Source organism: Andrographis paniculata, unplaced genomic scaffold (assembly GCF_009805555.1).
Source record: "Andrographis paniculata isolate CXL003 unplaced genomic scaffold, ASM980555v1 Contig32END, whole genome shotgun sequence".
Taxonomy (NCBI): Eukaryota; Viridiplantae; Streptophyta; class Magnoliopsida; order Lamiales; family Acanthaceae; genus Andrographis; species Andrographis paniculata.
In genome coordinates this window covers 5,798,908-5,868,525 of record NW_026137565.1, presented here as the reverse complement: position 1 = coordinate 5,868,525, position 69,618 = coordinate 5,798,908, and the positions used below count along the sequence as shown (strand labels likewise).

At 32.8% G+C, this 69,618-nt stretch overlaps 11 protein-coding genes across 16 annotated transcripts; 5 read left to right on the top strand and 6 right to left on the bottom strand.

The window, feature by feature from the left end:
* Window positions 1–4,750: 4,750 nt before the first annotated feature.
* LOC127247396 (alkane hydroxylase MAH1-like) lies at window positions 4,751–6,440 on the bottom strand. Its single transcript, XM_051269224.1, has 2 exons — window positions 6,396–6,440; window positions 4,751–6,124 (listed from the first exon to the last, which is right to left on the bottom strand). Exons 1-2 carry the CDS (start codon window positions 6,438–6,440, stop codon window positions 4,751–4,753), a joined length of 1,419 nt encoding a protein of 472 aa, XP_051125181.1.
* Window positions 6,441–9,862: 3,422 nt separating this feature from the next.
* On the bottom strand, window positions 9,863–11,583 carry LOC127247206 (alkane hydroxylase MAH1-like). The gene has a single exon (XM_051268952.1). It carries the CDS (start codon window positions 11,557–11,559, stop codon window positions 10,060–10,062), a length of 1,500 nt encoding a protein of 499 aa, XP_051124909.1. The 5' UTR covers window positions 11,560–11,583; the 3' UTR covers window positions 9,863–10,059.
* Window positions 11,584–14,890: 3,307 nt separating this feature from the next.
* On the bottom strand, window positions 14,891–16,787 carry LOC127247205 (alkane hydroxylase MAH1-like). Its single transcript, XM_051268951.1, has 2 exons — window positions 15,614–16,787; window positions 14,891–15,544 (listed from the first exon to the last, which is right to left on the bottom strand). The coding sequence occupies exons 1-2, from the start codon at window positions 16,624–16,626 to the stop codon at window positions 15,058–15,060; spliced, it is 1,500 nt and encodes a 499-aa protein (XP_051124908.1). The 5' UTR covers window positions 16,627–16,787; the 3' UTR covers window positions 14,891–15,057.
* Window positions 16,788–23,892: 7,105 nt separating this feature from the next.
* Window positions 23,893–24,943, top strand: LOC127247204 (uncharacterized). The gene is made up of 3 exons (XM_051268950.1): window positions 23,893–24,298; window positions 24,394–24,516; window positions 24,592–24,943. The coding sequence occupies exons 1-3, from the start codon at window positions 23,936–23,938 to the stop codon at window positions 24,826–24,828; spliced, it is 723 nt and encodes a 240-aa protein (XP_051124907.1). The 5' UTR covers window positions 23,893–23,935; the 3' UTR covers window positions 24,829–24,943.
* Window positions 24,944–26,505: 1,562 nt separating this feature from the next.
* Window positions 26,506–34,357, top strand: LOC127247203 (molybdenum cofactor sulfurase). Of its 3 annotated transcripts, XM_051268948.1 has the most exons (23): window positions 26,513–26,855; window positions 27,131–27,229; window positions 27,335–27,393; window positions 27,557–27,717; window positions 27,854–28,008; window positions 28,124–28,250; window positions 28,411–28,513; window positions 28,586–28,631; window positions 28,781–28,819; window positions 28,901–29,057; window positions 29,281–29,383; window positions 29,636–29,752; window positions 29,967–30,044; window positions 30,133–30,234; window positions 30,594–30,693; window positions 30,791–30,895; window positions 31,215–31,279; window positions 31,387–31,538; window positions 31,822–32,054; window positions 32,252–32,388; window positions 32,529–32,639; window positions 32,708–32,832; window positions 34,051–34,357. In XM_051268948.1, exons 1-22 carry the CDS (start codon window positions 26,738–26,740, stop codon window positions 32,804–32,806), a joined length of 2,466 nt encoding a protein of 821 aa, XP_051124905.1. In that variant the 5' UTR covers window positions 26,513–26,737; the 3' UTR covers window positions 32,807–32,832; window positions 34,051–34,357. The 3 variants fall into 3 exon arrangements, with proteins under 3 accessions (XP_051124906.1, XP_051124905.1, XP_051124904.1); XM_051268947.1 differs by lacking the exon at window positions 34,051–34,357 and having other exon boundaries at window positions 26,514–26,855; window positions 32,708–32,977; XM_051268949.1 differs by lacking the exons at window positions 32,529–32,639; window positions 32,708–32,832; window positions 34,051–34,357 and having other exon boundaries at window positions 26,506–26,855; window positions 32,254–32,388.
* A 7,696-nt stretch (window positions 34,358–42,053) lies between these two features.
* LOC127247162 (protein FEZ-like) lies at window positions 42,054–43,854 on the top strand. Of its 2 annotated transcripts, none has more exons than XM_051268898.1 (3): window positions 42,054–42,377; window positions 42,606–42,925; window positions 43,021–43,854. In XM_051268898.1, exons 1-3 carry the CDS (start codon window positions 42,161–42,163, stop codon window positions 43,498–43,500), a joined length of 1,017 nt encoding a protein of 338 aa, XP_051124855.1. In that variant the 5' UTR covers window positions 42,054–42,160; the 3' UTR covers window positions 43,501–43,854. The 2 variants fall into 2 exon arrangements, with proteins under 2 accessions (XP_051124855.1, XP_051124854.1); XM_051268897.1 differs by having other exon boundaries at window positions 42,054–42,389.
* Window positions 43,855–49,524: 5,670 nt separating this feature from the next.
* LOC127248111 (probable BOI-related E3 ubiquitin-protein ligase 3) lies at window positions 49,525–51,335 on the top strand. The gene is made up of 3 exons (XM_051270295.1): window positions 49,525–49,964; window positions 50,065–50,427; window positions 50,518–51,335. The coding sequence occupies exons 2-3, from the start codon at window positions 50,068–50,070 to the stop codon at window positions 51,118–51,120; spliced, it is 963 nt and encodes a 320-aa protein (XP_051126252.1). The 5' UTR covers window positions 49,525–49,964; window positions 50,065–50,067; the 3' UTR covers window positions 51,121–51,335.
* A 6,151-nt stretch (window positions 51,336–57,486) lies between these two features.
* On the bottom strand, window positions 57,487–58,130 carry LOC127247077 (60S ribosomal protein L27-3-like). Its single transcript, XM_051268781.1, has one exon. It carries the CDS (start codon window positions 58,034–58,036, stop codon window positions 57,629–57,631), a length of 408 nt encoding a protein of 135 aa, XP_051124738.1. The 5' UTR covers window positions 58,037–58,130; the 3' UTR covers window positions 57,487–57,628.
* Window positions 58,131–58,272: 142 nt separating this feature from the next.
* LOC127247075 (protein Iojap, chloroplastic) lies at window positions 58,273–60,002 on the top strand. The gene is made up of 5 exons (XM_051268780.1): window positions 58,273–58,601; window positions 58,853–58,982; window positions 59,183–59,321; window positions 59,403–59,491; window positions 59,620–60,002. Exons 1-5 carry the CDS (start codon window positions 58,446–58,448, stop codon window positions 59,739–59,741), a joined length of 636 nt encoding a protein of 211 aa, XP_051124737.1. The 5' UTR covers window positions 58,273–58,445; the 3' UTR covers window positions 59,742–60,002.
* LOC127247074 (serine/arginine-rich splicing factor SR45) lies at window positions 59,963–64,462 on the bottom strand. 2 transcript variants are annotated; one of them, XM_051268779.1, is made up of 12 exons: window positions 64,233–64,462; window positions 63,768–63,836; window positions 63,430–63,518; window positions 63,237–63,283; window positions 63,064–63,144; window positions 62,819–62,984; window positions 62,464–62,707; window positions 62,313–62,378; window positions 60,949–61,062; window positions 60,658–60,728; window positions 60,523–60,560; window positions 59,963–60,336 (listed from the first exon to the last, which is right to left on the bottom strand). In XM_051268779.1, exons 1-11 carry the CDS (start codon window positions 64,460–64,462, stop codon window positions 60,532–60,534), a joined length of 1,206 nt encoding a protein of 401 aa, XP_051124736.1. In that variant the 3' UTR covers window positions 59,963–60,336; window positions 60,523–60,531. The 2 variants fall into 2 exon arrangements, with proteins under 2 accessions (XP_051124736.1, XP_051124735.1); XM_051268778.1 differs by having other exon boundaries at window positions 60,662–60,728.
* On the bottom strand, window positions 64,373–68,960 carry LOC127247073 (protein NARROW LEAF 1-like). Of its 2 annotated transcripts, none has more exons than XM_051268776.1 (7): window positions 68,718–68,959; window positions 67,444–67,958; window positions 67,013–67,156; window positions 66,145–66,385; window positions 65,437–65,937; window positions 64,926–65,351; window positions 64,373–64,510 (listed from the first exon to the last, which is right to left on the bottom strand). In XM_051268776.1, exons 2-6 carry the CDS (start codon window positions 67,918–67,920, stop codon window positions 64,930–64,932), a joined length of 1,785 nt encoding a protein of 594 aa, XP_051124733.1. In that variant the 5' UTR covers window positions 67,921–67,958; window positions 68,718–68,959; the 3' UTR covers window positions 64,373–64,510; window positions 64,926–64,929. The 2 variants fall into 2 exon arrangements, with proteins under 2 accessions (XP_051124733.1, XP_051124734.1); XM_051268777.1 differs by lacking the exon at window positions 64,373–64,510 and adding an exon at window positions 64,564–64,735 and having other exon boundaries at window positions 68,718–68,960.
* Window positions 68,961–69,618: the final 658 nt, after the last annotated feature.

Genomic DNA, 69,618 nt, shown 5'->3' with positions numbered 1-69,618 from the left:
TATATATATTTTATACTCTAAAATAATATTCATCATAAATCTGTAGCTAAAACAATATGGGATGAAAACATCTTTTATTTATTTTTTTATATAATTACTAATTTTCATATAACTATTTCTTTTTTAAAATGGAATTTCTTTACTTTTTTTTTAAAAAAAATTATTTTATTTGATTTTGTTAGATGATATAAATAACCGTTTTTAAGAATACTATGCAAACTAAGTCCAACGGTAGAGATTTAAACCTATAATTTTATGGTCACACACCTCAATCCTCACAATAAAAAATATATATATATATTTATTTATTTCTATGTTTAGTATAGTAATAATAATTCAAAATCAATCTAACACACCAAATTGAATTTGTATGGATTGAGACATACACAGCGTACGCTTTACTTTCATTGGGCTCTAAGGGTCTGTTTGATTTGTTGAATTTGGAGGAGCAGAGAGGGAAGAAAATAAAAAAATTTATAATTACTCATTTGGTTCAATTTTATTTTTTAAAAAAAGAGGAGAAAGGAAGGGATGAAATATAAAATGAACTTATTTTGTTTTTCCTCCCCAATAATTTGGAGGGCAGAGAAGATGTTTATGTTTTTATTTTATAAAATTATTATTATATCTTTAATATTATATATTTTTGTATTTAGTTATACATAAATTATATTATACGTATTTTAATTAATAATTAGTTATAATATTTTTAAATTTTATAATATAATTAAATTATAAAATAAAATTTTATATGAATAAAATTAAGTTAAATTAATTTTAATTTAATTGTTTAATTAAACCATAAGAGTAGGTTTTAATTAGTAAAATAAATTTATATCTATTATATTTATTTAACAATAAAATTTATATTAAAATGATTATTTTGTTATTATATGATCAATTTTTTTACATATAATTTTATTTTATTTATGTTTTATTTATATGATATAAATATATATATACTTATTTTAAAACAAACTACGTTATTCTTATATCAAAATTGATGTTTTATTAATAAATTAATAAAATTTTATTATATACTTTTATTTTTATTTATTTATACAATATAAATATAAAACAGTAAAATTATTATATTTTTCATTCTCTTCATTCTATTTTGCCTCATCTCCCTTCCCTTTCATTCCATATGAACCAAAACACTTTATTACAATTTAATATTTTCTTCCCTCCACTCGCCTTCATTCCCTTCCCTCCCTTCCCCTCTCCTATATTCATTTGAACCAAACAGAACCTAAGGAGACCCTAAGGGCGTTTGGTACATAGAATGGAATTGTAGAGAAATGATGATAGGGAATGGAATGAGAGAGAAAAAGAATTGAGGAGAGAATGAGAATTAATTCTCTTGTTTGGGAGAATAGAGAATTCAGTTGAGAAATTAAAAAAAAAAAATTGAATGGATCAAACAAGAATAAATGATTAATCTAACAAAAGAGAGTCTTAGCGAGTGAGAATCATGAAAAAATATTTATGGTGACTTTTTTTAAAATAAAAAATTATAAATTATATACAAAGTTTTGTAAGATCCTATTTTAATATAAATTTTTGTAAAAAATTAAATACTTGAATGATAAATTAAAAATAATTTTGTAAAAATGAAATAATATAATATAAATAATTATAAAAATTAAATAGTAAAAAAAAATAAAAAAATAAAAAAATATATACGGAAACATCATTTCTCTCTATTTCTCTGAATATAGGTCTGTTTCCATTTATCCGATGCCAATTCCCTGTCCCAAACACACCCAAGGGTTCATAAAAGTTAAGAACGGCCTTTATGGACAGACATGAAATTCAGTAACATGCATACAAATTGGGTACACTTAACTTGGACTTAATCGTGTCCCCCCGCGGCAATAAATAAATTATTGTGTACACGTTTGATGAATGTATTTAAACTTTATTTTTTATGACTAATTATTAATATTGTTCAAATACTCCTAATATAAAGAGGACTGATATCTATAATTTTGGTGGATTTTCTTAGTTACCGAGACAATTTATCAAGAAAATTACGATAATCGTATTTTTGGATGAAGATAAACAAAAAATACTTAATATTTATAAATTACAAAAATACTGATTTAAAATAATTCAAATTTCAGATTGCAGAGTTATAATATAGGGGAGATGACAACAATAATAAGATAATTTTTATTTTTATTTTTATTTTTTGTGGATTACTTGTAGAAAAGAATGCTTTCTAGTTATTTATTTTTAGAAGATGGATATTAGATATGGTACTATTTTAGAAGAAAAATTAAGAGATTATATAATAATACTTCAATCTGTTTGAAATATATATATATTATTTTCTTAAGTGAAGTCTAATCAATATTGTATTTTAATAATAGTTGGTTGTATGATTTTCTATGTAAAGACTATTTTGCCATTGATATATAAATTAATGTAATTATGTTGATGTAACAAGTATAAATTTGAGACTGGCTTGTATGTGTAGTCCGATTATACTAACTGAAAAAATAGATAAATACTTTATAGACGACTTTAAATGAAAAAAGAAAAAATATTATTATGTTGAAGGTGTAAGTGGATAAATTGAGAAAATGTTTCTAGTAAAAGAAATTATTATGTGTTCTTTTAAATGAATCTTTCATTTCTTCGTATGCTTAACATATCCTCGAGCTTTGTTTACAAGTTGACCTGAATCGGTGAAAATAGAAATTCAACCGGATATGAAAACCATCCGGAAAGCTCACTTATTTTCAACTATTATTAATAGATGGTTTCTTATGTGTTGGAAAATGAGGCTCGATTAAATCTCCTTTGGACATAAAAAAAATGAGTCAACAATGTGGTTAACTTATAGTATTAATAATATACTTTCAACGAAATAAATACAAAACTTTAAATAAATAAATGAAACAAGTGTTTGTTCATTAGTTCAGTTATAAATCAATCTATATGGATCTTAATCCAAGAGTAATTCAACTATAATCAATTTTGATTGCAGAATAAGAACAACACCAAACTCTTTCAACATATTTCTTCTACAATGGCTAACTTTGGAATACTTTCACATGTTCTGATTGTTACAAGCGCATACTGACAATAGACACAAAGTGTCATATTCTCTTGTTAGACCTCTGATAACTACATCCGCAAACGAGATTAAATGTTATACACAAATTCAAAATATGAAGATGGAAAGAGAGCAGAGTCTATAATTTCTCTCTCTTAATTTTGTCTCTCAAATTTGATCACAAGGTTGCCAAGACTGATTTTGCAGCTATCTAGTTGACTCAAAAAATCAAACCAAGTAAATTTTTTTGTACTGATATGGAATAGGTTGCTTGTCTACATGTTTGACACTACTTTGACTTTTCCGTCCAACTTTTTTGTCTATATTTCATATATGAACAGATGAGAAAAAGTAGTTCATGTCTGTGTGTTATCTATCTGTTTGCAACCTAGGTTGGACAATTGCTATAATTGAAATTTGATCACAACGGCTGCAGGTGAATGAGTTATGTCCGTATGCCAAAACAAATAATAGAGGTATGTTTTATTTAACATTTTGCAATGTGTTGTAAAAAAATTTGTAAGAGATAATAATCGTAATTTGGTATTTGTTGGTGTATTTGTTCATATTTAACTCGGTAATAGGTTTATGGTGATTTGGCTTGGAGTTCTCATATGTAAAAGGTTTGATATAGATCAACAACCTTTGTGTATTTTTCGTTTATTTTCACGCTTCAACGGCAATAAGAACTCTCGGGCTTAGCTTAGAACAATCTCTACAATGATAATAGGTGATCAAATCATTTCAATTTCCCCTTGAAAGTTGGTTTGATGTTGTGTGCCTTGAGCTCCTCTTCTTTTCCAAGAAATGTAAAAAGGAAAAAACCAAACCTTTGAGTGCATATGCTAATCTACTCTCACTCTACAATAATTTATCATTGACCATTTGAGCTTTGAAAAGTGATAGACAAGAGATATAACTAAAGCCTAAGGGTGGATTTGATTGTTGAGAGGTGTTGTTAGAACTATAATTTTACTATTGAGTAATAAAATATTGTTTAATTGTAATCGAGTTATGCAATATACATTTATTACAATAATATAAAACAAAATTTGAATATCTAAAAAGATTATATACTTTAATAAAATATAAATTTCACTATTTTAGCCCGTGTGTAATATTAAATTTAGTACATTATCAATTTTGATAAAATCATAATTTTAACATTTATTTATTACATTATATTTAATACTTCTTTACTATAATTTTTACTACTTTTATTACATTATCTTTTTATTATGCTCTAAATTTTATGTGAATATTTTATCTTGCACCTTTGCGTCCTTCAACCTCTTACCATTTCTATCCCAACACTCTAAAAACAGATAGAGACGATTTTGACAAGGTGGTCTGTTTGTTTCTTGTTTAAATTTGGGAATTTCTTACCAAGAATGTAAGACTAATATCCCTCATTTGGAGTGGACATGCTTTTTCATGTTTTTCTTCCCTATGACCTTCTTGTCGTTTTATATTGAAAACATATATAAAATTTGGATCAATAAAATAAACTAGAAACCTGCATGTAACTCCAGCTATCTCTTTAGACAACAACATACTAATTTGTGGTTATATAAAGTTCAATTTATTTGATCGACAAATTATATATATGTCGAACATGAACACTGGTAACGGATTGAAGTAGCGGTTGCCATTCCAACGGTAACTTACTTTTACGATGATTATGAATTAGGCATACTTCGAAACCTTAACATTGAGGCCACGTCGCATGTGGAGAATGATCGACTCACTCGGCTGCACCGGATGCCCTTCCGCCACCTCAATCTTGAACCGGCTGATCATGGCCGCAGCCACAGTTTTCATTTGTAAGAAACTGACATCCTTCCCCAAACACGTCCTTGGCCCGGCATTAAAGGCCGTGAACTTGTACGCCGGCTCCACCTTAATCCGTCCTTCCTCGGAAATCCATCGCCCTGGCTTGAACTCCAGGCAATCCTCACCCCAAATCGATTCCATTCTCCCCATCGAGTAAAAGATTAGGAATGTCCTAGTGTTCGCCTTGATGGGATGCCCGCTCGGAAGTACATCGTGCTTCAATGGAGACTTGTGCTGAACTGCCACCGCCGGAAACAGGCGCAGCGCTTCGCACACTGCGCCGTGCAGATAAATCAATTTGTTCAGACCATCCATGGTGTTAAATGTCCACTTTCCAGGCTCCCCTGAATTTGCTACAACCTCGTTTCGAATCTTTTCTTCCTCGGCTGGATTGGTCGCGAGCAGCCAGAAGAGCCAGCTAAGCGTGGCGCTGATCGTGTCCTTTCCTGCAAAGATCAAATTCAGCATCAAATCCTTCAACACTTTCTTGGAAATTACATTAGCTTCCTTCTCGGCTAGCGCTTTCAAGCAACTTGTTAGTAAGTCAGGATCGTTTGAATTCATGTGTCCGTCGTGCTTGAGTGATATGCAGAAAGATAAGTATTCATCAATGGCTTCCATAGCCTGGCTCAGCTTCCCCTCTCTGCCAATTTGAAGCCATTTTTGAGTCTTCAAAACAACTCCCGGCAGCAAATGCCTGTACAACCCGGCTTCCTCTGCAATCGAAAAGGCTTTTTCATAGAGTAAATGAGGCAAATCTTTCGACATCGAAGCAGGATCGTGTCCTAAAAGTGTAATGCAGAAACAATCAAAGGTAAATCGCTTGAACAGGTCCTGTAAATCCACTGCCATTCTATTATCCGAAAAATGCTCCAGAATCCGAATTAGTCCTGTCTCGAGCTTCTTCCACGTAGCCGCGGCGACAAACTCTTGGAAACCGGCGTGGTTTATGGCAGACTTGGAGAGTCGCCTCTGGTTTTCCCATAACTCCGATTCTGCAATGAATATTCCATCTCCCAGGGGAGCAAATATGTCCTTGAAACCGGGGCCTTTTCCGAAATTGGGAAAGGTCTTGCACAATATGTAGTTGATATTTGCAGGATCACAGGTGATCATCATATCCATGTTTCCAAAGACAGGCCCTTTGATGAAGAATGTGCCGCGATGCTGCTTCAAGATCTCAGTTGCGAAGTCGAAGACTCGGGCATGGTTCTTCAGTAGCCCCGGCTGTTAGTTTAATTAATTAATTAATCATATTTGAATTTTGATTATTTTTGAATTTCTTCCATTAAGTGTATCACATTCAAAATATACGTGAGAAGTGGCAGAAAAATCGTGATGGACGGTTTCTCTTTTTTTATTATAAATACTCTCGTATAGAATCTATTGTTTGCTTGAAGAAAAAATATCGAAAATAACTTTAATTTTTAGCAATGGCTGAAGATTTGTTTAAATTCCGCTTCCGCTAACATATTTGATTATACGTTTATTTTCTAACACCGGCAGCATGCCGAAAACCGGCCAGTCGGTAAGTATGGATCATCTTCGCTTTCTGGTGTAGCATAGAGTTAGAAACAGTAATGAGAGGAAGACGAAGACAGACAGAGCCACAGTTGCAATTGCAGACATAACTAATTGAGGGTATGAAGTGATCGATGCTGATGAGCTGCACAAAAGCTTAATGCCAAGGGCTGAGATCAACTGTCTGTGGAATCTGCTAATGAGTTTAATTAGTTTACGTGCATTGTGGTGTATATATAAGGGTGGGCATTAGGGTTTGTTCTTTATACTCTTTCAAATTCAAATAAACACAAATTATCATAATTATTTTTAATAAAAATATACTATTTTTTCACAAAAAATATCACATCAATATATAATAAAAAATATATATATATTTTTTTACGACTAGGAAATTCGGCTACCAGAAAGTGGCGCACTGGGTAAACCTCAACCGAACCTAATACTCTGAAAACTAGGTCTGACAGACAAGTGATCTGAAGCGTCTGGGGTTTGAACCCATGCACTTACTGTAAAAAAATCCAACCTCCACACCACCTGACCGTAAATAATAAAAAAAAAAAAAACAAATATTTAATTTAATTTTTTTATGAAATAAATTTATGAATTGTAAAATTGGATCATAACCATCAAACAATCTTTATTTTCTTGAGAAATTCAATATATATGTATCTTAGTAAATATTAAGCATGCATTATATGACATGCTATTACATAAATTTAACATGTGTGTATATATTCGACATATAGAAGTGGATATTTGTTCGGATTGAACAAGGACTTGCAACTAAATTAACTCATGCTGCTATATGAAACAGTAAAATAGTGGTCAAACTAGGATATTTACTTGGAATAAATATTCATTTATTACTCTGAATTATTAAGATTTTACTTGTATTGTATTTTGTGATTTATTGTAGGTATTAGACTGGCTTAGTTTGCAGACTATCAGGTATGGCCGAGATTTAACGCATCTGATGAATAACTGTTGAGGATTCCACGTTATTAAAACATAAAAAATAAAATAAATCTTGTCTGTTATAAATGTTCGTCTAGTGTAACTTATCATGTCAAATCTAGTTTACATGCTATTAGATCCGATCGGAGATTTACCCAAATCACACCCAATAGCTGCTGCGAATTCCCACGTTATAAAAAAAAATAAAATAAATATTTATAGTTTAGGTGCATAACATCCATACCTAAACACCAAAGTGTAGGAATTGTGTAGTGTTTGTTAGGAAAGTAATCAAATATGGAATAGTAATCCCATAACATAAACATGGTTCATTGTTTCTCTAACACATAGATTTATTATTATCATCATTATTTTGGTTAATTTTCTTTTTATTAGTATAAATTAAAGTAAGCTCTTCATCACACATTGATATTTCTCTGAACCTATCCCATCTCACCTGAGAGAAATGTGGGATTTTCTTAGCTAGTTTATATCCAACATATTACTTCGTAAATGCAGTCGATTATAAAATAATTTTAATTCAACTATAAACTTCAATTTTTGCATATTATATTCAAGTTATGTTTTATATAACTTCTCGTATTTATAAATATTTTTTACATTCCACAAAGTGTTTGCTACTATAGGCACAAGAAGTTAAGATATGTATAATTAATAAATAATTACGAAAATATATTAATAAAAATAATTATTATATAATATAAATTAAAATTAAGATAATGAAATAATTTAATTATGATTAAAAACAATATATAAATTATAAAATTTAAAATATGATTAAAATATAATTATTTTTTTAAAAAAATAAATATTATGTGAGACAAACCGAAATAGAAAAAATTGATACTTATGTGTGGGAGAAAGAGAGTAACATCCAAGTTATTTAATATTATTTCATATTCTTTCTTTTGCAAAGTTTCTTCAAATTTTACTATTTTTACTCTGTGTTTAAAAAAAAGATATATATATTTTTTTCTTACAAAATATTCCATCAAATATTATTTTTATATCAAATTCAAACCAAGTTTTTTCCAAATTTGTCAAAAAAAAAAAAAAAAAACAAAAAAAAAAAAACAAAAACAAAAAAAACACACCCCATCACACATTAATTAAAAAAAAAAAAAAACACACTCCATCACACATTAATATTTCTAAGAGTACATATAAATATGACTTTAGTTATTTAAAACAGTCGCAGGTGGCTTAGATCTTTCAATTGGTTTGGATTAAATCAGACAGCTCAAACCCACCAAATGTGGAGTACTAGCAGATTTATTCATTCAATCTATTTGTTACGATTATTTATAAATATTATCAAAAAAAAATACAATATATAATATATATATACTTTAACAATTTAATATAAAATATTATTATTATTTTTTTTAATTATATTACTAACACCTTTCTTCATACTTAATATAAAAAATATATTTTATCCAAAAATACAAGATGAACACACCTCTAGAAAAATTTGGGTATTTCTAACTATATGGTTGATTAAGTTTCATGAGTAGCTAGGGTGTATTTACTTTGTATGTTTTGGATGTATGTAATTTTTTTTTTTTTTTTTTTAAGTAGATTATATATATATGTATATATTATTATGATCTTTATTAGAAATTATATCGCTAGAAAAATGTTGAGTGGAAACACCCAATATTTATATATATATAATATATGTCAAATACTTAATAACTAAAAAAAAAAAACTTATTTTATATATTTAATTTTTGCAGGTAAATTTAAATTTATTTAAAAATTGACAACAATATATATATGTTAAAAATGATAAATTTAATATATGAATTGAAAATTTTTATATAATCTTTTTCTTGATAGTATTTATTTATTTATTTAAATTTATTTTATTTTTAATATTTATTAATTAATATAAAATGTAATATTTATATATGTCATTCTAAAATAAAATATGAATATATTTTTGGATTATAATATAAAAAAAATAAATAAGTAAAGTTAAATATTTGCATTCAAAATTTTTTCAAAATAATCCTTTTCAGAAAGTAATTTTTTTTTTATGACGTGGAAACCATGTGTGGTAAATGACTGAGAATTTAAACCCATAACTTCACGGTCACACGTCCAACCTCAACACCTTGATCGTACTTTACAGGACTCTCATCATTATTATTATTATTATTATTATAAGAATTAGTTGGACAGCCCTTGTGCCCAACCCTAGTACCTAAATAGGGCAGGTTTTTAAGGCACCAATAAAAGAGTAGCTAGCAGGATGGGATAATCTCGGCTCCCACCAAAAGAAAAATGTGAAGCTATAATGCATGCAAAAAAATAATTCCATCCTAATCCATGATTCCTTTCCTCTGATTTGTCTTGTCTAGTCTAATTTACTAACGGTTAGGTTCGATCGAAATTTACTTATAGCGCCAAATAGCAATTGTAAATTCCTATGTTATAAAAAAAAATAAAAATTAGTGAAACCTTATTTATTTAATCATAACCTTACTATTACAAGTTGATCCCATACCACCGAATCATCCCTTGCTGAACAACATAATTTCTTTGTTTTCTAATTCTGCAATATGTTCATACGAAAAAGACATCAATAGATAGCTCAGCTTATTCCTTGCAACTACAAATTAAAAATATTGGCGCCAAAGTTAGTTGTATAAGATCAATTACACGTACTTCAAAACCTTAACCTTGAGTCCATGTTTCATGTGGAGTATGACAGACTCACTCGCCTGTATCGGATGACCTTCCGCTACCTCAAACTTGAACCGGCTGATCGCCGCCGCCGCCGCGATTTTCACTTGTAAGAAACTGACGTCCTTCCCCAGACAGGTCCGTGGCCCGGCATTAAACGCCGTGAACTTGTAAGAAGGTTCAATTTTGATTCGCCCGTCCTCAGAAATCCATCGCTCCGGCTTGAACTCGAGGCAATCTTCTCCCCAAATCGATTCCATTCTCCCCATCGAGTAGAAGAACATCAGTGTCCTAGTGCTCGCCTTGATCGGATGCCCGCTCGGAAGAACATCGTCCTTTAATGGAACTTTGTGCTGAATTGGTACCGGTGGGAATAGGCGCAATGTTTCGCACACTGCGCCGTGCAGGTAAATCAATTTGTTCATTGCATCAGCTCCGGCGAATGTCCAATTTCCAGGCTCCCCTGAATTTGCTGCGATTTCGTTTCGGATCTTGTCTTCGACGGCAGGATTGGTCGCGAGTAGCCAGAAGAGCCAAGTGAGCGTGACGCTGATTGTGTCCTTTCCTGCGAAGATCAAATTCAGCATCAAATCCTTCAAAACTTTTTCGGAAATGATATTCTCTGGATCGACAACAGCCTTGTCGTTCTCCAGCACTTTGATGCAGCGTGTGAGCACGTCCATAGATGTGTTGTGTGCCTTAATTTGTCGTCGTCTATCTGATATCCAATACGATAAAAATTGGTGAAGAGCATCCATGGCTTGTGTAAGCTTCTTCTCTCTCCCAAATTGCAGCCACTTTTGCATCTTCCACACAGCTGCTGGGAGCAGATGTCTGTACAAGACAGTTTCCTCGACAATTTCAAAGGCTTTTTCGTAAGGCAAATGAGGCATCTCATCGCACAATGAGACTGGATCGTGGCCTATAACTGTAGTGCAAGAACAATCGAACGTGAAGCGCTGGAACAGCTCTTGTAGATCGACCTCAATTCCATTTTCCGAAACCTTCTCCAGAATCGGCATTAGCCCTGTCTCTAGCTTCCTCCAAATAGTTGCAGCGACAAACGGTTGGTACCCGGCGTGGTTCATCAGAGCCTTAGCAATTTTCTTCTGAACTTCCCATAACTCTGAATCCGCAGCGAATATCCCATCTCCGAGGGGCTCGAATATCTGGTTGAACTCGGAACCTTTGCCAAAGTTTGGGAAGTTCTTGCACAATATATAGTTGACATTAGCAGGATCAGAGGTGAGCATCATGTCCATGTTGCCGTAGACAGGCCCTTTAAAATAAAATGTGCCGCCGTGCTTCTTTATGATCTCCGTCAAGAAGTCGTGGATTACAGCACCATTCCACAGTAGCCCCGGCAGCATCCTGGCAACCGGAAAATCGGAAAGTATGCAGCCCAGTCGCTTTCTGGTGTTATATAGAAACAATAATGGGAGAATTACTAATAGAGCCACAGCCATAGCCATAGCCACAGGTTGAGCTGAAAGGGAAATTAGTTGATTATGTTTTGTGCATGTCTGCTCACTATATCTATATATACATACTGCAACTCATATTCTAATGTATCCTATTAATAAATTTATTGTGCTAATTATGAATCTGCTGCAAGACAAGTCCTTGGCCCTGTGTTGAATAATTCAGGAACTAGGATACAATCTAAGTAAAGTTTTATGCATCAATAAAATTCTGAAAATAGAATTGGGACAAAGAATGCCATGTGTCCATTATTACTAGTATTTATTTGTCCTGATGCCCAACCCTAGATGGAAATTGAAATTACCTAAATAAGGCAGGTTTTTAAGGCGCCAATAAAAGAGTAGGTAGCAGGAGGGAGGAGGGAGGAGGGGATAGTCTCAACTTCGCATTTGTCGACCAGCGGTTGCGGGTTCGTTATCAAAATATATGTATGTGTATATATATATATATATATATTTGTATCTCTTATTTATTTATTTTTTCAAATGAAATATATACTTCAATCGAAATTATATTATGGATAAATTAAATAATAATAATAATAATTCATACTACCAGACTATTTCTTATGTGACACAATAATAATAATATAATAATAATTCATATTATTAGGCCCGACGGATAAGTCGCGCTAACAATGTAGATTGAGTATCCAAGTCTTTGTAGCAAGTGAGTAATGGTAGCAATGAAAATCTCATCAAACTCATCATCATAATTCAAAACTAAACATATGTATAATAAGTATAAGCAACGAGTGAAGCCGCTAAGTAATAATTCATTGGATGTAGCCGTTGTCGATTACAAATATCATATATCTACCACAATCAATACCCAACGATTGTTGTACTTGCATGATCAATTACACATTCTTTGAAACCTTAACCTTGAGGCCATGTTTCATGTGGAGGAGGACAGACTCACTCGGCTGTGCTGGATTGTCTTCTGCTACCTCAAACTTGAACCGGCTGATCATCGCCACTGCCACGATTTTCACTTGTAAGAAAGTGGCATCCTTCCCCAGACATGTCCGCGGCCCGGCATTAAACGCCGTGAACTTGTAAGGAGGTTCAATCTTGATACGTCCGTCCTCAGAAATCCATCGCTCCGGCTTGAACTCGAGGCAATCTTCGCCTCAAATCGATTCCATTCTCCCCATCGAGTAGAAGAACATCAGTGTTCTAGTGTTCGCCTTGATCGGATGCCGGCTCAGAAGAATATCATCCTTCAATGGAGCTTTGTGCTGAATTGGTATCGATGGAAATAGGCGCAATGTTTCGCACACTGCGTCGTGCAGGTAAATCAATTTGTTCAATGCTCCCCTGAATTTGCTTTGATCTCGTTTCGGATATTTTCTTCCACGTCAGGATTGGTCGCGAGCAGCCAGAAGAACCAAGTGAGCGTGACACTGATTGTGTCCTTTCTAGCAAAGACAAAATTCAGCATTGAATCCTCCAAAACTTTTTCAGACACAATATTCGCTGGATCAACAACAGCCTTATCGTTCTCCAGCACTTTGATGAAACGTGCGAGCATGTCCATCGATGTATCCTCTACCTTAATTTGTCGATGTCTCTCTGATATCCAATACTATAAAAATTGAAGAAAAGCATCCATGGCTTGGATCAGATTCTTCTCTCTGCCAATTCGTAGCCACTTCTGTGTCTTCCACAGAGCTGCCGGGAGCATATGTCTGTACAAGATGCTTTCCTCGGCAATTTCGAAGGCTTTCTCGTAAGGCAAATGAGGCATCTCTTTGCACAATGAGACTGGATCATGGCCTATAACTGTAACACAAGAACAATCGAAAGTGAAGCGCCGGAACAGCTCTTGTAAATCGACCACAATTCCATTTTCCGAAACATTCTCCAGAATTGGCATTAGCCCTGTCTCAAGCTTTTTCCAAATAGTTGCAGCGACAAACGGTTGGTACCCGCGTTGTTCATCAGAGCCTTAGCAATTTTCTTCTGCACTTCCCATGACTCTGAATCCGCAGCGAATATCCCATCTCCGAGGGCCTCGAATATCTGGTTGAAGTCGGGGCCTTTTCCGAAGTTGGGAAAGTTCTTGCACAATATATAGTTGATATTAGCAGGATCCGAGGTGATCATCATATCCATGTTTCCAAAAACAGGCCCTTTAAAATAAAACGTGCCGCCTTGCTGCTTAATGACCTTGGTCACAAAGTCGAAGACTACGGCACGGTTCTTCAGTAGCCCCCCGGCAGCATCCCGACGACCGGCCAATCGGTAAGTATCGATCCAGTTCGCATTTTGTAATAATAATATAGAAACAGTATAGGGAGAAGGACTAATACAACCACAGCCATAACCATAGCCATAAGGTTGAGCTGAATGGGGAATTGGTTAATTTAAATTGTTGTGTTATGTTTTGTTGAGCATTCCCACGCCACTGTACTTATACCCTAAACAAATCTTGAAAGATATGGGATTTAATTGTTCGATTTATGCGTAGAAAATTTTGATGTAAAAGTGGATCTGCGTTCGGATTCTCACAAAAATCTGGCAACTCTACATGCTACATGTAATGATTATTAGATTAGGATGTTTAATCAAAATAAATATTCGATTACTATAGTGATTTTTTTTGGGGTTTGTTTGTTTGTAGGATTTTGTTAAAATTCTACTATTTATCTAAATTTTTTTCTCAGAAACATTAAATTAAACACCTATTTTTTTTTTTTATATTATACTAAAAATCAATTTTACATTCAAAACTTCGTATCAACACCTGTTTATATCACATCATACAACTATTCAAATTCAAAATTTTTATTATTCAAATCTCAATCCAAAATCCAAACCCCCAAACAAACACACTCGGTGTACTTTGGATTTTGTGTGTAGGCTACCGCCGACCGGATTGTCCTTTTCTACGTGTTTTCCCTTCTCAAAAAATAAAAATAAATAAATAAAAAAAAAAGAAATTTCAGGCGCTCGATTTTGTTATATTGAAATTTTAAAGGTATATTTTTTTTATAAATATATTAAAATAATATACGATATGATATTTTATAAAATTATATATATATTTTCCAACGATAACACAGTTAAAAAATAATAAAAATATACTTTGTAATAATAAAATTTCATTCAAAAGGGGTTAGTAATTTCAACTTTTATCATGATTATTGTAATAAAAATAATTGTATGGAATAACCAGCCTAAGGAAACATCATTAAATTAGATAATTTTTCACTCATCATCCAAATCATAAATTACTCAGATTCAATGATATAAAATCCAAGATAACAAAAAGAAACAGTATAGAGACAGAAATTTGTCAGTTCCAATTATACATATATCCATCTGCAGATTTCTCCACACTTTTATTAAATAGGTGTTTGGATGTATCACAGAAAAGTATATAGTAAAAAAGTTTAAAATTAGATTTCAAAAGAAGGTAACATTCTATTTGCAAATATTTTATTGAACTGTTTAAAGACTGTACGGTAAAAATGGCGTCATGATTCAGTCATCATCTCCCCTTCTGAACAATCTGACCCTCAATCCATTCACAGCCTGCAAAATTATGGAGTCCCGCGGAAACACCCGATGCCCACCCACCAATTCAATCCTGTAACGATAGACCAGCCAGGCAGCCACCATTTTCATCTGTATGAACGCCATCTCCTTCCCCAGGCACGTCCTCGCCCCGGCGTTAAACGCCGGAAACTTATACGACGGCGCGTGCTTGATCCCCCCGCCGCCGGCGGTCGATATCCACCGCTCCGGCTTGAATTCCAGGCAGTCTTCTCCCCACACACTCGCCATTCTCCCCACCGAATAAAACGAAACTATAATCTTCGCGTCCCGGCTCACCCGGTGGCCGCTCGGCAGCACGTCCGGTCGGACCGGCGCTTTGTGCTCCAGCGCCACCGGCGGGAACAGCCGCAGTGACTCGCATAATGCCCCGTGTAGATACAACAGCTTCCCTGACTCCTCCGCGCCGAAGAACCTTCAAATAAAATAAAATAAAATAAAAATAATTGATTATAAGTTATAGCATAGTCCAGATCAATTAAACCTAAATTGTTCGCCGCCGTGGATTTGCAATTGGGATTTGATTTCTTCTAGAATCTTCGTCTGCGAATTGGGATTCTGGGCAATGAGATAGAACAGCCACGTGAGGCACGTGCTCGTCGTGTCCCTCCCGGCGAACATTAGATTCAGCGAAGTGTCCTTCAGGAAGTCTCTCAGGCACCGGGAAGACCCCACGCTTTCGTAGGTTTTTTCGAATGCTGTCAGGAACTTGGAATCCTTTTTTTTGTCTATTTGGGAATAGATGAATTGATCGAAATTGTAAGAAGATTCCATTAGCTTCTTCTCCCTGCCGATCTTCAGCCATTTCTGCAACTTCCAGACAGGTTCAGGAATTATATGTCTGTAAAACAGCGGCTCCAGGGCGACGCTGAACGCCTTCTCGCAGGGAATAAAAGGCCATTGAACACACAAACTGCGAGGATCGTAATCCAACACGATCTTGCAAACGTTGTCAAAAGCGAACCTCTGGAAGATTTCTTGCAAATCCACGTCAGCGCCATTGTTGTAGAAATTGTCAAGAACTGGAAGCAGGCCTGTCTCCACTTTCCCCCAGACAGTCTTTTCCAGGGCCCTGTGGAATCCGGCGCCGGTCAGAAGGAACTGCGTCGTTCTCCGGTGAACTTCCCACAGCTCAAAATCGGCGTTGAAGATTCCGTCGCCGAGGATGTCGAAAATCTTCCTGAATTCGGGGCCTTTAGGGTAGTTAGAGAAGTTCTTGCTGAAGATATGGTGGATGTTGGCCGGATCGCAGGTGAAGACCATGTCGACGTTGCAAAACGGGGGGCCTTTGAATTCGAATGTCCCCCCGGAATCGGTAAGAACCTCAGTGATGTAATCGTGTTGCCGGCGGAAGTTCTGGATGGCCGCCGGCAGCATCCCGATCGCAGGCCATGTCGTCGGCTCCGACCTCTTCTTCCCCCTCCGGTCCGCCCACCGGAAAAGGAAAACTATCGCCGGAATCATCACGAAAACCTCAATCCAGTCGAGAATCGCCATTTTTTATGTGTTCGATTTCGATTTCTCTGTCGGTTTTTATAACTAAAATCACTGTCGGAAGTAACTGCTGTTTAAATGCAAATTAATCACTGAAGAGATGATTCGAACAGAAAATTGACGTCTGCTAATTACGTCTCGCACCCACTTTAGTACGAACTCACAAAATCTGATGGATGATTTCGTCGACCTATAGCTTTCAGGAAAGCTTTCTTAATGAGCCAAAACTTATCCTTTGTCCCTACAATTTCGATTTTGACATATGAGGATTTAATGATGCTTTTCTAATTAAACGTCCCCCACATGGTAATAATTGATTAGTAACAATGGTAGCTCCTGGCAATTATTTTGGCATTTTCTCGATTTAAATTTGTGACTACACATAAAAATATATCTATGCAATACAATTTTTGTTTGGAGATTTAAATTTTGAGCTAAAATTGATTACTAAAAATATTGAATTAAAATAGTCATATAATGTCATGTGAATAAGTATTGATGTAATTTTTTTTAATGTAAAATTAATTTTTATTTTAATAAAAAAATAAGTTATAAATATTTAATTTGAAAATTTTAAGGAAAAATCTAATATATATATATATATATATTTAGGCTTGAAAGTGTATTGGCAAGTGTTTGGGCTATTGATTTTTTATTTTTTTAAAAAATTTTATAACTGTGGGTCTTACACATTAAAAATTAAAAATTAAAAATCAAATGACATTCATCCTTCTAATCCACGAGAGAGAGAGGCTGTATTTTTTTTTTTTTTTTTTTTATGAGTGTGGGTCTCATAAATTAAAAATTAAAAATCAAATGACTTTAATCTTTATTTATGTGTTATTTTTGTTATTTTTTTAAATATATGTAATATTAGAAAGATAAATATATTGAGAAGATGATTAAACAAATTTTTTATAATAACATTTAAATTAGCCGATATAAATATATTATTCAATATAAGATATGCAAGTAGATTATACATTATTTTTTACTTCTTTCGTCTGAATTTTTATGTTATATTACCCGGAAATTGAAAATTAAAAAATAAGGATAATAAAATTGCGGGTGGATAGTTTTTTTATTATAAATGAATTATGCATAACTTAACCGATAAAAAATACGGCATAATTATCCCGAATAAAAAAATTATTTTATAATTTAATTATATTAAAATGACAGTAACAAGTTAATAAAAATTGACTTTGTTCAGACATCTTAAACTTCTTATCGACATAATTTTCAATTAAATTATAATGTTAAAAATTGCTTATAAAAATATGAATAGAGACTAATATTATATATAGATAACATTTTTTGAAATATTTACATTTAATAGATAAAATCTATTCATTTTCAATATTAGAATCCTAAAAATTGATTGTCTAAAATAATTTAATTTATTCAAATGATGTTTACATTAAAAATAATTTAATTGTTATATAATAATAATTAATTTTAACAATTCAATAAAGTTTATAATTATCTCTTGTGCATATCACGGACTCCCCTCTAGTTTTTATATAAATAATAAATATTCTTCAAAATATTGAAACGAATACATCTAAATAGAAACGGTCAAACATACTATTTAACTAACACGATGTATTAAATACTCCCTCCGTCAGAACTATAGTTTGGGTTGTGTTTGACACGAGGTAAAGACTTTTTTGCCCTTATGAGTGTATTAATATAAAAAACAGTGACAATTGTGTAACAATAATAAAAAAATAAGGGTAATGTTATAATTATATAGTTATTTATGAAAATGAAAATTGTTTTGGGACGAACAGGTAAACATAACTATTATATTAAAACGGATGAAGTAATATAATAAATTCACCTATTTATTGTACATATAAATGGGTGGACAATACTTTTTCAGTAAGTGCCAATTAATTTATAAGATGATGAATAATAGATTGGTCCAATGAAATATTGTTCTCCTCTAAATTGCAATGTACCAATTATATGATGATGATGATTTCTTGGAGATTCCAAAATACAACTTATTAGTTTCAAAATAATACCAAGTTTTTTATGTACTATAATTTAATAATTTTTTATTATTTTATTTTTGTTTCTATATAAAAAGACAAAATTAAAAAGAAATATAAGTTATGGTATAAGATAAGATTGAAAGGATTGCTCCTTCCCATAGCCAGCCCCGTGGCAAGGATGCCTATCCGGAGTTTATTAATTTTTAAAAAGAAATCAAAAAATAAAAAAATAAAAAAAATGATGGGCTACGGCATAAAAGTATTTGGAGTAAAAATTTTAAAAATAAAATAAGATAAAATGTTAAAATATGTACATATTTTATAAAAATAAATAATTATTTGATTTTATATATTTTTAAAAACATATACATCTTATCTTATATATATTGTGGTCTGTTTGGCAGCTCTTCAGATGCTAATAGACATAATAGAACACGATATTATTATATACAATATATTAATATATTAATATAGTACAAATATAACATACGATATAAAATCATACAAATATATACAATAGTTATGTTAACACATGATATATTTCTATTTATCACATAATAAGTATAAGCAATAGCACGTATCTTTATTTTATACAACATATCGCATGTGTTAGTCTGTATATTGGACACATTATATAATTCTATATAGTATAATATATTGTGATTTCAACGTAATAAACAAATTATATATTCCTTCCGTTCCAAAAGTATAGTCTTATTGTGTTAGACACGAAATTTAAAAAATATGGATATTATATTGATAGTTGATAAAAAGTAAAGATAAATGACTTGTCTGTCCCCGTGAGTATATTAGTGTGAAAAGTAGTGACAATTGTGTAATAATAATGAAAAAGTATGGATTGTTTTACAGTGATATGGTTATTTATAGAAATGAAACTATTGTTTTGGAATGGACAAAAATGGTAAACAAGATTATTGTATTGGGACGAACAGAGTAACATAGTACAATATATAACACATATTTTGAAAACACATTACGGGTGTGTTTGTTTGGGGTTTTGGATTTTGAGTTGGGATTTGAATAGTAAAAATTTTGAATTTGAATAGTTGTATGATGTGATATAAATAGGTGTTAATGTGATGTTTTGAATGTAAAATTGATTTTTAGTATAATATAAAAAATAAAAAATAGGTGTTTGATTTAATATTTTTGGGGAAAAAATTTTAGATGAATAGTAGGATAAAATCCTACAAATGAACACACCCTATATAATTTTATATACCACAATATATTGATTTCAATACAATAAATATATTATACAATATAACACAATATATAATTCATACAATGCATACTTTTATATAACACAATATATATTATATATTTTGTGATAAAATACTAATTATTTTAAATTAGTGTGTTAAGTTGGTCAGATTAGTGTTGTGCTTACTTAATCCAACCGCCACCTATATATATTTAAATGGTGTAGGTCCAACCATTATCTACTCTCACCACCACAATTTTGTAGATTTTTTATAATTACAAAAAAAATAAAAATAAAAATAAAAATGTTCTTGGTAAATTATACAAGGGCTTATGGAAATTCATGGAATAGTCGTTTTGTATTTTTAGATAAAATAGTTTTCTACAAATATTACCATATCTTTTTTATTTATATTTTTATAAAAAATACTTCTACTTTATATTATAATTAATGAATATAATATTATATATTTATTAAAATTTGTATTCAGCTCAAATGAGCTTAAATTTTATGGACGGAATGAATATATTTTTGTCAAATTTATAAAAACTATTTTAGTAAAGAAATTTTGCAAAATTCAAAAGAGCAAAAGTTCATCTAACTCTTTTTTTTTTTATGATAAATATCACAAAAATATAATATATATACTTTATTTGATTAAGAAAATTTTATTATTTAATATAATATATTATTATTTTTTTTATATTATCGATATAATTTCATGTCTAACTTAAAAACACATAAGTCAAAAAATACAAAAAATAAACATACTCTAATATAATTTTGCATTGTTTATTTATTTATTTTACAAATTATCCAATTTAATATATGTTTTTATTAATAATATTATATCAAAATTATTAACATATCAAACCTTCCTATTTCAACTTGAATCCTTTGTATTTTCTAAACTACATTCCAAATCCAAATACCCAACCACACAAACCCTTTAAATACACATGTAGTTTTGAAATAGGCCCACATTAATAAAAATAGATGGAATAAGACCACGATACATTAGACAGTGCCATTATTTTATGGTAATTGGACTTGAATGATAAAAGTAAACTTTTTTTTTTTTTTTTTTTTTTTACCTTGCAAGAGTGAGTTTGATAAATTAAGTAAGTAGCGCTGTGAGGGATGAGCTGGCCATGGATTCAAACTCCCGACACCTTAGATCACCTGCTACACATAATTCGTCTAGTATGAGTTTGCAGCGGAGCTTTGTAAAGAGGGTGAGTAAATCAAATAATATCTAAGGGAGTCACATCGACATCTTGTTCGATGACTAGCCTAAACTAGACACGGTATATTAACATGATCTTTGACCACATGCACACATATATACATACATTTATATTCTCTTTATATATTCCTTTTATTTTTATTGGATTTATGTCTCTTCCTATAATTCATTAATTGTGTCCAAATTATTACAAATAACATTGAGTTGTTTGCCACCAAATTATCCTAATTAATAATATATATATATATATATATGCTATTAGAGAATGCACAACTTTTCTCAATGGCCATGTCTCAGCGCGAGAAACCTTTTAAAAAATGAAATGCAAATTATTATTTATTTCATTTAATTAATTACAATGGGATCAATATTTTCTCAACTCCTTTAACATTTTAGTGACACTACCTAAGTTCAAACAATTTCATTAAAACAAACCACAAATTTATTTCAACATCTATATATATATATATATATATATTTTTGTCTAATATTGTATAAAGTGTAGAAATCTTATTTTATTTAAATAAGAAGTACAATTAAAAAAGAAAACAGATATATTAAGCTGAGACACTAAAATAGCAAAATAAATACATTGCTAGTAGATTATTATTATTATTATTATTATTATTATTATTATTATTATTTCCCAATTAGGGCACAACAGAAATAAGGCTGTTGATGTCCATCTGGTCTAATATTCTTTGTCTTGCTGTCTATATCTTTGGATATATATATATATATGAAATTAAATATTCCCTCGAGCTCGTCTTAATGTATATATCTACATATATTTTTTATTTTTTTAGTAATTATAATTTTACTATTTTATATAAATATATCTACTTTATTACCATATCATTATTTTTTTACTAAAGCTTAAATAGAATGGGAAATCGATGTTAATTTCCTAAAATGTCCAAAATTCAATATTGTTGAAAAGGAAAATAGATAAAGCTTGGTCGCATTTATGAGTGGTGTAAAATCTTTTGTCGCACAGCATCTTTTAGATTCTTGGTTCCCTTTATAAAGAGAGTTTTTTATTTTATTTTATTTTTTTAATAAAAAAAAAACAAAAACAAAATTGAGTATAGTTAAAATGGTAATAATGAGTAGGTTTGTTTAGCTATGATGTATTTGTTTCAGGGTTTGAGTTACAGTAATGATTTGAATAGTAAAAATTTTTAATCCTAAGAGTTATACAATATAATATAAATTGATGTTTATTTGAAATTTTGAATGTAAAATTTATTTTTAGTATAATATAAAAAAATAACAAATAAGTATTTTTTTGATATTTTGTGGAGAAGTTAATGAATAGTAGAAATTATGTAAAATGTGTCAAATAAACACATGTTTTTATATAAAATGATTTCTCATAAATATTACTACCTCCGTTATATTTACCTTTTGCGTTGTTGTATTTAATATTTAAAATATTTTTATATTTGTATAATTTTTTTATACAAATGTTCTTCTATTAGTATTAGAAGACACTAATTGAAATATTTTTGTAATTTTTTATTAATTTGTACTATGTTCTAATATAATAATTAATATTCAAAATTCAACGCGCAAAAGTAAATAAGACCTTAAAATGAGAAGAGTGTAGCATTAAATAATATAATATTGATATATTAATACAATAAATAATATATATATATATATATATAAATTACTTACTCACAAAAAGTCAATTCAAGGCATAATATTACTATTTTTTTATATTATCAATACAATTTCACATATCTATATAATAAAAACACACATCAATTCAGAAATATACATAGTGAAAAAATTCAATAATTTTTATTTTTTTATAGCATATGAAGTAATAGTATAATTTTTTATTAAAAAAAATAAATATGGATTTAATAATATATGATAGTAGTAGCTTTGGAATCATGCAAGGACTGCCGTAGCACATGACAACTCTTTTTATTTACTCTTGTTTTATTATTATTACTATTATTATTATTCTAATCACCAAAAATTCAAAGATACAATGCAATGTCGTACAGAATAGTATTAGGGTGAAACTCAGGCTAGATCACGCTAAGGAGCGAATGGATAGAAACTTAAGCGATTAAAAGAGAGAATCATGCACTTCATGGGCACCAGACAGTGAGAGAAGGAGAGAAGGCGCGCGGAAACTAAAATAACAGCCAGCTGAAAAACGTTAGCTAGCAGTTTCTCACATACCTCTATAGATCAATCATCTGTTGTCCATTGATCTCGTGTTTTTATTGATATATGTTGAAATAAGAGAGCATTTAAACTGAAATAACATAAAATTAGAATGCAATTTCCTTTAATTGCCTCTAAAATCATCTCAATTAATTATTGACTTTAATTCAATATAATTAAAAACACTGTATAATAATAATAACAACAATAATAATAATAATAATAATAATAATAACAACAACATAACCTTAACCATTATGACTCCACATAGTATTAGCAGCAGAGTATTATTATGCATGCTCATTTGATTGGGCATAAATTTTAATAAAAATGAGTAATAATTATTATTTTTTTATAATAAAAAAAATAAAAAAATAATAATTTTTTACTTAAAAAGAAATAATAATAATATTTTTTTATGACAATTCAAAAATAAAGTGAGTATAAATTTGAAAGAGAGTAATAAATAATTAAATAAAACACAAATATTATCCCACGGCACACAACAGCCACACACACATACATATATATATATATATGCAAGTTGATTCTGTCTGTGGAGGCTATAAATAGTCGCGAGCACCAAGGAGTTCATCAGTTCCGCGAGCACAGTACTGTCATATATCACACATCAAATAATTTACTTTAATTTCTGCAATGTCTGCTAAGATTCCCCACCACCACTACACCACCATCTCCTCCCCCGCCGCCGGCGGCTGTTTCTGCACTTTTCCTTATCCCGGCGCCGGAGGATCCGTCAATTACGCATTGCAGGCATTTGCGAGCTTCAACGACGACGACGACGTCAATTCTCCGGTGTCGGTCACCTCGTTTCCTGAGCAGTTGCTGGTGTCCGAATGCGGCGGCCTGCAGGCTGTTCCGCAGATGTCGTCGGAAATCGAAATTGGCAGCTGTGACTATCAACCGCCGCCGCTCGCCGGCGATGACTGCAGCCGGTTGGTGCCCAACCTCTGGCCACCGGCTAAATATCCCACGCCTGCAGCTGCTGATCAAAATTGGGTATTTTTTTTTATTTGAATCGACATGTCTGGAAATTTTTCATTTCGATTTCATTACCATATGGATTGATTATTTATTGATTGTTTTAAGTGCAGCCGAAGGAGACGGCGGCGGCGGAGGTGACGAAGGTTGGACGATATTCCGTTGAAGAAAGGAAAGACAGAATTCTCAGATATCTGAAGAAAAGAAACCAGAGAAATTTCAACAAAACAATCAAGGCACGCATACATATATATATATAATTAAATCATTTGTAATAAATTATAGTGATATATATATATCTAAATATGCAGTATGCGTGTCGGAAAACCCTAGCAGACAAGCGTGTCCGAATCCGGGGAAGATTCGCGAAGAATGTCTCTGAAGAAGAAGAAGATGAAGAAATGCAGCAGATGATGGTGGGCACAAAGCATGTTGCAGAAGCTTTTCATTACCATCAACAAAGTTCCTCATTTATGACGACATACGACGATGAGGACGAGTGGTTGCAGGCAGCCATGGATAATCTTGTGCAGCTGCCCTACTTATAATTATACTTAATTAATTAATTAATTCCATGCTCGTCGTCTGGAGATCTAGAAGGAAGAATCCATGGATATATATATTCGTCGGGTGCAATGCCAATGTACAAAGTACTCATTTCAGCTTCTTAATACAATTAATTAAAAAAAAAAAAAAAGAAATTAGATATCGTTGATCGATCAATAATGGCAATGTGTGAATTTATGTATTCTTTATAAGCTAATCACTAATTAATTCCCTTTAAGATAGATAATTAATCACACATGTTTGAGAAGAAATTGAATTGACTCGTATATAAATTAATTAAATTATATATATGTGGAAGAAATTAAATTGAAGAAACCCTAAGATAATGGGGAGGGGCAAGCAGGCATTCTTTCCAGCGTAAGAGAGCACTCAAAATCTAACTGAAATGACTGCAAGAAATTTATAGCCAACATTGTGTGATACTGTATCTGATTGCCCAATTAATTAATATAATTCATGGTTTTGTATCTGAGCCACATGTTTTAGTTGATGAACAGAAAGAATTGTTGATTGAGACTTGAGATCATAAATGGATCGACTCGTGTCAAATTAATTATCACACATGTGATTTATGACTAATCAATCAATCAATCCTATCTATCCTTAATTATAATTTGTTGGATGATCATGATTTCATCCATTAACGACCTTCGATAGCAAGCACTGCAACATGGGATGAATGGAGGAGTAGACAGTTAGGTCGTTTTCAAGCAACAGCTAGCTAATTATGTCGTCGTTTTCAAAGCAACAGTATCGATCATGCATACAGATATGAAATATATATATATATATGTGATGAATAGAAATAGGAACTGGGAACAGGGAATAGGATGGGTGATATGAAGCAGCAGCACTGAGAGGCCTTGGAATCTCAATGGAATCAACATAGCCATCATGATCATGCTGCCGCAGTTCAGCAACTGTCCTTTGAGGTGCTGGAGGGTTATATATATATATATATATATACACAAACACACACATGTAATGATCTCTTAGTGGGGATCAAACCCCCAAATAATCTTTCTGCATATATACATCAACTGTTACTCCATGAATATATATATATATATATAGTAAAAGGACAGCAGCAATAAGAGCTGCATGTATATATAAATTTATGAGGCGGAAATAACTGGATGACTTTTGGAAAAGAAATCCCACCACATTAGGTAGAGAGAGAGAGAGAGAGAGAGAGAAAAGAAGAAGAAGAAGAAGAAGATTCCATGGTTCCACAGATGATCACAGTTAGAGAAGAAGATCTTCAATTCATTAATTCCTGGAGGACAGGACAGGGCAGGGCAATGAATTGATCACAAGTTGACTGTAATATATGTTTTGTATCCCTAAAAGTCATCCAATAATTTAAATCTCCCTCTTGACGGTGACTTGTGTTTGCCATCCCACTATTTATTCATCATTACAATTATTTCCATTAAGATCTGCAAGCAAGCTCCAGTCCTCCATTTTAATTTTGTTGTCATTGCAATTTGCATATGATCTGGGCTTCCCTTTCTTTTCAAGGCCCATATTTAATTGCATAAACCCATAACTTCAACATCCATATATTCCAATTTTGTAATAATAACACCAAGTTAATCTAACTAAGCCAGTACATGTGTTTTTTCTTTTCCGCACAAAAGCAGGAACAGGATATTAAAATATTAATTAATTAATAGATTGTATATTTGGATCGTCTTTTTGCAATGTGTTTTCTAGTAGACCACCGCCATAGCGTTTGAGCCGACTTGAAGGATCCTCCGTCCGTCCGTCCGTCGGGTTCCTTGCGACCGCACGCACGCACGCTGTCGTGGTCATCTTCATTTTCGCTTATGATTAAACGACTTTCTGTAGAAATTCCGTTCGGCTTTGTTCCAGTATTCGCGTTCTAACATGAATTCCGACCCTGAGAAAGATAAATTCTTGAAGGAGTTCGGGCAGGATTACGGGTACCCTAACGGGTTCAAAAGCATCGACCAGATTAGAGCAACTGAATTCAAAAGACTGAAAGGTTTGGGTTTTCCCCTTCATTTCGTTTCGCTTTTCTTTAGACCAATGATCAATAATATAATCCAAGTCTTTGTGTGCGGAAAAGACTTCTGTGGAGGTTCGATTATTGTTATGTATCTAGGAAGGTATAATAAGTACTTGAATATGGGCCAAGATAACTAATTCTAGAAGAAAAGATATTGGAATTTCATGGAAATTCAATTCTTCTTCGAATTGATGTTTGCTATTCTCTTCTATGTTTCTTGATTTGGATGTTGTAATGCTGGGAATATGCAGACGTGGTGTACCTGGACCATGCTGGAGCAACTTTGTATTCTGAGCTGCAAATGGAAGGCGTCTTCAAAGATTTGAATTCTACTCTATATGGAAATCCTCGTATCCTAAGGAAATCATCTTTTGGTTGTGAAGAGAGATGATTAGCTTGCTTTTCAAAATTAAATTTTAGGAATGTGAATTGGCTCCTTAACTAAATTTATATAGATAGCCAGAGCAACTGCAGCATGATAACCAGCGACATTTTGGGCGAGGCTCGGCAACTGGTAATAAGCTGTTGTTTGCATTAAGCTGTTTTCAACGGCGTGGTTGATATGATGAGTGTGTTTTGCATTGCATTTAGTGCTGCATTCAACTTTGGGTTGTGTCTGGAAAAGTATCAAAAAAGTTAGCCTGGATAATGAATGGTAGATTTTGATTTCGGTGCAGATTCTAACATTCTTCAATGCATCTCCTCGAGAGTATAAATGCATATTTACCTCTGGAGCCACAGCTGCATTGAAACTTGTTGGCGAGGCATTTCCATGGAGCAGCAGGAGTACTTTCATGTACACGATGGAGAATCATAATAGCGTTCTTGGCATCAGAGAGTATCCTCCTCATTGAATGATTTTAATAATGGAAATTTGACCTTTTTTCCCTCAGCATTCGAACTGGAACATGCAAAAATGCTTGTGCGTGCTGCTTTGTTTGCATCGGATCTTGTTTCCTTTAACTGTTTCATAGGTATGCCCTTAGGGAAGGATCTGCAGCCATTGCTGTTGATATTGAAAATGTTTGTGATCTTGATCCAAGATGCAGTGGAGAACCAGCCATTAGATTTATACCACACTCCCTACAGAAGCGAGGAGAAACTGGATTCAGGGAAAAGGACCAAACCAGTTGAGTAAAATGCCCTGTTTGCCTCAGGAAGGATGTATTTGTGTTAGATTTAATGTATTGAACCTCTTAAATTTCTATGCTTGTATCCGTCTTACCTGTTTCATGCATTTACAGGCGATACATACAATTTATTTGCATTTCCTTCGGAATGCAACTTTTCTGGCCAAAAATTCAACCTCAACCTGTTAAATGTTGTAAAGGAAGGTAACTATGAAATGTCGGGAATATCAACATGTCGCAGGTATGATAAGATATTATGACTGAACTACTACTAAAATGCAAATGCTTTTCTTCAATATGAAAGTCGGCCTTATGCTTATTGTAGCATGCAAATGTAGAAAAATCCTTCTCACAGTGCAAGCCTCAATTTATAGTTTCATTTATTTCAATATCTTGTGTAGTGGCCGGTGGATGGTTCTGATTGATGCTGCAAAGGGAAGCGCTACATCACCACCCGACTTGTCAAAATACAAGGCAGACTTTGTTGTTGTTTCATTCTACAAGGTAGTTTTGCAACTTGTCTAATGATTTATAAGTGGCTTGAGGCTTATTGTTTTCAAAATTTCCTTCCTACAGCTATTTGGATACCCAACAGGAGTCGGAGCTCTTATAGCCAAAAATGGTAAACATAAGACAATTGGGTATTCTATCCTGATGTTTCCAATTTGAATTTCTTAAGAATCTAGGCAAATCTGTTGTTATTTTGAATTTGTTATATTGTTATAAATCAATTGACTAAATGTCCCCATTCCCAAACTCTGAATATGATAGATGCTGCAAAGTTATTGAAGAAGACCTATTTTAGTGGAGGTATAGATCCCTTTTTTTGTGGCTGTAAAGAAATCTGGTAGCCTTAGCTGTATTTCATCTTAGACTTGTGAAATATTTCAGGCACAGTAGCGGCATCAATTGCGGATGTTGACTTTTACAAAAGAAGAGATGCTATCGAAGAACACTTCGAGGATGGCACCTTACCTTTTGTGAGCATCGCATCCCTTAAACATGGATTCAAAATCCTCAACACATTAACCATGTCTGCTATCTACAGGTCTGGCAGAAGTTTCCATTTTTGTAATAATAGCATGCAATTACAACTGCGGCTTGTCATGACATATGAGGCATTGTTTCTGATGCTGATTCTAATCTCACATAGCATATGACATTGCAACAGTAAAAATTTTACTGACAAAAAGCACGCTCCAAAAATTTTATTCTGTATTTAAATCATTTCTTAAAGACCTATGTTCTAACTGAATGTTGATAATTTGAAGGCATGCAACGTCCCTGGCTTCATATGTTAGGAATGAACTGATGAATCTGAGACATTCGAATGGAGACTGTGTATGCACATTATATGGCTTAAAGTATCCTGAGGTTAGCTCCTCCTTAAATATCAGTCATTTATTTGAAGCTGAAATATTCCATAATACCGATGTAAAGCATAAATATCTGGAAAAAGAATTTAGTCGCATCATGCAACCCTGTAAAGCTCTTCCAATGAGTTCTTTGAACAATTTATGTTTTAGCTTTTAGAAATGTTGTTATGTTTTTCATGCCATATATAGCTACTTGTGATGTATTTTGATCTTGCATACCTATCACTTATGCAAAAAGTTCTTATTTCAGTTATTACACGATGGGATGGGTCCTGTAGTGTCATTCAACTTGAGGAGGCCCGATGGAACTTGGTTTGGTTATCGAGAAGTGGAAAAATTGGCATCCTTGTCCAATATTCAGTTAAGGGTAACAGCTATAGCCTCTTGACCATGAAAAGTGCCTGTCTTTCTTCACGCTCTGATTTCGAAATGGATTCTATTCTATTGAAAAGCCTTATAGGACCTTAATTAAGAGTGCAGTATTTCAATGCTGTTTCTTATAGGCATGCTTACCTGGAATACAATGTTTTTGGGATTTTTAATGTGCTATTTCCCTTTTTGGCCCCTGTGCTTGTGCTTAGACAGGGTGCTTTTGTAATCCTGGTGCATGTGCAAAACATCTTGGTTTGTCTCATTCCGATCTTCTCTCCAACATTGAGGTATATATTTAGACGCATAAACGAGCTGTTGTAACCGATGAAGTTTCGACTGCAATCTATTTATTTAATACGCAATTTCTTAATTCAGGCAGGGCATGTTTGCTGGGATGATCATGATATATTGAATGGAAAACCAACAGGAGCAGTTCGGGTGTCATTTGGTTACATGTCAACATATGAAGATGCCAGGGTATTCTTTTATGAATCAAAGATATCCGTGTATTTCCTAACGTCATGTGCGAAATTCTTTACGTTACCATTCCTTTTTTGGATATCTGTATGTCATAGTTTTGAATTTCTCCAATTTTTGTCTCTATAAGGCAACTAAGCTGCTGTTTAGCTCATTGTCTTTCAACTACACATCAGAGCACTTTTTTCTTTTTCTTTTGGCTTCTGGAAGATCATAATAATTTATTTCCTATTTTTCAGTAATTGCAACTGTTAATATTTAGCACCAGATACTTGAAATGATTTTTAACAGGGTGGCAATGTAAATCCTATTATTTTCTTTCGTTGACATCTATTCTCTATTATGACATGTTTTTGCAGATGTTTTTGAAATTCATCAGCAATTCATTTGTATCAGTACCACCTCAGCCTTTATATCTGGATTCGTGTGCTGCAAAACCTTTACATCTCCCTGTTGAAGGTTATTGTCCGGAATTTGTAATGTGTTGATATTGAGGCTGCATGTTAGCTCTACCAATGGCCATTAACTTTTGTCTTATGCTCAATTGTAAATGTAGGGGTTGAAAGAGATTCTGCGGGATGCTTTCTGAAGTCCATTACTATTTACCCCATAAAATCTTGTGCAGGCTTCAATGTGGATAGCTGGCCTTTAACCGCTACTGGTAATTATAGTTGGTTAATTTTTCTAGCCAGTTTTTGCTTTAACTAATTATCCCATTCAATTCATATGCTGATGGCCATGACACATGGGTAGTCAACCACAACTAAATTCTTGCCACTCTAGTTTCTGCATGTGTCTCTACCGAGCAGCCAAACATATTCTGCTTCTTTGTGTCTATGTCTATGCTCGTATTACCAATGTGTACCTTTTTCTAACTAAAAAAGAAGTCAACCTTTATCTATTAATGCTCGAAGTAAGGTATGCTAAACTTGTATCTCTTTCGATTTCTTATACACTTTATTTTGTGCTACAAATGTCAGGATTGTTACACGATAGAGAATGGCTTCTGCGGAGCTTGAGTGGGGAAATCTTGACCCAAAAGAAGGTGAACTATAGTCAAATCAAGATACTGCACTGTAGATAGGCTTATCAATAGCATATGATGTCTTGTCTTGCCATTTTAATAAAGCACTTGAAATTTCTAAATGTTAGGTACCAGATATGGGGTTGATTAGTGCAGTAGTTGATCTCAAACTTGGACTACTTGTCATCGAATCACCACGTTGCAAAGAGAAATTGTACATTGAACTTAAATCTGGCCAACTTATTTCTTCAAAAGAAGTGGTGGAAATATATTCTCAGAGGTATGAAATTATATTCCGAGGCCAATATGTTTACGTAGAACCAGATCACTGTTGTTTCAATTATTTTCTAACATGAAATATCATGCCTAATCTTCATCATATGTTCGATATCTCATTAGCTGTTCCATGACAATAATTTTGAGCAACAACTGAAATCAACAGTCTAAACATTTTTGGCTTAGTGGTAACCATGAGTTCTAAATACTCAAAACAGAAAGTACAAAAGAAAAAGGGAACTTCGAAAAAATAAAGGAATGACTAAGAACCTTTTTCTGTTGATTAGATATGAAATTCAAGGCTACTGCAGTGAAGTCGACATTTGGTTTTGCAATGCTATTGGCCGACCTTGCACCCTTGTAAGGAGTTGTGCATTCCAAAATCCCATGTGCTCTGGTAGGAATCGACTATCCGGAATGCATAAGGAGGGAGAAACCAGATTGAACTTTGTCAACGAGGCACAGTTCTTGTTAATATCTGAGGAAAGTGTTGCCGACCTGAACACCAGACTAAAATCAAGTATGATATTCTCACCTACTTTTTTAGGCTATTACTTCATTGTGCTAAAAAAAGGAAAAGCTTGCTCGGTGTTTGGCACTTATTTGTCACCCCATGCATAAATTCAAGATGCAAAAATACTTTCCATGCCTTAAAATATTGAAAGAGATGCCCATCGGAAAGGCCTAACCTTTTTCTACAATTGTTATTGTGACAAGAGTTGCATAGTGGCTCCAACTACCCGGCCACTGAAGTCAATCCGAGTAGATTCCGTCCCAACTTGGTTGTCTCAGGTGGCAAACCATACGAAGAGGATGGATGGAAAAGTCTGAGGATCGGACGGACAGATTTTGTGGTTAGTTTTCGCGTATTATTTATTACTTTTGAGCATATTTCAATTGTTATTAATGATCAGTTGAATCAGTTCTAGATGATTCAAAGAAACAATAATCTAACAATATCTTGGTTGCTCATACAACTTTTTTAAATGTGCAGTCCTTGGGCGGCTGCAATCGATGCCATATGATCAATATGACTCTCGAAGATGGGACTGTGCAACGATCCAATGAGCCGTTAGCTACTTTAGCATCTTACAGAAGATCAAAGGTTAGTTGTGGTTACTCCTGAATAGCAATGTTATTTCTTGTTCTTATTTGCAGCTTGTAATGAAACAGGGGAAGATCTATTTCGGCACATTGCTGAAATTAAGCGACGATGTCGAACCGGACACCCAGGTTTCGGTGGGACAGGAAATAATTGCGAAAACAGATTAGCCTTGGCAATACTCTTACAAGGAAAGGTTCTTGCAATCCTGCTTGCTTGTTTATCATTCATAAAAGAAAATACAGAATATTACAGGAGTAAACTATACCATGATTTCTGTAATAAATCAAGTGTTCTCTCTGCTTATGTTTCGCAATTTTGAAGCATAAAGGTTTTGTTCTTTTTGTAATGTTTTTACTAAAAATTTATGATTTATTTTCATAAAATATTGTTAAATTAAAATTTAAATAAAGAATACATGAACTAATAATTTCAAATCAAACACACCCAGAAATACCACCTTCAGGCTCAGGTCGACTATTTTTAACTTAAAATCCACGAGTTATAAATAAGGCTCGTAGTTGGGCCAATATATGTTTATCTGAAATTAGTTTTTTTTTTTTTTTTTTTCCAATTCCCACTGGGTTTATCTATTTGTTACTCTTCATCTCTTACTAGAAACTATTGTCAATAAAACTAAATAGGGATCATTTCAATAATTTTCTAAAACTTATTAGTCACAAAAATTATGCATTTTATTTTTTATTTATAGTGAAATTTTTTATATATTATTTAATTTATATTCTTCAACATTATATAAGTATCTTATATGTACACTTATTTAAAAATTTATTTTACTTTATTAATTTATTTATATACTTCTAAAAAAAATTATTTTATCTTATAATCCATTAATATAAAATATTTTATTCATTAAAAAAATTTTATATTTAGGCTATATTCATGAAAAGGGAGTATATATATTTTGCGGATTGGACTCCAAATCTAATGAATGAATTCAAATTGGCAGAATACCCTAGCGGTCAGGTAAAATTAGTAATAATAGTATTTTTAATGTTATAAAAAAAAGAATATTTTAGAAGAATGAAATTAATTGTTATTATATGTTAATGTATGATATTTAAGTGAATAAAAATATATATGTATATATATTTATGGCATAAATTTGTGTAATAGATAGACTTAAATAAAAAATTGTTGGATATAGGAAAAAGTAGTAAATTATGGAGTATTATGGGTTGCATGGTAACCCACCAGCCCGGCCAAGCTATAATATTTACTCATAATATACGTATTTAGTTATATCAAAGAGCAAAAGAAGACTGTCAAAATTAATTGCAAATCCTTAAAACAGAGAGTTCCCAGAAATCTATCGCCCGCATGGTACAAATTGCTTTGCCATTGGTACAACCAAAATAATTATAACAATAAATGCAATGGTACTATGGACCAGGTACATTGATTGTACGATATGACGCGGATCGTAATCTGCTGCTTCGGATGCCGAATGGGCTGCCCGCTCACTGTGACCGCACGTAGATTCGGTCGGGACCGGACCAGGCTATCAGAATTGATCCGGTCCGGTCCGATTTCGACCTGGACTCGGTCCAATTAAACATTAACCCACATTGTCGGGGGGTTAATTAAGGTTAATTAGTACGAGTACGAGGTTTTCTTTCATATGCTTTTTACGACTTAACCATAGTTGTGTGAACAGCCTTTCAATTTTATTTTTTAAAATTCGACATATAATTATATTAATAATTAATAACTGTATGTGGGGGCCCAAGAGTAGTGTGATAACTGATAAATACGGAAGAAGAAAATTCAGGCAAAAAGGTGAAAATTTTGTCATCAAGATTGACATTACGAAAAAATAAAATAAAACACAAACACAAAGACATACAATTAATTCTCTACGAATTTTTCAAAAGCAATTTTGTTGTTGTTGTTGTTGTTGTGATGTCCTAAATCACATAATTGAAATTTTTGGAAATTATTACATTTGCTTGTAGATCTATCCCACGTATTTTGTCCATTGACCCAACTGACTTTGACCTTTTCGATTCAGCTCGTTTCTAGGCTTTGTTGATCATTCTAGACTTGATTTTTATTGTGGCTATTAAAATAAAATAAAAAAAAAATTAAAAAAATTAATTCTGAATGTGTATTTTGCATACTCAAAATAAAACTAAAAATTATTGAATGTGGTGGGACAACGACAATAGTTTAATTGAACAAATTATTACAATAATAGTTTATGTTGTTGCGTATTTCAGTGAGGAAGTCCATAGACTTTGTTTTTCAGTTGTTATGTAAGAAGAATTTAGTGGTACTAATTTGAAATTTGATTAGAAATGATTAGTTTGTGTAAGTTGAAAATTAATACCAAGTAAAAAAATTAAATTTGTCTAGTCAATAAATACCACGTCATCTGTTCCAACTTGCACTTTATGTATTGAGCAGTCGATTTTTACTTTAGGATTATTACGAATCTGTCTGTACACTTCATATATGAATATATCAATTTAGTCTAAAGATTTTATCTGACAGCCGCCTCACATATATTTTAATTAATTTTTTCTTGTATTTTACTTTTACTTTTTATCGTGTTCTCTATATGTATAATTTTATGAGAATTCTCCAATTGATTTTTTATTATTTTTTTTTTTTTCTTAAGTAGTGTTTTAAATGTAATATTAATATTGTTTATTAAATATATTTACTGTGGTGAATGTGTTTGGCAAGGTACATTGAACAAGTCGCAGGATTGGATCATTTATTGCACTGCTATATACTCTTACTAATTAATTGGTTATTGTATAAATACATGGTTTTTATTTTTTTATTTTTTTATTGTTTTTGTTATTTATAAAGTGAAATAGCAGATGAATGTAATATTTTATATAAAAACGATGGATTTGTTTTTATAGAAAATGACGAGATGCATATTTAAAATAACTAGAAAACAAAAAATCGAAAAGAACATAGTCATCATGTCTGAAAAAAAAAAAAAAAATGGGTGTAGAAAATATGATGTTAAAATATTATTGAATGTTTGAAAGTATAATATAATGTGTTTGCATCTAATCAGATTTCCATAATACATATATAAATAAATTATTACAATTTGCAAAGTTTATTGATAATATATATACTATATGATTGTTGATAGTGTTGTTGTTTAATTTATGATAATTAAGTATTTAATTCAATTTTTTTTTTATTTTCAAAAGAACTCTAGAATATATATAATTTTGCGACAACATTAAACCTTATAAATTGATCATCAAGACCAAATCCACATTGATTCTTGAACCTTATATAAAATTTTAAAAATATCTCGTAAGTGAATATACATCAACAATAATGAATTAATTTTAGTTTTTGCCAGCTACATTTTTAAATAAATAATATATATAATTCTGAAAGCTAGCAGAACATTGATGCACAATAACTCCAAATCCATTTATGGGCAGTCCAATTTTTTCTCTTGCTAAAGAATTTTTGGTGTAGAATTGAATCGAAGATGCCAATATGCAATAAATAATGTGGTAGGATAGAGAATGTTTCAACCTTCCAGAACTAATTCAGTATTAATATTATCCAACCTGCACTTATGTGATAAATAAAATTTAATTTACATAGACTCATTATTTTACAAATGTAGAATTTAATTATTTATCTTCAAAATAAATGAATGGGGCATGGAATGTGACAAGTGATATACAGCCATTTATTGTAGTTGTAAAATTTAATTGCAAGGGACAATTTGCTCATAGGATTCGTGCTCGACTACTGTCACAAAATTCAATTGACATTTGATGTTGATTCAGTATATTGTCTTTCTTTGCATTTATTTTCGATTTCGACATATAGTTATTTTATTGAAGAAAAAACCCTTGAAATGTTCTTCCTTCCATGTTAAGAAGGAAATAATAAATTGTATAAAAAAAATAAAGGTTTCTGTTTGTATTGTAGAATATTTTGGAATTGAAGTATTTTTTAATGAAAAAAATGTGTTTGTTTTTTTTCCTTTTTTTTCATTATATATTTTCTCAAAATACACATCTAACAGTTTTTTTTTAGATATACTTATTTTTTGTGGTATTTTTATATTATAAAAACCATTACAGCCACAAACACTAAACAAAATTAATGGAAATATATACAAAAGAACAAACTATATTGTTTTTTTTAATGTAAATTAGTACTCAGTTTATTTGGAGTTTGATTTTATTTTTTTGTTATTAACCCTCGAATGATTCTGTATAAAAATAAATAATTTTCTCTTACAAAAAAAAAATCACAATCAAACTATTCTTCAAACAAAAACCAAAAACCAAAATACAAAACAATTTTGAGTAAACAAACCCTAGGTTTGATCATATAAATTCTATCTAAAAATCTTTAAAACTTAAACAACTAAGGCTCTATAAACTTGAGCTTTTTATTGATTCTTTACTATAAAACTTAATGTTTTCTAGTAGAAACATATTATTTTATCTCACAAAACACCACACTTAAAATACTATTCAATTTAAAAAAAAAAAAAAAAGTAAATTAATCAAACACACCCATAAATAGAACAAAAACATATGTTACATATTACACCCTCTGTCTCAGTCCAAATGGGTCATTTGAGATTTTATAGTAGATTAAAAAATAATATTAGTATTTTATTAGTCAGTGGAAGTGTGTAAGAGGTTTTGACATTTTTGCCCTTTGAATTTGTGTAAAAAATAATTGTATGTGTCATTATGTTTGTAATTTAAGTAAAAGTTAAATATATTTTGGTATGTATGTATGATTACTTTTATTAAAATAGAAAATAAATATTTTAGAGTGGGACGGACGAAAATGGTAAAACATGTATTTTGAGTTGGGACGGATGGAGTATATTTTAGATATAATATCTTAATATCTATATATATATATTTATAAAGTGTAAATACATGAACAAATATATCCCGAGTGTTAAAATAATCACTTTACGTTTGCATGCATTTGCTACGTTATTAATTAGTGCCATGCAAATTGTGTAGTAATAAAAACACGCATGAATCATTGAATATGTTTTCCCGATTGATGACACGTGTACGGTGAGGATTGGCGCTTGGAGAATATGATTGTTACTCAATTTTCACTGTTACTAATTAAAAAGATTGACTCTGTCAAAATACTTTCTTCTTTGTCATTACATTACATGGAGAAATAAAAGATGAAATTAACCATTGTATGAATTACAATATATAATTGTGATTGATATATATATATATGGACGATATATTTTCAAATTTCAATAAATATATATTATGTGAACATTGTTAATGCGAAAATCGTCGTTGATGAGACGATAAATTTGTCTTGTTGGCATCGCGTGTATGAGAATATACGTCAAATGGAAGCCGCAATTATCATTGAATATATATACCATTTAAAATAAAAACACGTTGGGATAAGATATATAATATCGGGAGTATATATAATTGCTTGCTTAAACAACAAGTATGAGTTATTGAAATTCAACAACAAAATCTTGTTTCATTAAATAGTGAATGTTGGTAGCACGTTCCAATGAAGCATTAGTCATCGAATATTATTGGCGCGACATAATCACAAACTCTATCAATGCATCGTCAATAATTCATATCTGGCTATCACCAGTGAAGAGACAATTCACCGAAATTTCAATGAAAGTGATCGCTAATCTTATCGTTCCAGCAACGCATTAAAGATATAGAAAATATATGTACGGGTGTATAATGTGTAGTCATAATTTGAGACGTATGTTCTTATTTCTCCATTTCATTAAATTGAGTATTGAAAAACAAGAGTATGAAAAATACTATATTGGTATTTTAGATTTATTGCTTGTTATTCCTTCATTGATTGATGGAAGAATTTTGATGAGATATATCAATTTCATTTTGTCTTCTTTTTCATTCCATAACATAGTCTATCTCAATTCATTTTTATTTTATTTTATTTTGGGTTATAACTTTGTATTAATCAAATCGGCAAATATATCCATGGTTGGTTCTATACTTTTATCATTTTTCTTATATACTTTTATGATTTTTCTTACGCTTGTGCATTTTGTTACAATGAAATTCCCCCATCAATAAATGTTGAACAATACATTAGAAAACAAAAAAACAATTATATATATATATATATATTAGGAACTTTCATAAAAATAGGTTTAAAATGCATGTACATTATTCAATTTTGAAGTATATTGTTAATACTTAGTATATTAAAAAGTAAAATAATCGAGAAGAATTATTATACACACAAAGTAGCATTGATGCTACATTTCCATTATTTTCCCAAGGAAATAAATGCTGCCACGTGTATGTCTTAATTTTATTTATTTATTTATTTATAGCTTTACTTATCTTTGTTTATTCATTTTAATCAATACGTTATTTCTTTAGAACATATACTATTATTTATTAACATAACACTAATATGTTATATTGTTGTTTTAAAAAAATTATAATAATAAATAGTATAATTTTATCCTAATGCATGCTAAAGCAAACTCACTCTCCAGCCGTTAAAATTTTTAAACAAAAATAAATAAATAAAATGAATAATAATAATAATAATGAAAGGTACTAAGGGGAGTAAGGGAAGGCAATTAATTATAGCGAGGCCCGGGAGCTCCGTGGTTCAGGAGGGAGAGATGCAAGTCAAACATGTTGTTCTCGGACTTTGACATCATCATATATAAATTTTGACTTCTTCTTCCCCTTCACATCCATTTCTATTACTCCTATATATATATGCACAAATTAAAATAAAATAAAATAAAATAAAATAAAAACCAATCAGTAGCCATAATGTAGGAATTTTGTGGCCACAAGACAGTGAATTATACAATTGGTCAATATGTGGTGCTGCTGCTGCCCCTTCTCGATCGATATGTTATTTAAACATAACCCTACAGTAAAAAAAAATTAAGTATTTTTAATTTAGTACTTATCACTATCATTATATATTTGTAGATGTGTGTTATACAGAAAATGAAGGCGTTTTTAATTAATTTTATTATGAAAAAAAAAAAAAAAATGGCATTCAGTGAATGTGCATGTATATTCTTTCTATACATATAAAATAATATGTATGTGTGTAATAATATAATACACACGTGATGTGATATTTCAAAGCGGGTAGATATATGTAGACATACAATAGTATTCTTGGTTTATAACCTTGAGTATGTTTGTTTTGTATTTTTAATTTCAAATATTTTTTATATTAAATATAATAAATTATATTGATAATATAAAATTACTATTTTGTATTAAATTATTAAATTTTTTAATGAATAAAATATATACTATATATTTTATATGAATATATGTGTGCATATATTTTTTATAATATTAATTAAGAAGCGTCAGACATGTTTTAGAGGAAGAACACACTCTCAGTGGGTGCAATGAACTTTGTGTATTCATATATTTATTATAATTAATCAAGACTTTAGGGCATGCAATTTATTCAATCTACACTTAAATACGAAATCTTATAATTGGGACAGCCTTGACATTTTGGAAGCTTGTCTGTCTCTGCATATTTATATAAATTCTAAACTATAATAATATTATATATATTTGTAATAGTGATTGTATTTTTATTAAGTGGTGAATTGAAACACATTCAGTCACGATTTCAATGTGTAGATCCCACCTTGGGCACTAATAACGTTAGACAAAAAAAATAAAACTAAATAAATAATAATTATAATAATAATAATAATAACAATAACATCATGATATTGTATTTTTGAAAACGTGTTAGAAATTTCAAATGATTGTTTATCTAAAAGCTTAAACTAATAAAAATACACATTATTAATTTATTTATCTAGTCAACCAACGAAATGAACGGCGGAATTAGAACTAACGGCACGTACGAGCAAATGTAATACTAAAATTTAGACTAAAATTAAATAAATAAAGTTGGGAATGAATTTGGAAATGCTCAAAGGAAGGTTCAAATATGGCGAGAAAAAGGATTAATGGAAAGCCAAATGAAAATAGGACGATTATGCAATAAGAAAATAAAATACACTATTTTCGATGGATTTGGGTGTTCTTATGCCTTTCATTCTCTTCTATATCTTAAAAATCAATGATTTATTATTCTGATCAATAAATATGTTGTTCATATGTTAGATAAAGGTCTTGATTTGATCTTCTTGAATTGTGAATCCCTTCAAAACAAAGCATGATTAGTTGGAATAACTTGAACATATATACATGTATTTTATGTATAATTAATTACACATGACATGGATCAGCAGTTGATCCGGTCAAGTTAGTATAGTGCTGATTTGATCGGGGGGTGATCAACATATATTATATTATGAGTCAGCATATGTTATCTTATAACACAGCATATGCTGACATATATATAAACATATTAATAATCATCTATATGATATGCTGACCGGATCAAATCAGCACTATGCTGATCTTAACTGGATTAGTACTGAATTTGCAACCAAGTATACTTAGTGGTGAATATATATATATATACATATAAATATGAGTGCCGGGGCAAGGAGAGTTGGGCGGCGGCGAATCTTCTTCGGATGAGGTCGAAAACCCTTTCTATTTCAAGTCCTCTAAAGTCTTTTAGGTTTGTTCATTTTCTTTGGATGAGTCATGTCGATGAGCCAAAGTAGTTGAAGTTGCCTGATTCGAGGGTGTTTCAAATTCTAATTATCAATCACTTTGCAAGCTTGTCTTAATTGGATACAATAAATCTTGGTTTGAATTTTATTTATTTATGCATTTAAGATTGAACACCTAATCAATTGCAAATCACACAATTGTGTCAAAGCACAATATATATGACAAGATGTCAAGACAATAACCTTTTTGGGGTAAGCAATGGAAAGAAATCAAAGGAACAACAGCCATTCATTAAAAGGGTTTTAACTGTAATATTTCCATTAATTAATAAATTAATTAACGGTATGCATAAATTGGTGTATGTTGCCAGACCACGTCAGCACTATGCTGAAATTATGAGCACCAAGATATTTATAAAATTTATATCTGTGTTGTTTAATTTTCATTTATTTATTCATTTTTTATTTTTTTTTATGTCCAGTCATTATTTTAAAATGAGGAATTATTATATGTCGTTAATGAAAGTGGCAAAAATGTTTAGATAAGGACATGGTAAGACTGAAGACTGCTTCTATGTTCAGAGAAGCCGAAACCACTGAGGTCAGGAAGCAAGAAAGATGCAAGTCAACACAGGACTTGACCAACCAATTTGTGTCTAATAAATAAATAAATAAATATAATTATAATAATAATATAATATTGTATTTCCCAGAAGACACCTCATCAATACTCTTCAACCCCACCCACCCATTCCATCTTTATATATATTTACACAAAACGATATTAATTTCAAAGCTACGAGAAGCCTAATTCACACACTCTGAAAAATCAACCAGAAAACGGTCTTGGAAGGCAACGAGAGCATAGATACATATACATACATATATATATATAATTACAGCATCGATCAATATGGAAGTGGAGAATACGAGTGGCCGGAAAGTCGTCTCCGGCAACAACGGCGGCGATCACGACGACGATAATGGTCCGCTGCCGGGATTCCGGTTCCACCCCACCGACGAAGAGCTCGTCGGATTCTATCTCCGGCGGAAGGTGGAGAAGAAACCGATCAAGCTCGAACTCATCAAACAGGCTGATATCTACAAATTCGATCCTTGGGATCTTCCAAGTATGTCCACAGGTTTGATCATCGATCATCCATCATCCATCCCTTTCAATTCGATCGATCTTCCTACAAAAAGGAATTAATAATCGAGACCAGCTAGCTTAGCTTGAGTAATTGGGAATTGGTGTTAAATTAATTTTTGGATTAGGGTTTTTGCCCTAGCCCTAATTGATTTCTTTCACATGAAATAACGCATCAATTTGATGATTTAATTTAATTAATTGATTTCAGAATCGAACAACGGTGTGGACAAAGAATGGTATTTCTTCTGCAAAAGAGGGAGGAAGTATAAGAACAGTATACGCCCAAATAGAGTGACCGGTTCGGGTTTCTGGAAGGCGACCGGAATAGACCGGCCCATATACTCCTCCTCCTCCAACGGCGGCGCCGCCCACTGCATCGGCCTGAAGAAATCCCTCGTCTACTACCGCGGCAGCGCCGGAAAAGGCACCAAAACCGACTGGATGATGCACGAGTTCCGCCTCCCTCCCCCCAACCACGACAAGCCCCACAAAACCGCCATTGACGCCAAAACCTTGGATCAAGAAGCTGTAAGGATTAATTTTTATCCACAATTGTAATCAATAATAATAACCTAATCCAAAATCACAAACCTTAATGAAATCATTGGAATTAAATTTCACAGGAAGTTTGGACACTGTGCCGGATACTGAAGAGGAACATTTCTCACAGAAAAATCATTCCCAACTGGCGGGAAATCGCTCCAAAGCGAAATGGCGGCGGCGCCGGCGCCGGCGTGATAATCAACCCCGGATTAATCGACGCCGGCTCCGAAACCTGCAGCCTGGAATCATGCGACTATCAAAACGCGCAGAGCAATTACATCAGCTTTACGGCGCCGTCCGGCGCCGCCGTCATCCACCAGATCGACAAGAAGCCCTACAGTTCCGGCCACATGGAAACTTTCCTAAATCAGCAATTCCACCACCACCTCGGCGGCATGCCGGCCGTCATCTCGCAACCTCCGTCCGTACTTCCGACGTCGATGTTCTCCAGCGCCGACATCAACGAGTTGCTGCGGCACGCGGAATGGGAGGATCTTCAGGCCATTGCAGGCGGCGCCGCCGTGCCGGCAGCAGCCATGAATAATCCCTTCTATCTGTGAGCACCCCTACTATATACATACATTATACATACACACATACATATATATATGTGTATATATATATGTGTAATAACCTTGTAGGGATGATGGTAGTGAGACTTGGAATAATGGAGCACTGAGGATCAATGGCAGCTTTTTCACATTCCTGTTGATTGATATATTGTTTGATCTTCTTAGGCTGTACGTTATTCAATCTTTTTCTTTTCTTTTCTTTTCTGGATATTGTAAGTTGATCGATTAGATGAATTGATCCCAGTTTTAGATGTTAGATACATGATTATTGCATTCGGGTTGATCAGATTTAGCCACATCTCATCTCATGTATATTTTTTCTTCAGAGATCATTTTTATATTTATTTTTTGGATCCATCTATTTAGATATAATATGCATAAAGTATTTATTTCTTACTCAATTTTTTTTTACTATTTTCCAAATTCTTCAAAACACATAAATACTTTTGTGTTTGTTTTGAGTTTTTCTCATTCTTAATAACCAGATTCCAATAAATTTATATATAATATAATTATAATTTCCATCATAAAATACGGTATCAAACAATTATAACGACCATTTGGGTTAGGATGTTGCAAACTGTCATTAAGAAAAAAGGAAAAACGTTTATTGATTTTGATGTTGTACAGGAACATGCATGTGATTAGTGTGCTCAAAATATAAGCACACTTTCTAAAAATAAATTTCATATTTTTAAAGTAAAATAGTTAGTCGGTGTTATATTTGAAATGAATAAATTAAACCAAAATAAAGACCCATTATTTGTTTTACATCTACATCTACATGCATGTATATTATACATATATTATATTAGTTAATTTTATACAACATGTTTAACATAAAAAATCAAATATTATGGCTACTTTTAAAGAGAGTTTTGGATTTTTTAAAATAGAATAATAAAAAATTAGTATTTAATGCGTGTGAGAGATAAAATATATTTAATATGATATTTTTTTAAAATATATATAAAAATTATAGATAAATAATATTTCAAAAGTTTCAAAATTATTTGTGTAAAATAAGCATGTATTTTTTAAAAACACCTAAAATAATCCTTAATGGGCCATTTATTTGGGCCACCACATAAATGGGCCTGATGATCTTCAAAATATGTCAACCCACAATTAAACTCGCGTCCATTATTTTTGCATGTTTTACATTTGGCGTGGTTTTAAGGCCATATTATTTTGATCATTTTTTAATATTTTATGATTTCTTTTTGTTGAGAAGGATTATATAAATATTGTTTAAAAAGGTAAAAGAAAAAAAAAAAAAAAATTGTGAAAGTTCTGTAACGTTCCAAATTCAAATAATAATGAAAGATTTAGTACGATGAGTATTATACAATTGATTTAAGTTAAAAGATATACACAAGGTTGCAATCATGGCCACATTATATATATATATATATATATAATTTAGTACAAAATGAAAAAAACCAATTCCTGGAACTTGATCCAAACTGGTATATATATAAAATTTAAAAAGAAATAAAAATAAAAAATGGATGCAACAGTGTTTATGTTGTCAACTAGTTGTAAATTAATTCATTGCATCTTATATTTCATATATATCTGAAAAATTTACTGACCCATATGGATTAAAATAGACCTATTTGTAGCTGTCTGTGATGTCTGCGTGGCCTCGTGCACTGCCACAACACTACAAACTTAGCATCACAAAATGCAAATAAATAATAAATATATAAAAAAAAAAAAAAAAAAAAAAAAAAAAAGAATAGCATGTTTCCAAGAAAGGCAATAACATGTTGGGTCAAGGTATCTCAATCTTTTGTCATTTCCTTTTGCCCATTTTATTTACAATTAATTATTGAAAACAATATATATATATATATATATATAACTATGCTAGTTTTGTTGGAGAATTACCTAATTTGGTAAATAATTTTTACCCGTGCTGAATGAAATTGATAAATTTTCACAGCACGGTTAAAAATTGTAATGGCAATGGAATGTGATTCCTGTGTACCACCACAATTGTCATTTTTTGTCATAAAAGAATAGGATAAGTTGTTTTTATACAGTTGGATAAATATTTAGAAAAAATAAAAATAAAAAGCTTCGAATTCACATGTAGAATAATCTGTCATATGTGTGTGTGTGTTGTGTAGTAAAGCTTTAAGTTGAATGTAATAAATGCCAAAAAAGAAAAAAAAAAATTTAAAAAAAAAAAAAAAAAAAAAGAAAGATGAAAAGGAACGTAATAAGTCAAGCTTCTTAAGTTTCATTAATCATAATAAAATAAAATTGGGGGAAGCACAAACACGCGTGCTATCTTTCTTTAAGATATATATATACTTTTTTTTTTTTGTTAATCTTTTTTATTTTTTTGTCAATTTGATCAAGATAGGCCACAAGTGTGTTTACTTGATATTTTTTGAAAAGGTTGGTTTTAATTTTTCTAGTAAATTATTATTTAATTATAAAAAAATAATATATGTTTTTAAGCAATCATAAAGATTTTATAATATACAAAATTTAAAATGAATAATAATAAAGAAGAATATTAGCAATCTTTTGCATCTCTCTTTTATTTGATGTGATAATCCAATACTGTTTACTTTTGTGTAATTTTTTTTTATTAAAGTGAATGGTGATGACTTTAAAAAAAATGAAGGTATGGGGACTTAGTTAAATTTAATTGATAATGTCAAGAGATTTAATAAATCAAATCAAGAGATTTACATTGGATCAAGAAAATGAGAAAGAAAAGATTTTGATATAATAAAATAAGAATACAAAAGAAATTTACTATAATTGTAATATAGATCCAAATGCTATTTCAAACTTGATCCAAAAGATATATATATATATAATATGATCTAAAAGAAATTCAAAACGAGCTCTAAATTTGATAAACATAGCTTTTCATTCATCATTTCCACCCGATGTTTTTCTTTAAATAAAAAACAGATACTTTGAAATGAGACATAAAAAATGGTAAAAAAAAAAAAAAGTAATTTGAATTAGGACATGAGAGAGTAATATACTATATAAAATATGAATTTTTTATCTTTATTATATATGTTAATTGAGTCAAATCATCATATTGTGGATTTAAGTGGAGTCATCGGCAAAAATGCAGCCATTTAATATATTTACAATGATGAGAAAATATATACTAAATTTTATAGTCCCTCCATTTCGGATAAATTGGTCAGCTAGATACAAAAATTTATGTAAAATATAATTAGTAAATAATTAAAAAATATATTAGTAAAAATAATTGTATATTAAAATAAAAATAATTAAATAATTTTAAATTTTAAATTTTAAAATAATTAAAATATATAATTATATTTTTAAAATAAAAAAAATATTGACGAAAATAAAAAATGTAAACGATTCATGTAGAATGGAGGGAGTAAAAGATTAAGACTTAAATAAAATATCCTAAATTAAGAAAATATATGTAGTAACATCACAATTATGATTTTGAACCCTAGTTAACATGTGAAAAGGACAAACAATATATGGTTCTAATTAACACGTACTACTTCCGTCGTATAAAATTATACTTATTTGATCGGATATGAATTTTTTAAAAATAAATATATTTTTTTTTTATAGTAAAGAAAAATAAAAAAATGGTATTTTAATATATAAAAATAAAACGAAAATAAAATTTGATGACAATTAAAAAAAAAAATAAAAATTGGATAACAAATAAAATATATAGTTTATATTTTATAAATTATATATTATTAATTAAAATTTTATGTATTGTTAGGCATATATTTGGCATTCTGCTACTAAAGTGCTAGTCGAGTGCTGGAGCAAGTAAATTTTGTGTACATAATTCTGAGTCTTCTTGGGATGGGAAAATACATACATATATACATACATTTCTGTACGGCCGGCCTGCCCTTATTCACCTCTCTTTTTTCAGTTGCACTAAAACAAACAAACACATACACACCCATGTGGATGAGTGTGGTTCATTATTTTCAATGAACCATCTGTCCTCTGATAATAAATAAAATACTAATATTATTATTTTTTAAAAAAATAAAAAATAAATAAAGTACTAAGATTATTAGTATTATTTGTATATGTGACATAATTTAGTAGTTTTGCTCGGATTTTAGCTAGATTTTGCCTCTTTGGACTTCGCATCTGTCTCCCAATGTGCAACTAATGTGACATATATGCAAAAATAATATATATAATTATATATATATATACACGATTGCGGATTCTAACGCCATTAAAAAAATATGTACATATACATATATTATATGACACAGTTACACGCAGTGAACTATGTATCTAGATGACCTTTTTGTGTAGCTGTAAATGGTAAAAATGGAATAGTTCCAAAGCATATCCAAATTCAAAATTTATGAAAGCGAAAATTACTCATACATAAGTCGTATTTATATTTGAATATATTCATCGATAAATATAAATATAAATATAAATATTAGTAATATTGTTTAGTGTTTGGGGATTAGGTTTGAGGATAAGCTGAGCTGAATAATACTATTATTCAACCGCCCAACAACTTTTTAATTATATATTTTGTAGAATAAATTAAATAAATAAATTTATTTAGTCCTATGAAAGCTACCACACTAATTGCTTTGCTTGGGAACCATTTTATTCTTGCGAATCAACACTTTCTTCATTCATCATCACGTTCTGGACTATCTACCTACGTTACTTTTATTTTTATTTTTATTTCTATTCAAATAATAATTAAATCTCGAATAAATGCCTGTACACCACCGAAATATAATAAATAATACAAGAAAATTTACTCACCTGAAAATGAGTTAGCAACAATATATTTTTTATTATTATTCATTGTGATCTGCACCAATATATATTTTATTATACTCAGCGGATATGTGCAATAATGAATGCAATCATAATATTCTCAATTAGTCAATTTTGTTATAAAATTAAATAATATGATTTGATATTAAACAGTATGCTAATGTAATTAGGGTTTGTTTGATTTTGTGTTTTAAATAATTTTTTATATTTTATTATTCAATAGATCTAGTCTTTTTTTTTTAATAAAAATATATTATAAATTATTTTGGATTATAATGACTGTAGTATTGAGTATGAAAATAATATTTTGATGTATAATATTTTTTTAGTTAAAAATAAGTTAAATATGGATTTGTAGTATTTTTAAATTGTATTATATATATATATAGAAAAGTAATCTATAGAAATATTGTTTTTTATACAATAAAATTATATATGATAAGAAACTAAAATGAATTATCAATATATTACTATAATAGGGAATAAGGGTGTAGCCTTGAGTTGGATTCTTATCCTACTTATTCTTCCGCAAAAAGATATATATATTACTAAAACAAAATAATTTAATATAAATAAAAATATTAATAAGTAAAAAATTTATTTAAATCAAAATTAATAATTTAAGTTCAAATCAAAATCAAATAAACTCCGAACAAATTAACATTATTTAACTTATACAATCCAATTCCGATAAAAGTATACTATTTTTATAAATTATTACTTAAAAATAAAATGTTGAAACCAAAACTCATAATAAATTCAAACTCATCGAAACCAAATAAAACCGTCATAATTGAAAATTTATACTATTATATATATAATTGAAAATTTGAAATGGAACTTGTCCTCAACCGGCTGTGCTGACTAACCAACAAAAACTACACCACCCGTTTTCCGAGGGACCCACGTAGAAAGCCGGTATTCGGGAATAGCCCCGGGATTTAGCCGGAATGACGGACTGACCCCCGACCCACCCCACCCCTTTCTCAATCTCAACAAATATAAATAATAAAAAAGTAATGGCTATATATAGTGTAGTCACAAATTATTTAGGCTAACAAATTCGTATTAATATCGAGTATTGAGGATTGATTATAGATTATTATTATTATTATTATTATTATTATTTTGATGTATGGTTATGGTTGATGAGAAATTGGAAACACGCTAAAAATATGAGGGTCAAGAAAAAGCAAAGGCAATGCAAAAGACGAGGGGAGGGGGGGGAGGGTGAGGGTCACATGGCCCTTTCCGGTAACCGAATCATTCAATCAACAACATACATAAGTAACATCACATCTCTCCCCTCCCCTCCACAAATCGATCAATTTCAAACGCACCATTCAACACACAACCTCCCCAACTCTCTCTCTCTCTCCTTCTCTCTCTCTCTCCCTCTCTCTCTCCTCTATATATCCTTCTTCCCCCACTCCTTTTCCCACTGCCGTTTCCTTTGGTTTTGTTTGTTATCTCCTATGGTATCAATCAACCACTGATTAAACCTCTTACTCTCGCCGGAGGCTTGGTGTGGATTTGTTGCTTTTTGTTGTGTTGATTGAAGAAGAAGAAGAAGGGAAAGAATAGGTAGTGTGGTGTTTGTCGATGGAAGTTGAGGCTGGTCAGTTTGCCCCGCGGATTTTGAGCGATAGGTGGGTTGGTTGATGTGTTTTTTCGTGTTTTTTTTTGGTTTATTGATGAATAGAATTGGTTTGACGGTTGTGGTGTTGATCTGTGAATCGATTGACGCAGAGTATGAAGAGTGTGCAAGGTGTTGGGAATGTTTATGCAACTCCGGCTGGTTACGCAGCGATGCCTCCTTTGTCTGGAACGACGGCGGCTATGGGAAATTTGCTTCCTTTGTACGGCACGGCAATGGCGCCTGCTGGTCCGGTGAAAGCTGGCGTTGGTAAGTCTGAGAGTGGTCTCACATATGCACTGCCTGGATCAAGGAAGCGTTCCAGAGATTCCTTTAATCCTCTGGACTCGGCATTGCCTGGCGACGTTCATAATCAGACTACTGCGAACAACGCAGCTTTTACTTTTCTCGGTGTAGATTTATCATTTCATTTTCTCCAACAGCAATTGGAAACCGATCGATTCATCGTTCAGGAAGTACGTATACAGATAATTTCATATTCTAGTTTTCCAATATTTCTCTGTAGGATAAATGAATATTAACTCTTCCATTTGATCTTTTGACAGACGGAAAGACTGAGGATGGAGATTGAAGAGAAAAGAAAGAAGTTCTGCAGGAGAATCGCAATCTGTATTCAAGAGAACGTAGCGAAAAAACTGAAAGCGAAGGACGAACAAATCAACGAGATAGGAAAGTTAAACTTCGCTTTGGAAGAAAGAGTGAAATCTCTGTGCGTGGAGAACCAAATTCTGAAAGACATAGCTCAAACAAACGAAGCCACAGCGAACGCATTGAGATGCAATCTGGAGCAAGTCCTTCTAACACAAGTCCAAGACGATCGGCGAAATCAGCAGCAAGTTCATCATCCTCCACACGACGATGAAGTTGACGACGCCGAGTCCTGCTGCGGCAGCAACGCGGAGGTCGGTTCCAATCTCCGCACATTGGCGGAGACACACGATTGCGATTCCAAAATCAACGCCGGTAATGAATGCTGCAATCGACGAAACACGACGTGCAGATCCTGCGGGAAAGCAGAATCGTGCGTCCTGCTCTTGCCGTGCCGGCATCTCTGCCTCTGCACGGTCTGCGGCTCCGCTCTGCACAATTGCCCCGTCTGCACCACCGCCAAAACCGGCAGCCTCCACGTTAACTTCTTCACTTCCTGAATTCACTCACTCTTTCTCCTATTTTCTGTTCCACAAATAGAATACACATTCTCACGTAGGATTATTACCCAAACTCCAAAAAAAAAAAAAAAAAAAAAAAAGATCACTCCACATCCATCTTTTCTAATGTTTCATTTTTTACTTTTTCATCTCTCAACTCAATCCTTCTTCATTCTGTACAAACAAAACAATGTAAATTATCACCAGTTCTTTCATTTTTCCTTTTTTTTTGATTTTTCCAAATCCCACCCCATGTAGATGTAGTGATGCATTGATGGAGATTCATTTGCATTTGATCAAGTGAAGGCGAGTCAAATGGGGAAAGCGACACGTGACGGGGAGGGGGTGCATGACACGCAAACGTCGTCGTTGTTGGATATTAGGGTGGGTCCCACCACACATACCCTCATCCTCAGGGTCTACCTATTTATTTTTATTTTATTTTATTTTATTGAATAATGGTATAGTAGAAGCCGACAAGACAGCAGGGATCGTGTTTCATTGATAATAAGTACGGAAAATACTATCAAAATCTGGCTTTTAAAAAAGTTTGTGCCCATTTTTAGGTTCCCATAACTATAGGGACCAAATACAAATACATATATATTTATTTAGCAACCAGATTCAAGACTCTCACATTAATAATAATAATTAATACTAGTATGTTTTTTGAATAGTTTAATTTAGATTTAGGTTGGAGGCAGAGGCAGAGGCAGAGGCAACTGTAATTATTGAATGAATATGTGGATGATGAATTATTGATTAGCAGTTGCTAAGAAAGAAAGTGAAAGTGGTGGAAAAGTGTAGCCATCCTAATTAATTAATTAATTAATCAAATGTAGGAGTAGGAGTAGGAAATGCAAAGTGGGCATCCAATTCATTCATTGATTACTATGTGATGAAATACGTGACTAGATCTTAATACATTTATTTATTGAATTCATGATATTTTATGTAAACTGTATTGCATTTGCATGATCATGATGTTGATATTTATTGGTAGTTGGAAAGTGAGATAGGAGTAAGGAGCTGTTCAGAAATACCCACTATTATTTCAATATTTTTTAACATATACAAACTTTTTAAATATATAGAGAGCCGTCTAGATATGCTTTTCTATAAATTGATATAATGTTTTATCAAAGTAGATAAGTATTCGATTTAATTTTAAAATTTTAAATTATATGCAACGGCTCATCTTTCTTTGTCCTCCAATTTTGAATCTTATATACATATCTATATCATGAGCAAGTTCAGTGTACCGTAGATTTGAAGTTTGGGGAAAGATCCAGGCTTGATTCACGGGGTGGGTGGGTGGGTAAGGGGGTACTGGTGTTGAAGAAAAATAGAATGCTGTGTTTCCATTTCCAATGGCAACATTAAAATATATATATATATATTTATATTATGGATAAACACAACAAAATTCATAAACAAATTGTTATATATATATATATATATATAGTAAAGGGGACGTCTGTTACTATGTAGCAAATACCACAGACCGTAAATAATATATTTACAAAAAATACATTAATATAAATGTAGCAAATGAAATAACATTATTTTACACAACATATAGACATAGCCCTATATAGTATTACATCTACAAATATGAACACAAAATGTAATATACTAAATAAAAATATACTATATATAGTTTTATCTATTTTACGTAGGTTGATGTGACAAATCAACACATAACCATTCTCATATATAGATGATGACTATATATTGTTATTATTATTAGAGCTAAGAAATGGAGATATATATATATATATATATAGTGTGACATGACATGACATTAATCATCATCAAACAACTCTGATTGTTTTGATTTGGAAAACGATTCACATTTTATGAGCACCTTTAAGTAATCCACTTTTCATCATTTAAATGATTATTATTATTATTATTATTATTATTATTATTATTATTTAGCTAATCAAGTTTTCAATTGTCGTTTCTAGAGAAAAATGTAATGGTCAAAGCAAAATAAGTCCGCCTTCTACACGAAACAGATTAATCATCTGATAATATATATATATATATATAAATAAACAAACCCTAGGAATTGGTCGTGAATTGAAAGATGATATAAGATTTATTGTTTTGGTTCATCTCCTAATAATAGTAATTGTGTGATTTTTTCTTTTTTTTTTTTCTATATTTTATTTTGTGTAATAGACTTTTAATTTGTATGATCAATCACTAGCTTATATATATATATATATATTTTTATTTTTTTTTATAACGTGGGAATCGGCAGCTGTGCGATAAACTCCAGTCGAATTTAATACATTGTGAACTAGGCCTGTCGGGCGTATACATATTTTATATATGTGTGTGTTGCAAATTTGACGTGTACAATATTGAAAAATTTTGCATTGATTGCAAAAGTTCAATTCGTGTACAACCAATTTGGCAGCATTCGTTCTATGCATCTTATATGATATTATTTGTGTGTATACCCCACGGATTGAAGTAATTATTATTTAGAGGGATTTATGTATGTGGATGCTACAGCTAAAGTGAGAGGCTATCTTTAATTTGACAAATTTCAAAAGAAAATAAATTAATTAATTATTAAGAAGTTAATTATTAGGTTTTGACTAATCAATATATGATGAATAGCATTATCTGATTACTTTTCCAATCATATCATCGACACGAATTAAACAATATATATGTATATTTTCTAAAAGGAAAAGAAATCAGGTGCCACATTTTAACCCCAACAAAATCACTCATGATCCCTATTTTAATTTATTGCATTGTCCCACACTATGATGATATATATCTATTCCACAATCAACATTTGAATCTCAAATATAGATATATATATATATATATATTGATATATGAATATGATGAAAATGTATTTATTGGCAAAATTAAAAAGTAAAATGCATGTCATGCATTCTTGAACTTCTTTAACTCCATTAATGTGTATGTAATTTTTGTTTCTATATTATTATTATTACATTACATGTATGATCTATATTTAAAGCCCAAGATTGAAATTTACACCATGTGTTTGTATTTTGAAATATTTTTTGTATAGAATCTAAGTGTTAAATTGATGTTTTCGAACAAATATATATCATATAATGTTATAAAAAAAAAAGTAAACAAAAAATAGGTAATAGATTCATGATTTCATTTATCTCAGTGTATGAATATAAAGGAACAAAGAAACGCATACGTATATACATACATACATATATATACTAAAAAGAATAGAAAGTAGTCTCCTACTAGTCTTTATTGAAAGAATTTATTTATTTATATTTGCATATATTCTGCTCATCTCTTTTGTGAAACCCTAAAAATAGAAATAAAAAATTAAATAAATCTGGAAATTCCAAAAGCCCCAATGTATGAGTGAGTTCAGTTAGCTTTATGTGAGAATTTCTATGGTCCTCTTCTTCTCCTCGTAGCTCTCATCACTTTACTTTACATCAAAGGGTTTACTTTGTTTTTGGTTAATAATAATTATTATTATTATTATTCATTTTTATTTATCATTAGCTTTGCTTTGTCTCTACTTTCTATTATCTTTTATGTATTATTACTCCTATATATAGTGGAGATAATAAATTAAAAGTCTCTACTTCAGCAGCTTTAGATAAGAAATGGGAAACACCCAACCCAATATATGTAGTCATTTGTCTATAGGGTTCATGATTTCAGAACAACAATGGTTTTATTTTATTTTATTGAAAAAAAAAAAAAAAAGAAAAGAAAAAGTTATGATATGTTTTCTTGTACTTATGATCAACTTTCTTTTGGGTACAATCTACAATAACAATATTTAATATTCATTTTGGATATGTCATGATGATTAATGAACCCTTTAATTAGTGTCAAACATATATAATAATTATCTTTGTTTTTTTTATGTCTACCCCACTTTCCTGAAGCAAACAAGGTAGCTGCAAGCTAAGGCGAATCATTTAAAGGTGACTAGTGGTTTTTTTTCCAAGCACCAAATGCAGACACAAAAAGACAGATGATATCTAACATGGAATAAGGTTGTTTATGAAAAAGGGCTGAAAATAAAAGTGATCCCAACAACAATAATCAATTCAAGACTAGCTCCAAGTGAAGATTGAAGCATGCATAATCAAAAATTTTGGGTGGGTGTGGACAATGATTGACATAGACATAACCAAGAATCACCCATCACTCTTTACCACCAAGTAAAAGCTTTCCCCCAAATTCATCAACATAGAAATAAATGCTTTTCTACTCTCTATAGTGTCATATGTCATATGTGTGTGTTTACTATTTGGACAAGTAAGAATCAGCAGGACCACAGGCAGGCATAAACATAATAACATGATCAAGATTAATTGGGAAAGTGGACTGAAATTTTGCTGACTCACCCACCTCAACTTGTTCTTGAGTTTGGGTTGATGGGTTTTTTATTTTTTATTTTTTATTTTATTTACATGAATAGGAATAGCAGCAGCAGCAGCAGCAGCAGTAGCACTCAGTTGTCTTAACAACTATTATTCCACATTGAATAATAATGAATGGATTGTTGATTTGTAGTGTGTAGGCAAATAAATCATATAATTGCACTACGGGCCACCTGAAATATTAGGGAGAGAGTCATGACATGATCAGAAAGAGGTCTGTTTTTGGATTCTTCATAACTAGTTTGTTGAATTATGTGTAAATATGATATGATCAGTGAGGGAAAAGGACACAAGGGGTCCAAATCCAGGCCATGTTGCAATTACATGGTCCAATCAAATCAATAATTAGATTAGATACTAGGCAATTATACATCGTATGGTCCATTATTTAGTGGCAGAAAGAGAGGGTTACCATGCTGAATAATTTCAACAACAAAAAAAAAAAATGAAATAAAATACTAATACAGCATATATATATATATAATATAACTGACATCAGATATTGTTTTAATTGAAACATCTACTTTTTATGTATTGATTAGCCCTAATCAAGAGCCCAACAAGTCCTGTGGCAGACACATGCAACATGGATATATTCTAACATGATCAAGAAAGATTAAGGTAAATGAGAACTTAGATTCACTACTATGCAAAACAAAGGCTGGATTATTTATTTTGCAAGATTTAAGATCAGTATAATGCTACAAGTGGCCTCCCTAAAAGTTATTATCTTTTGCTCATTTTACTAATCTTGGGCTTGACTACTAGGCTACTTCAAGTTGGGCTTTCAAGAACTACTGACATTGGTTTGAAGGTTTAGAGATTTGTTTTAGAATCTGAGAATTTGACTATACTCTAGTGGCAGCATCCTATTGTCCCGGACTGAGTCCGTGACCAAAGATGACTGTGACACTATGATAAGAAGGGTTGTGATCCAAATTCGAACCTATGTGTAACAAGGGTAGCTTCATTTAGTTTTCTGAACAACACTCTACTAAATGAGTAGTAAATAAAGACCCCGACCACCGTATGAAAATTAAAAATTACTGCTCATTCACCGGTGACCATGAGCATCCAAATAACACAAACAGATGATGACTTTGGAGAAAGATTGCAAGAATCGTAAATGAATAAGCAAATGATACATTTATAATCTTGGTTACCTATTTGATAGAAAAACTTAGTGACTACATACCTACGGGCACACATCATAAACTTCTGCTGTGTATATAAATGTTTCCAATTGATACAAAACTATGCAAACTAAGTGCTACGTCTCTTGCATTTGCATCTAGGCTGCTACACAAATCATATCTAGAAAGATGATATAGCAATGTCGACATCCCATGGAGAAATTCACTTGTGAAGTGGAAAGACATTGATCATTACATAAATACCAACAAAGTCTATCAAAAGAATACCGGGTGTAAAAACAAACACATGCCACCGCTGAAATTAGTTAAAACATGCAAATACTTTGGGTAGTTCAATTTCAGACAAACAGCAGATTCGCACAGCTTAATAATAGTTTATGTAAACAACACATAATAGAAGAATGCAACTAACCAAGGCTCCTAAACAAAAAGTCCCCAATTAATGCACTGATAAATGAAGCGACACTAGATTGAATCCACTAAATTCAAGTTCTTAACTTTGAGCATAATTCCTAGAACATTGTTAATTCGTGAATTGTTTCTCCACCTTTAAAAGCTTCTATTTATATGTCCTGAAAGTGATATATCAACACAAGGCATAATCTATAAAACCATTTCAGAGAAATTTATCAAAGGATCATTTAGAAATCGAATATGAAATAGGAGCAAAGACAAAGAATTAAAGACACAAAAAAAAATCGAGCGAATGCGGCATCACACATTGTAATAAGCAATAAATCATTGATATTGTAGAGTAAGCAATAAAACAGCATGCTCAAAACCCCAAATTATAAACCACAATTCATTGAAGTTCAAAATCCTCAAATTCCCACCAAAATATTAATATAGTCCGCGAGAAATAGCTTATCAATCAAAACACCTAAAAGAGCAAGATAATTCGAGCACAACATCATTATGAAGGCTTTCACCTCAGAACCTGAGCTTCGAGAAAAACCAACGGTTCTTCCCAGTCTTAAACCTCTCCTCAAACCGGGCCTTGATCTCCTTACCCGTGGTCACCTTCTTGTCACGCGACACCAGTGCGTCGCCGGTCACGACATCCTTGAGATCCACGTCGAGGGTGTAACGCGTGGGCATAATGTGGTTGTAATTAACGACCTTAATGAACGCCTTGACACGCGATTTCTTCGCCTGCTTCTTCGCTGAATCCTTGCGAATGACTTTGCTGGGGTACTTTGCGATGCCAGCAACAAGGCAGTGCCCGTACGGCCTGTCGCGGGTGCCGTCGTCGAAATTCTTCACGATCACAGCCTTGTGCCCGGCGAACCGTCCCTGCAGCAGGATCACTGCCTTGTTTGGCTTCAGGAACTTCACCATCTCTTCTGCCTGCTGATTGGCTAGCGCAACAAAGCGGCGGTGCGATGAAGATGAGCTCTGCGTTGGCCTTGGAGAAACTAGGGTTTGAGAACCTAAACTTATTTATAGATACATTTGGGCCCGATTATAGGCCCATGATCTATTTTCAAATGTGCCGATGAATATATAATGGGTGGGAGTACTGCCACTCGAGCCCATTATGAAAAAAATAAAAATGAACAAAACCCTAAATCCCAAATTGAATCCAATTTGGATGAGATTTTGTTAACAGTGGAGATATCAAATTCTATCTTCAAAAAGATCTTTCCGTGCTTCCCTCTCAAATTCCGTGATAATCTCGAACAAGTTCCCCTCTGCAATCTAAGCTCAGTGCGTTTAATGTATTGATTGGTGGTAATCATCGTAAGAGATGCTTATCTACGCAGGCTCCCTCTATTGCTGCAAAACACCGATCTCCGGCGACCTCCGCCGCCCCCTCCCTGAATGCGAATTTTTACCAAGACTCCAATCTTTACAAATGCCTGGCTGCCGGAAGTCTTTGCTTCGGCGGATGGCCGTCCGCCCGGTAATAACTTACACTTAAGTTTGTATTGTTCTTTCTTACCTGAATTTGATTAGTGACTGGGGGGTTAGTTTTGCAGCTGATTCTGTAGATTAGATGTTCGGAAATTTATTCTAATTTCTAGCTTACAAAAGATACTGTGATTGACAATATAAGGCTCCGTTTGTTGCCTCCGTTTCAAGTGCCATGGCCATAGTTGTTACTGTGGTTGTACAAGTACTTGAAGAACCACAGTTTCTGTATATTGTTTGCAGAAAGTGAGCAAAGATGACACTGATGACATGTTCGACGACTTGTTAAACAAGTATGGAAAGGTTGTGTTCAAAAGAAACGACCAAAAGTCTTCCAGCACCGAGGCTGATGATGATGCCGAAAGTTTGTCGTGTAAGCTATCCCTTTCACCAAAAGTGCAGTGGTTCGGCATTGTCAGTTTCTGATGTTGTAGCTGATGAACTCTGGTTTTTAAAGTTAGTCTGATATTTGTTGTAGCTGATTAAGCCGTCGAGTGGCTGGCTTAGTGTTGAACTTTTTCAATCCCTCAGCTTCTGAACTGATAGGTTTCTGTGGTTGGTTTGTTGGTTCAGTTGCCATGGCGACAGCTAAGGTTGCAAGCGATGTCAAGGCAGCAGATATTAGGCTCCTCTTTGTGAAACCTCTTGTGTACTGGACTCGGTTTTTTGTCATTGCCACAGCATTTTCTAGGCCTCAAATCGATGCCATTGGGTATGAAGGTTTTTTGCCAATCCAGTAGTTCACACCTTTGGCAATGCAGTTAACTCACTAGCTCGTTCTGATTTTATGCAGATCAAGAATTAGAGATTTAGCCGAATCGCAATATGGAAGATCAGCATCTGGGGATGTCAAACCCAACTCATGGACATTACTGGATTTTGGTGAGTAGTTTGTGCAGATTATCACTCCAACTCTAATCAAACAGAGCGAACATCATTGGATGTCAAAAAAGATCGAAACAGATGGGTCCCTCCCTAACTGAAACTGATGGATAAATTACCCATTGCAGGTGATGTTGTCGTGCATATATTTCTGCCTCACCAGAGAACCTTCTATAACTTGGAAGAGTTCTATGCCAATGCAACACCTATTGAGTTGCCATTCGAGAATGAGCAACCATTTCGGAGTTGACGATGACATAGCCACTCTTGGCCATCCCCCTGCCTCAAATCCTTCAATGATCCAACTTATAAAGAGACCATAGCACCATAGTTCTTTGAAGATTGTAGCAATATAATATATTCATGATCAGAACTGGTTCAACAGAATCCCTGATGATAATTCATGTATCTCTGGCTTGAGGAAATTTTCAACATGTAAGAATTCGGAAATCATAAGTTCCATGCTAAGGATAATCAAGAATGACATCAAGGTTTATCTAGTATAGAGAAATCCTGTTCGTAACATAGATGAAAGGATCATAAGAAGGCAGAAGCATCATGACATGTTTCAGCTACAGTACCAGTAGCGAATTTTCCTCCAAGCACATTCAGTCAGAAATCTAAAATGAAAGGAAATTATCTTAAACCAAATTTAGGGTGAATATCAAGGGGGCATTTTAATACAAAGAAAGATATCCTCCACCACCACAACCAGATAGCTATCCCTTTCAGGTAACAACATCCCACTGGTTGCAAAATCAGTATCCTCAATCCTGGCTTAAGGTTTGCGCGGAGGGGAAGCACTTGGGCTGCTAGTGCTAGGACTTCTTCCACCTCTCATCGGCCTGGAACAATAATGTCAACCAAAATCAAAGGCAAGATTGTAAGGTCAAGAAAGACAGGTAGGATTAACATACACAGATTGATTCTGACAAATCAAATCAGAATGTATTCATTATGCATTTCTTGTTATCAGAAAATACTATATATATTATGTATTAGAGAATAGTAGACAGATTCAAGGAAAATACCTCCTAGGACTACGGCTGCGAGATATTCTCCGTGGTGCCTACAACAAACTTAATGAGATGAACTCACCAACTTTATGAATAGAGAGAGGGGGGAGAGGGGGAGAGATATTGAGAGTAAAAATTTCTAAATTTTACCAACCCGGCGAGGACTAGGAGATGAAGAATAAGAGGATGATCTACCCCGTCTGGCTGGTGGTCCACGTCCCCTGCACACATTGCCAAACAAACACCATAGAATTACATGCGGTGAAAATAACTAAGTGTGACTGAGAATAGCAACTTTTCCACCAAATAAATTCTTTCACCTGTCAGACAACCACTACCAATTGCCAGTAAAAGCAAAAACTTTAAAATAAACTGTGAAGCTTTCAAGAATTTGCACAAGGTAGAGAAACCAAAAGTATGTATATGCAATCCGCATGTCACCTTCTTGGAGAGGGTGATCGTGATGGAGAACGGATTGGCCGCCTAACAGGAGAACGACTGCGTCTGCGACCAATGGGAGATCTTCTTGGAGGACTTCGAACACGCCTTGGAGAACTGAAGGCATAATATCAATAACATTAACAAGAAGGGCTAAAGAGAATAAAACATGCTGCACAAACTAATGTATGAAAATGCTTCATTATCAAACTTGATCAGCCAACCATGAATTCCCCGAAAGAATAAGCATATTCATCTGCATAGACATGTACAACAATAGAGTTCCAACTTTACCCCATGATGCAATGTAAAAAAGAAATCACTAGAAGAAAAGATGGATGAAGAATTTGTTGTACATAACAGCCCTAGCACGCCTCAAATTTCAATATTTACATATTTCTAGCAATCAAAGCAGAAAAAATACTATGCCACTGAATATCATTTTGAAAGAAAATTATCTGTAGGAGTGTCTTTAATGATGCAATATCAGATACAAAAACCATGATTCGATGATATAGTTTGGGTTGGAATTTGAATGAGTGGTTTCTAAAATGTGATAGGAGGCACTGACAAAAATAAGCAAAGATTAGAATTTTCACGGGCCACCACTCAGTGTCCCTAAGAAAACATACACTAAAGCCATGGATATATATATATATATTGGACTTTTTACTCAGTTATAAAATCCCAAGTACAAGTTATATTTAACAACTCAAGCAGATAATGTCTGATTAGCGACTTAAATAGGAAAAATGGGGGTAAACCAGAATGGTCAAAAAGGATATAGTCTCGCATAAATAATAGATACAAAATTTGTCATTCATATATCAAACTAGCAATGAAACAAAGGAATACAAAATATGGAATGGGACCTTATTTATAGGGATTTGTTGCAATGATAAAAAAACAAAACCAAATTACTGGAATTCCAATCATATAAAACATAAAATTTAAAACTCCCTCAGTTGAACCTGAGTCACAAAAGAAAAGAGTTATACTAGCAAAGATGTTGAATCAATTTCCAGCAAAAACTCCACAATCTTGCTTTACAGAGATGTGGCATAAGCCATACACAGCAAACAAAAAACTAAATCAGGTAGAGGTGATGCACAAAACTCAACAATCACCTTTAAACAAGAAACTACCGCAATGAAATGAGAAGAATGAGTAAAGTAAGAGATTCAAGCATAGGGTGAAAACACAAGTTCTTCAGTTTAAATACAGCACTATTAATAATAGTTGTTCCAAAAAGATCAAACCCAAATCTTAGTTTCTCTATAATATTCTAAATAATCTACTTACAGAATATCTAGATATTTTAACAATGATGACATAACAAAGGACATTAACATGCAACTTTTACATACCGTCGCCTAGGTGGAAGTGGAGAGCGCCGACGAAGTGGGCTTCCACGCATCCTTCTTGGAGATGCTCTGAAGAATAAGAAAAATCAAAAGTTGCTCCAGACAAAAACAGGGAACAAAAGAAAAAGAAACAAATGCTTGAGATAATCCCAACCTTGGAGGTGATCGGTAGCGTCTTGGAGTAGAGGAGGGAGAATGACCTCTGGGAGGAGATGCAGGCCTTCTCCTAGGGGGTGGAGAATCACCTCTTCGGAAAGGGGAATCAGCTCTGCGACGAACAGGAGAATCTGCCCGCCTGCGAGATGGGGGAGGGGAATCTGGTTCCCGCCTAGGAGATCCTCTTCGGGGTACAGGAGATCTCCTTCTAGGAGGAGAAGCAGGTTTCCTCCGAGGAGACACTGATAATAAATGAATATTTGCTCAACATCACTTTTCAAGGGAATAAAATAAATTGTACAAGTTGATTAGCACTAAGGTAAAAAAATAAAAAGAAAAAAAATACAACTCACCATCTTTGGGTCGCTTTGCTCCATCTTTACTTCCATCTGCTAGAGCATCATCAGATTTTGCAGCATCTCTTCTCGATGTGGTGGCAACAGCTTTAGGTGGAGAGACAGCTCTCTTCCTCTCAGGCAATGTGAACTTAGCCCGAACAACTTTTCCATCAATTTGAGCCTGCACAAGATGAAACTTGAAATGAAAACCAATAGACTACAACACCAAACATTCAGTAACAAGATCATCACAATCATACTCCATCCATATATATCTGAGCCTTTTCAGCGTCAGGCCTGCTCCTAAACTCGACATAAGCAAATCCTTTTGGAAGATTAACCTGTGTGAGATTTAAAAGAAGAAAAAAGTTATCGCAGTTAAAGAGCGCATAGAAGGTTAAGGGATCAACCAGAAAATAGGCATAGAACTTACAACATGATCAATTGCCAGCCGTACATTCACCACTTCGCCAAAACTACCTATTGAAACATCAAATACATACATTATTTGAAACTGCATGCAAATTATACAACATCATACTACATCACTAGGTATATGATTTCTTTGTCCATAACTAACAAAGAATGTGTAGAAATTTAATGTCTCACAGGTGACTGAAATATACCAAAAATTTCTTTCAAATGATTCTCATTCACATTCCGACTGAGCTGGTCAACATGAAGCACAAGAGATTCAGGAATAGGTGAAGCTTTCCTGGGAAAAAAAAACAAAAAAAAAGAAGTAAAAATAAAGAAATAAAAAATAGAACATCACACATGAGAAAAGGATAAGCATTACATATATAATTTCCAGTACCAAAAGAACCGATAGAAAAGTTTAGGGTGTGTTCTTTTGACGGTAATAGTTTCATAAAAGAAGAAGGCATTAACAAAACTAAATGGCTCCTTCACTTCAATCACAAATAAACTTCTATTTCCATTTTATATGAAAAACTGGACTCACCGTGGAGGTGGGGAAGCTTTCTTGGTTTGTGGAGGGGGTGAACGACCTCTCTTAGCTCCTTCGGTCGGACTAAACAAAATCACATTAAAGTGAAGATACAAAATCAGGGAAATGAACTGAACAAAAAGAAGACGGTAAGAGCACCATTAAAGTTAAAACAACATATTTTCAGATATCTTGCTAGTCATGTACAACAAGATATCCCCCTTCGAAAATTTCAAGAAAAAAAAAATGAAGATGATTAGTCATCTACGACAATTTCCTGGAATAAGGATATCAAACGTCTTGATAGCATTATTAATTGGAAATGCATTTTCGAGTTTGCAAATTGACGACATTCTAAAGTGTTTTAGAAACTTGAGCATCAGTTTCACTAGACACTAAATACTCCTTAACTGGACAAGATTCCACGCGGAAAGACAAAAACTACGCTCATCTGACGATGTGGAACAAAATTTAATGTACCTCTTCCGAGCAGAAGGGCTACCGCTTCGAGAGGTCCCACTGCGAGAGGAAGACGAGAGAGACCTCGAGCGAGAGCGGGAACGCGAGCTGGAGCGCGAATCTGAACCCGAGTAGGAACGGGATCGAGAGCGAGAACGAGAAACGGAACGGGACCGAGAGCGAGATCGGGAGGAAGACCGAGAGTCTGAGCCCGACGGAGACGCCGGACGGCCTCGGGCGGGTTTAGCCATCGGAGCAGTCGATAGCCTGAGCAGTCGAGTTCAATTCCCCAATAAACCCTAAAAACTCGAAAGACAGAAATGTGAAAGCTAAGAAATGAGTAAAAAAACTGTAAATTAAGACCTTCCCTTCTACAGCTCGCTGCCCAATAACTAAATGGGCCACATTTTATTTAATTTGTCTAGCCCACTGGGCTCATTTAGGCCCATCAAACTTGTAACTGTAAGCACGTGCCGCACGTGCCGCATACATGTATAATCAAAGACGACGATATATATAGTAATCTGGAAAAATGAAAACAAGCATTAGGCAACCAATTCTTGAATAATTCAGCTAAGGGTACAATACAGCATAGCTCTCACTACCTGGGCATTACAGGCAAGAGCAGAATGTTACAAGTAAATAATAACAGGACAAGAAGAGCTCAAAAAAGTTGCCTGAATCACACAACCATTGAAGGCACAACAGAGTTACCTTTTCATTTTGGTTCTTCCTTCCTCGGCGAGGGCTCCGATCGTCTCCGTTTCGGTTCATTCTCCCCTAATTGCAACGAAAAACTGAGATCCTCACCACAAGCATTCTTCAGCACAGAGAGATTCTCAGTTTCCGGCCTATCTTGTTGATCGTTGTGATGCATTATAGGCGTCGCAATAAAGCTGGGGATGAACTGATGCTCGAAGCTCGGGCCTGTGTTGATCCCTTCTTCCAGATCAAATGCAGTTTCTGCAGGGGACGAGTTGATGTCTGGTGCGCCGGCAGCATCCTCCAAAGGGATGTGCTGGATGTGGAGGCCTAAAGGCTCAGATTTATCCTTTGGGAGCATTGCATCGGGAGGTGACGAGTCGCCAGCGCTGGATCCAACCATTGTCATGGAAGCAGCTCTTTGTTCTTGAACTGCAACTAAAAGCAAGAACAGGGGAGGCAAAAGATTTAGAGGGTATTTCTAACAATTTGCATGCACTACCTAATGTTTTTCGAGGGATACCTCTCAGGGCTTCGTCTGAAGTGATGATATCAAGCTCGAGGAAATTGAGCAGGCGGCCAAGATCAACACCACTAGTCCAGTTTTCTGGAGGCTGCCCAACTTTTAGCTTTAGACGGCCACGATTGGCTGTTCCGCCCCAGATTATCCCAATTGGTCGCGGCTTCTCCCCATTTTCGCCCTTTAATATGATCAGACTTCCACTGTCACCTTCGAGATCAAATGTTTGTTGATTCTCACCAACGACGAGAAAATCAGTCAGAAAGCATATCCCCTTTTCGTCGTTGTACTCAAGAGCATATGCCAATACAGTTCCACTAGTCAATCCAGAACTTCTTCCGACTTTCATCACTTGCTTTCCAACAAGACTGTCTATTGGAGATTGTAAGTCTATAGTTTTCACATTTCCGATCTCTCCGATCCCCTTCACAAATGTAGTTACAGCTGTCATGTCAAAATCGTCTGCGAAAGGGATGAAGGCACCATCGGCTCTTACAAATGTCTCTGCACACATTCAAGTTGTGCAAGCAGCCCATCAGCTTTATAGATTATAATGAACGTAGGCAAGGAAAAACTGAAAGAAATCAAAGACAGATAATCCAAAATGCAGTAGCAACGTATGGAGCCACACCAAAAGGAATATTTTCCATATATACTCTAATTCTTGGTATCAGCTATGTACCTCACAAATTAACAAGTAAAACTAACTACCTGGATTGATGCCTGCAAAAATCCCAAACCAGAGATCATCTCTAATGAATGAAGTTGCTCTTTCAACTGCACCAAGATAAACTCCAGGCCCGAGGGTTGGTGGCAAAGGATGAAACATTTTCTGATTTGGATAATCTAGATCGACTGCAACATGCCGATTTGTGAGGAAACCAACTTGTCTGCTACCGGTCTGGCTTTTCACAATTGCACCCAAAGTCCCATAAGTCTCTTGATTCGCAACCTAACTTTCCAGAAATTGTGGCAATCAATATAAGCTGCTAAGGACTTTGCAAGATGGAAGCACTGCAGTGTCAAAATATTTGACTTCGAGAAAAGGAAGAGTTCAACACAAGAAAATAGCATCCGAAAGAAATACACATTCTCACATAGCCGGAGACTAAAACCTTTGATGACATATGAAAGGCTTTTCATATTAGGCACCAAATAAAATACAATAAAACTAAAAGATTCCAATTTGCAAATTTCATATCGCCAGGCTATGCTCCAAACCAAAATATCCCGCCTTCTCCCATGAGCTCAGTTGATAGATCAGTTTTTATCATGCAGGATCGATGGGATTGACAACATGCAAAACCAAACATATAAAGCATAATATGGTCGCTAAAAATTTTATTAGCTACAGAAATGTTGCTCCACATGTATATTGAGTGGTGGAAAATGAATTGAATCAATAATACTGCAACGTTAAAATTTGATGTTGATAGAAATGATCACATGTTTTCAGATAAAAACATTAAAAGGAAGCCTGAAAATTTTTTTAAGGTAACCATATAGAAATCATCGTAAAGGTATGAAAAGGCATCTTCCCAATAATGTGTGATTACTGAAGAACAGGTTCACAAAATACCTGAGAACCAGAACCAATATATGGATCACTTCCACGGAGGTCGTCAACAATTTCAGTGTACAACTGCTCCTTTGGCGCAGGTTCTGGGGCACCAAAATATGAGAATTCCACCACATCTACATCACACCATACGCCTCCTGGTCCCTGGTGTTTTAAGCATGTCACTTAAACTTCAAAGCAGAAGAGTCAAACATTCATCCATTAAGTCAGCAAACCCCTCATGACAGAGGAGCCTAACATTCCAATCGTACTGACATATAAAGCTAAAAAGAGAAACGCTGGAAATAGAATATAGAGAAGAACAGCACAAATGAATGTTTTTAGGTAGTGTATGTACTGGATTTATCCTACTTTTCTGTTTTTCCCCTAAAACAAAATAAGAAGCTGAACAATATTCCGAAAAATGAAATTCTAGAGTAAAAGAGGTTTACCACCAAAGCAGTTGGTAGACATTGGATTTCGGTAAGCCACTGCTTGTGAACTTTCCGTGATACAAAAACCAGTATTGCTGGTATGTCTGTCAAAACACCACGCCGAATACGAAAACCAATTGCTGTACCAAGGCTGTAGCACCGCAAGATTTTGCTGTGAAATGCCCTTATTGTCATCAGCTCCAGCAAGGTATTTGCTCGCTGCCCTTCTGGCAAATGGCCAAGATTTTCGGGTAGGACTCCCTTCTGTAAGTTCGCAAAATAATTTGCCCTCTCTTCAGCATCATCTTTTATTCGGCAAGGCCATGAAAAGTATGCAAGACTACTCTCGCAATGTTGCCCAGCTGATGCATGGGGTTGAAGTGATGGTGGACTGAAGGAAGGTTGGCAAGAGTATTTCTCAAGATCCAAAGATGATTCCTCTGATGGCGTTGAGCCCGAGCCTCGAACTCTTGAACGTGACCTAGCCTGTTCCATTTTTATTTACTCTACAGTATTCGTCAAGGCTCAATTTCCTGCTTAGCATGAAATCAGAATCCTTGATCAAAGATACTTCTCTATTTCATAAAAAGATCATCCAAGACAACTACAACTAGTCAACTTTTCTTGAACATTAAATATCACCTGAAATATTTCCCAACATAAAGTAATGATGATCATAAAACAACTTAATAGTATGCTAAAGGCCAGATGTAGAGCAATTTTTTAAGCAATATAAGATGAAAATTTTGAACACAATAAATGGATGTAGATATCACATAGCATGTACCTTCTACTCAGTGCTTGCTGCTTAGCCTAAGGTATAACACTTGTAGAAGATGCAATGAACATTATCTCCATACCAAAACTAAAAAACCGAAGACTCGACAGGAATTTATCATTCAACGAAGTTTGAATCAGAAAATAAATTATCGAGATCCTCCAATCAAACTAAAAAACAAAAACTCTCTTACAAGGTAAACATGATATTGCATATGAAGCTGAGGAAGCTGATATTCAAATCCACACGAAATTGCAGATTTCAAAAAATTAAAACGACACCGAGCTACGCGCTGCTGGAGAAAGATGCAAATGAATTGAGGGGAAAAATACCTCTAAGTTTACTGATCAAAACAATATTATGACAAGAGATAGCAATTCGTTCTTCTAAATTTCAAACTCTCGGCGGCACGAAGTTGACCATAAAACTTCAAAATGTTTGCAAGAACAATATAGAGTAGCGAAAAATATTGCAATCCAGCGGAGAGGAAAATCAGTGCTTTTCATGAGCTTACCCCAATCACGGAGCAGAGAATCTCTCAGTTCTTGAGAATCAACAATAATACAAAAACCTTCCGGACCATAAAAACGCAACGGCTGGCGGAAATTAGAGCTTCCTCTGAGCACAACCCTGAGGAAAGAGAAAGGTTTTACTATTAATTTTCGCTTTTATCAGCAGAAGCTTTATCAGTGCTTTAGAACGAGAATGAGAAGCATGAAGTGCTCTCTCCGGTTCCTAAACTCCGGTTCCTTGCAGTTGTACAGTAGCTGCTTTGTTACCAAATTCATTATTTATTTGTTTATTTATTATTGTCGGTTAAATATTTTATTTAAGAGAAAAAGAAAAAACTTGCACATATATATCATCTTTCTCACTTTCTGTCACCAATGTGTTATAATTAAATTGTGTAGAATTTAAATTTATCTACTCCCACCGTCCCAAACAAAGTGCTACATTTAAGTTGGTCACGTGATTTTAGGTGAGAAGTAGTAAGTAGGATAATTGAGTAATTAGGAGATGTGATAGAGAGATAAGTATATATTTTATTTTTTTATCAGGATGATGTAATGAGATAAAGTGTGAGATATAGATTAAATATAATTAATTATTTCTTAATTTAGAAATATTGCAAAGTGTTTGAGATATAAAAAAAAATGTTGCATGGTATATAGGACGGAGGAGTACCATTTTTGTCATTTTTTATCTTCCACTTCAAAATATCTTTAAAGTAATCATATTCAATACTAAAATACACTTAGGGTGTGTTTGTTTGGGGGATTTAACAAGATTTCTACTATTCATCCAATTTTTTCCCCCCAAAAACATCAAATCAAACACCTATTTTTCATTTTTTATATTATACTAAAAATCAATTTTACATTCAAAACATCACATCAACACCTATTTATATCACA

Excerpts from the sequence above, each read along its gene's own strand:
- LOC127247396 (XM_051269224.1), bottom strand. The coding sequence starts at position 6,440 with ATGATCCATACTTACCGACTGGCCGGTTTTCGGCATGCTGCCGGT. Across the intron at positions 6,125-6,395 it reads GTTTTCGGCATGCTGCCGGT|CCGGGGCTACTGAAGAACCA; the intron begins GTTAGAAAATAA and ends TTAAACTAACAG.
- LOC127247206 (XM_051268952.1), bottom strand. The coding sequence starts at position 11,559 with ATGGCTATGGCTGTGGCTCTATTAGTAATTCTCCCATTATTGTTTCTA.
- LOC127247205 (XM_051268951.1), bottom strand. The coding sequence starts at position 16,626 with ATGGCGATTCTCGACTGGATTGAGGTTTTCGTGATGATTCCGGCGATA. Across the intron at positions 15,545-15,613 it reads CACGGCGGCGAACAATTTAG|GTTCTTCGGCGCGGAGGAGT; the intron begins GTTTAATTGATC and ends TTTTATTTGAAG.
- LOC127247204 (XM_051268950.1), top strand. The coding sequence starts at position 23,936 with ATGTCTGCTAAGATTCCCCACCACCACTACACCACCATCTCCTCCCCC. Across the intron at positions 24,299-24,393 it reads CAGCTGCTGATCAAAATTGG|CCGAAGGAGACGGCGGCGGC; the intron begins GTATTTTTTTTT and ends TTTTAAGTGCAG. Across the intron at positions 24,517-24,591 it reads ATTTCAACAAAACAATCAAG|TATGCGTGTCGGAAAACCCT; the intron begins GCACGCATACAT and ends CTAAATATGCAG.
- LOC127247203 (XM_051268948.1), top strand. The coding sequence starts at position 26,738 with ATGAATTCCGACCCTGAGAAAGATAAATTCTTGAAGGAGTTCGGGCAG. Across the intron at positions 31,280-31,386 it reads AAATCTTGACCCAAAAGAAG|GTACCAGATATGGGGTTGAT; the intron begins GTGAACTATAGT and ends TCTAAATGTTAG. Across the intron at positions 32,389-32,528 it reads TCGGACGGACAGATTTTGTG|TCCTTGGGCGGCTGCAATCG; the intron begins GTTAGTTTTCGC and ends TTAAATGTGCAG.
- LOC127247162 (XM_051268897.1), top strand. The coding sequence starts at position 42,161 with ATGGAAGTGGAGAATACGAGTGGCCGGAAAGTCGTCTCCGGCAACAAC. Across the intron at positions 42,390-42,605 it reads TCTTCCAAGTATGTCCACAG|AATCGAACAACGGTGTGGAC; the intron begins GTTTGATCATCG and ends AATTGATTTCAG. Across the intron at positions 42,926-43,020 it reads AAACCTTGGATCAAGAAGCT|GAAGTTTGGACACTGTGCCG; the intron begins GTAAGGATTAAT and ends TAAATTTCACAG.
- LOC127248111 (XM_051270295.1), top strand. The coding sequence starts at position 50,068 with ATGAAGAGTGTGCAAGGTGTTGGGAATGTTTATGCAACTCCGGCTGGT. Across the intron at positions 50,428-50,517 it reads ATCGATTCATCGTTCAGGAA|ACGGAAAGACTGAGGATGGA; the intron begins GTACGTATACAG and ends ATCTTTTGACAG.
- LOC127247077 (XM_051268781.1), bottom strand. The coding sequence starts at position 58,036 with ATGGTGAAGTTCCTGAAGCCAAACAAGGCAGTGATCCTGCTGCAGGGA.
- LOC127247075 (XM_051268780.1), top strand. The coding sequence starts at position 58,446 with ATGCTTATCTACGCAGGCTCCCTCTATTGCTGCAAAACACCGATCTCC. Across the intron at positions 58,602-58,852 it reads GGCGGATGGCCGTCCGCCCG|AAAGTGAGCAAAGATGACAC; the intron begins GTAATAACTTAC and ends TATTGTTTGCAG. Across the intron at positions 59,322-59,402 it reads CCTCAAATCGATGCCATTGG|ATCAAGAATTAGAGATTTAG; the intron begins GTATGAAGGTTT and ends GATTTTATGCAG.
- LOC127247074 (XM_051268778.1), bottom strand. The coding sequence starts at position 64,462 with ATGGCTAAACCCGCCCGAGGCCGTCCGGCGTCTCCGTCGGGCTCAGAC. Across the intron at positions 62,708-62,818 it reads AGCAAAGCGACCCAAAGATG|TGTCTCCTCGGAGGAAACCT; the intron begins GTGAGTTGTATT and ends ATTTATTATCAG. Across the intron at positions 60,561-60,661 it reads CATCTCCTAGTCCTCGCCGG|GCACCACGGAGAATATCTCG; the intron begins GTTGGTAAAATT and ends AGTTTGTTGTAG.
- LOC127247073 (XM_051268777.1), bottom strand. The coding sequence starts at position 67,920 with ATGGAACAGGCTAGGTCACGTTCAAGAGTTCGAGGCTCGGGCTCAACG. Across the intron at positions 67,157-67,443 it reads GTCTACCAACTGCTTTGGTG|GGACCAGGAGGCGTATGGTG; the intron begins GTAAACCTCTTT and ends TTAAAACACCAG. Across the intron at positions 66,386-67,012 it reads ATATTGGTTCTGGTTCTCAG|GTTGCGAATCAAGAGACTTA; the intron begins GTATTTTGTGAA and ends CTGGAAAGTTAG.